At 38.0% G+C, this 72089-nt stretch overlaps 1 protein-coding gene across 3 annotated transcripts; it reads left to right on the top strand.

The window, feature by feature from the left end:
• Nucleotides 1-22527: 22527 nt before the first annotated feature.
• On the top strand, nucleotides 22528-49602 carry Manea (mannosidase endo-alpha). Of its 3 annotated transcripts, XM_055603326.1 has the most exons (6): nucleotides 22528-22655; nucleotides 24578-24672; nucleotides 28649-29231; nucleotides 32837-32946; nucleotides 44628-44704; nucleotides 45669-49602. In XM_055603326.1, exons 3-6 carry the CDS (start codon nucleotides 28688-28690, stop codon nucleotides 46324-46326), a joined length of 1389 nt encoding a protein of 462 aa, XP_055459301.1. In that variant the 5' UTR covers nucleotides 22528-22655; nucleotides 24578-24672; nucleotides 28649-28687; the 3' UTR covers nucleotides 46327-49602. The 3 variants fall into 3 exon arrangements, with proteins under 3 accessions (XP_055459301.1, XP_055459302.1, XP_055459300.1); XM_055603327.1 differs by lacking the exon at nucleotides 24578-24672 and having other exon boundaries at nucleotides 28649-29039; XM_055603325.1 differs by lacking the exon at nucleotides 24578-24672.
• Nucleotides 49603-72089: the final 22487 nt, after the last annotated feature.

Below are 72089 nucleotides of genomic sequence, written 5' to 3'. Positions count from 1 at the left end.
TCTGATGTGGCCCGTGGTAGCTCAGTAACCAAGTAGTTTTCCAAAGTAAGGGGAACACAGACTATTTCTAACAGGATCTCAAGGGCAGGCTGTTTGACCCCCCCCCCCCAGGGGAAGAGCAGTCTGTTAGGCCACAGAGGAGGACTTTGCAGCCAGCCCTGAAGATACCTGATAAAACAGGGTCAAATGAAAGGGGAGGAGGTCCTCCCCTATTAGTGGACTTGGAAAGGGGCAGGGAGGAGACCAGGGAGGGAGTGCGGGGTTGGGGAGGGAATGAGGGAGCGGGATACAGCTGGGACACAGAGTTAACAAAATGTAACTAAAAAGAAAAAGAAAATTAAAAAAAATTAAAATAAAAAAAATCAATTGTAGTCAGAAGGAAGGAAAAGAAGTCCTCCCCTATCTATGGACTGGGGGAGGAGCATGCAGGCAGAGGGTGGAGGAAGGGAGGGATTGGGACGGGAGGAGGGAGGGTACCATGGGGGGGGGATAAAAAGTGAGTAAAGTGTAATTAATAAAGAAAAAAAATAAAAAAATCAATTGTAGATCTCTTTTCATATCCATTATATATTACATTTCCTGTGTATGTATGACAGGTAGAAGTAACTTATGTAGTATTTTATTTTTAAGGCTGATATATAGCTTTGTAAAAATCCTTCAATTCATAATCAATTTTTATAGTTCATGATTATGTTTCTGCCATCATGAACAATATTCTTATTAATATCCTTATATTTACGTATTTTTTCAATAATAACGTATATCTATTCTTTAAAAGTTCTAGGTGAAAATCATTGGTTTTGAATTTTGATAACTGATGTCTGAAACTAGTTGAATAAAGGGCCTAATTTACCTTAACTACACTCTTGATGCTATAACATCAGCATTTGATTTTTAAAATCAGGATTTAATTTGTATTTCATAGTCTATATGAAAGGCTGGCACTGGTTATATCGCTTGCAGATTTAAGTGCAAGATGAAATGACAGCATACTTGGTTCAAAAAGCATTGAGATTGAACCTGTGACATTAGAACACTGATCCAACATGGAGCCTTCATTGAATCAGAGTCCTGAGTGACTCCATCAGAAAATGTTCATGAAACAGATAACCAATTCAGCATTTCAGTGCACATTAGTCACTTGAGTTTGATTTTTATGTCTTTAGGATATTTTGACTGATTTTAACATTCTAATATATTATTTATATATATTAATATATAATAATATGTTATATTAATATATTATTAAAAGTTTAAAAAGTATTTGTCTATTGAAGAGAGGATAAAATCAAAGGTCTTGTGAGTGTTTAGGAACACTCTATCACTGATCAACACTGCAAATTAAGAACAGTTTTATAAATCCTCACACTCAAATTATATAGACACTTGATGCACTTTGACTATATATTTATAAGCAGTTTTCACTTTGGCTTGCATTGAGAGTATATTATCTAATTATCAGCTTAAAGTTCTTTTTTTCTTAGCTTAAAATCAGATGTTAGCTACATTTATTTTTCCAAACTCAATATGCAATTGAACTAACATGATTTATTTTTTAATCTATGTTTACTCCAGTGAACTGAAATGCCATATTTTTCATGTGCTCACAGAAGCTTAAAAATCAATTTCTGTGTTCCCTGTTCTGTGACATTAATCTACTTGACTGGTCAGTATTCCAAAACCATTCTCTCTCTCTCTCTACATACACACACACACACACACACACACACACACACACACACACACATATATATATATATATTTATTTATTTACTTACTTACTTATTTGTTTATTCAGGCATGGTATCTCTATGTAACTCTGAATGTCCTAAAACTCAATATGTATACCAGCCTGGCCTGGAAATTATAGAAATCTGCCTGCCTCTCCCTTTCAAGATAAAGGCATATTCCACTCCATGTCCACTCCATGTCCATGTCCACTCCGAATCCTGAGCAGTTTAGTTACAATAGCTCCAAGAAAATATGCTACTTTAAAAACTTCCCATCAGTTTTCCTTTTTATATCATTTATGGTTTTATGTATGTGTATGTGTGTGTGTGTGTGTGTGTGCGCACACACACTGTGATGCATGTGTGAAATTCAGAGGACAACTTTTGGGAGTTGTGTCTCTCCTTCTTTCATTTGGTCTCTATGGGTCCAGCACAGGTTGTCAGGCTAGGTGACAAGCATGTTCTTTGTGAAGTCATACCTGCCCTCTTATTATTTTCTTATCAGTTAATGTTCCCTGTCCTTTTTTTTAATTAATTACACTTTATTCATTTTGTATCCCCCCATAAGCCCCTCCCTTCTCCCCTCCTGATCCCACCCTCCCTCCCCTTTCTGCATGCATGCCACTCCCCAAGTCCACTGATAGGGGAGGTTCTCCTCTTCTTTCTGATCTTAGTCTATCAGTTCTCATCAAAAGTGGCTGCATTGTCCTCTTCTGTGGCTGGTAAGGCTGCTCCCCCCTCAGGGGGCAGTGATCAATGAGCAGGCCAATCAGATTATGTCAGAGGCAGTCCCTCTTCCCATTACTATGTAATCCACTTGGACACTGAACTGCCATGGGCTACACCTGTGTAGGGGTTCCAGGTCATCTCCACGAATAGTCCTTGGTTGGAGTATGATTTTCTGGGAAGTTCCCTGCGTTCAAATTATCTTGTTCTGTTTCTCTGCTTGTGGAGTTCCCGTCCCCTCCAGCTCTTACTATTTCCCACTTCTTACATAAAATTCCATTCACTCTGCCCATCAGTTGGCCATCAGGCTCAGCATCTGCTTTGACAGTATATACTGCAGAAGCTTTCAGAGGCCCTCTGTGGCAGGTTCTGAGGTTGTTTCTTATTTTCTTTTTCTTCTGATGTCCATCCTCTTTGCCTTTCAGGATGGGGATTGAACATTTTAGTTAGGGTCCTTTCTTTTGCTTAGTTTGTATAGATGTACAGATTTTAGTGGGTTTATTCTATGTTGTATGTTTATATGAGTGAGTATATACCATGTGTGTCTTTTTGCTTCTGGGACAACTCACTCAGGATGATCCTTTCCAGGTCCCACTATTTACCTGCAAATTTCATGATTTCCTTATTTTTCATTGCTGAGTAATACTCCATTGTATAGATGTACCACAGTTTCTGCATCCATTCTTCAGTTGAGGGGCATCTGGGCTGTTTCCAGCTTCTGGCTATTACAAATAAAGCTGCTACAAACATGGTTGAGCAAATGTCCTTTTTGTGTACTTGCGCCTCTTTTGGGTATATGCCTAGGAGTGGTATGGCTGGATCTTGAGGAAGCGCTATTCCTAGTTGTCTGAGAAAGCGCCAGATTGATTTCCAGAGTGGTTGTACCAGTTTACATTCCCACCAGCAGTGGAGAACGGTTCCCCTTTCTCCACAACCTCTCCAGCATGTGTTGTCCCTGGAGTTTTTCATCTTGGCCATTCTGATGGGTGTAAGGTGAAATCTCAGGGTTGTTTTGATTTGCATTTCCCTAATGGCTAATGAGGTTGAGCATTTCTTTAAGTGCTTCTCTGCCATTCGATATTCCTCTACAGAGAATTTTAGCTCTGTTCCCCATTTTTTAAGTGGATTACTTGGTTTATTGCTTTTCAGCTTGTTTAGTTCTTTATATATATTGGATATGAGTCCTCTGTCAGAGAAAGGGTTGGTGATGATTCTTTCCCAATCTGTAGGCAGTCGCTTTGTTTTGATGACGGTGTCCTTTGCTTTACAGAAGCTTTTCAATTTCATGAGGTCCCACTTATTGATTGTTGCTCTTAGAGCCTGTGCTGTTGGTGTTCTGTTCAGGAAGTTTTCTCCTGTACCAATGAGTTCTAGGGTATTCCCCACTTTTTTTTCTAGCTGATTTAATGTGTCTGGTTTTATGTTGAGGTCTTTGATCCACTTGGACTTCAGTTTTGTGCAGGGTGATAAGTATGGATCTATTTGCATTTTTCTACATGTAGACATCCAGTTGGACCAGCACCATTTGTTGAAGATGCTATCTTTTTTCCATTGTATGGTTTTGGCATCTTTGTCAAAAATCAGGTGTCCGTAAGTGTGTGGGTTTATTTCTGGGTCTTCTGTTCAATTCCATTGATCCACCATTCTGTTTCTATGCCAGTACCATGCAGTTTTTATAACTGTTGCTCTATAGTACAGCTTGAGATCAGGGATGGAGATACCTCCAGAAGATCTTTTATTGTAGAGGATTGTTTTAGCAATTCTCGGTTTCTTGTTATTCCATACGAAGTTGAGAATTTTTCTTTCCAGGTCTGTAAAGAATTGTGTTGGCAATTTGATGGGAATTGCATTAAATCTGTAGATGGCTTTTGGTAAGATGGCCATTTTTACTATGTTAATCCTGCCAAGCCATGAGCATGGGAGATCTTTCCATCTTCTCATATCTTCTTCTAATTCTTTCTTCAGAGACTTGAAATTTTTTTCATACAAGTCTTTGACTTGCTTGGTTAGGGTTACACCAAGGTACTTTATGTCACTTGTGGCTATTGTGAATGGTGTTGTTTCTCTAATTTCTTTCTCAGCCCTTTTGTCTTTTGTATACAGGAGTGCTACTGATTTTTTGAGTTAATTTTGTATCCGGCGACTTTGCTGAAGGGGTTTATCAGCTGTAGGAGTTCCCTGTTAGAGTTTTTGGGGTCACTCATGTATACTATCATATCATCTGCAAATAGTGATAATTTGACTTCTTCCTTTCCCATCTGTATCCCCTTGATCTCCTTCAACTGTCTTATTGCTCTAGCAAGGACTTCCAGCACTATGTTGAAGAGATATGGAGAGAGTGGGCAGCCTTGTCTTGTCCCTGATTTCAGTGGGATTGCTTTAAGTTTCTCTCCGTTCAGTTTGATGTTGGCTATAGGCTTGCTGTATATCGCCTTTACTATGTTTAGATATGTGCCTTATATCCCTGATCTCTCCAATACTTTAAACATGAATGGATGTTGGATTTTGTCAAATGTTTTTTAGCATCTAAGGAGATTATCATGTGTTTTTTTTCTTTCAGTTTGTTAATATGGTGGATCACATTGATGGATTTCCGTATATTGAACCACCCCTGCATACCTGGGATGAAGCCTACTTGGTCATAGTGGATAATATCTTTGATGTGTTCTTGGATTCGGTTTGCAAGTATTTTGTTAAGTATTTTTGCATCAGTGTTCATAAGGGAGATTGGCCTGAAATTCTCTTTCTTTGTTGAGTCTTTGTGAGGTTTAGGTATCAAGGTGATTGTGGCTTCATAGAATGAGTTTGGTAATGTTCCTTCTGTTTCTATTTTGTGGAATAGTTTGAAGAGAATTGGAGTTAGCTCTTCTTTGAAGGTCTGGTAGAATTCTGTGCTGAAGCCATCTGGTCCTGGGCTTTTTTTGGATGGGAGACTTTTGATGACTGCTTCTATTTCTTTGGGGGATATAGGACTATTTAATTGATTTACCTGGTCCTGATTCAGCTTTGGTAAGTCAAATTGATCAAGAAAATTGTCCATTTCATTTAGATTTTCAAATTTTGTTGAGTATAGACTTTTGAAGTAAGTCCTAATGATTGTTTGGATTTCCTCAGTGTCTGTAGTTATGTCCCCCTTTTCATTTCTGATTTTGTTGAATTGGGTGGTGTCTCTCTGCCTTTTAGTTAGCTTGGCTAAGGGTTTGTCGATCTCGTTGATTTTCTCAAAGAACCAGCTCTTGGTTTCATTGATTCTTTGAATTGTTTTATTTGTTTCTAATTGATTGATTTCAGCCCTGAGTTTGATTATTTCCAGCCGTCTACTCCTTTTTGGTGTGTCTGCTTCTTCTTTTTCTCAGGTTTTTAAGTGGGCCATTAAGTTGCTTGAATGAGCTGTCTCGAATTTCTTCTTGAAGGCACTTAGTGCTATGAACTTTCCTCTTAGCACTGCTTTCATTGTGTCCCACAAGTTTGGGTATGTTGTGTCTTCATTTTCATTGAGTTCTAGAAAGGCTTTAATTTCTTTCTTTATTTCTTCCCTGACCCAGCTGTCATTTAGTAACAAGTTGTTCAGTTTCCATGTGTGTGTAGGCTTTTTGCTATTTCTGTTGTTGTTGAAGTCCAGCTTTATTCCATGGTGATCAGACAGGATACAAGGGATTATTTCAGTCTTGTATCTGTTGAGGCTTGCTTTGTGACCAACTATATGGTCTATTTTGGAGAAGGTTCCATGAGGTGCTGAGAAGAAGGTAAATTCTTTTGTGTTTGGGTGTAAAGTTCTGTAAATGTCTGTGAGGTCCATTTGATTCATGACCTCTGTTAGACATATTGTTTCTTTTTTTAATTTCTGTTTTGTTGACCTGTCCTTTGTTGAGAGTGGGGTGTTGAAGTCTCCCACTATTAATGTGTGGGGATCTATATGTGGTTTAAATTTTATCAATGTTTCTTTTACAAATGTGGGTGCTCTTGTATTTGGGGCATAGATGTTCAGGATTGTGATGTCTTCCTGGTGGAATTTTCCCTTGATGAGTATGAAGTGTCCTTCCTCATCTCTTTTTATTAATTTTGGTTGAAAGTCTATTTTATCAGATATTAGAATGGCTACTCCTGCTTGTTTCTTGGGTCCGTTTGCTTGGAAAGTCATCTTCCAACCTTTTACCCTCAGGTAATGTCTATCTTTGTGTCTTAGGTGTGTTTCTTGTATGCAACAGATTGCTGGGTTTTGTTTACGTATCCATTCTGTTAATCTGTGTCTTTTTACTGGAGAGTTGAGTCTATTGATGTTGAGAGAGATTAATGACCAGAGGCTGTTAGATCCTTTGATTTTGATGTTGGCTGCGTTCATAAGGTTGTGTCCTTGGTTGCTTTTTGTTTTGCTGTAGTAAGGTTAATTATTTCCTGTGTTTTCTTGACAGAAGCTAATTTTCTTGGGTTGTATTTTCCCTTCCAGTGTCTTCTGTAATGCTGGATTTGTGTGTAGGTATTGTTGAAATTTGTTTTTGTCATTGAATATCTTGTTTTCTCCGTCTATAAGGACTGAGAGTTTTGCAGGGTATAGTAGCCTGGGTTGACATCTGTGTTCTCTTAGGGTCTGCATGATATCTGTCCAGGCCCTTCTGGCTTTCATAGTTTCTGTTGAAAAGTCAGGTGTGATTCTAATGGGTTTGCCGTTATATGTTACTTGGCCTTTTTTCCTTGCAGCTTTTAGTATTTTTTCTTTGTTCTGTATACTTACTGTTTTTATTATTATGTGGCGGGAGGATTTTCTTTTCTTGTCAAATTTGTTGGGTGTTCTGTAGGCCTCATGTATTTTTATTGGCTTTTCCTTTAACTTGGGGAAATTTTCTTCAATGATTTTGTTGAAAATATTTTCTGGGCCTTGGAGAAGGGAGTCTTCTTTTTCCTCTATTCCTATTATTCTTAGGTTTTGTCTTTTCATATTGTCTTGGATTTCTTGGACGGTCTGTGTCAGGAATTTTTTGGATTTAACATTTTCTTTGACAGATACACTGATTTCTTCCATTGTATCTTCTACACCTGAGATTCTTTCTTCCATTTCTTGTATTCTGTTGGTTATGCTTACCTCTGTAGTTCCTGTTTTCTTCCCTAAATTCTTCCTCTCCATTATTTCCTCCATTTGTGTTTTCTTTAATTTTTCTAGTTCTATCTTCAGGTCTTGAGTTGTTTTGTTTACTTCCTTCACCTGTCTGCTTGTATTTTCTTCTTTTTCTTTTAGTTCCTTCAACTCTGTCTCTTTTATTTCTTTCAGTGATTTAATTATTTCTTCTCTGAAGGCCACAAGCTGTTTGGCTGCATCTTCCTGTATTTCTTCACAGATGGCCCTTATCTGCTTGTCTTTATCTTCCTCCATTTCTTTACGGATAGCCATGATCTGTTTGGTTTTATCTTCCTCTAATTCTTTATGTATTTTATTTGTTTCCTCTATTATCCTCTTCATCAACATAGATGTAAGGTCATCTTCTTGATTTTCTATTATGCTGCATTGTTCAGGGCTGTTCGTCCCTGGACAGCTGGGTTCTGGGGATGCCATATTGCTCTGTCTTTTGTTGGTTGAGCTTTTACGCTGACCTCTACCCATTGGGCTGATTTAGGTATTGGCTGTTAGTTTCTGTGCTTCCTGGAGTCCTGAGGTAGGGAGTATCCCCTTGGCCGGAAGATGATTTTTCCTGAAGGAGTCCTTCTCTGCTTTTTGGTTATGGTCACTGTATGGCCAGTGTTTCTCAGGAGTTGCCACTGCTCACCTCAGGTTTATAGCCCTGAGTAGTAGCTGTGGTCTATGTTAGGCAGGGGGGGATCTCCTCTTACCCATAGAATTTCCCAAGACAGCTGCCCCACTGCTGGGTTTCTTGTTATAAATTTAATGTGCTGCTGCTCACTAAATTTCCATGTACAGTCCTCTTGAAGAACCTGCTGACTCCCTAGCTGTGGGGTTTTCTCCCAACAGGGAAACTCAGTCTGTTATCCTGGGGCGCACAGTTCTGTCCGGGAAAGTGGGAGGTGCACTCAGCAAGTCTCTGGGCCAGAGGCTGATTGTTCTGCTCTGGACCTGGAGAATGTGCACCTAGGTTGAGTTGGCACCTGGGGGCACTGCTCTGGTCTGGAGGCTGGGTGCCTCACTCTGGACCAGAAGCTGTGTGTCTCTGTCTGGGATGGCGGCTGCAGGCACTGCTCTGGTCCAGACGCTGTGGGTGCAGCCCTCTTGAAGGACCAGGGATTCCCACAGTTTTGACAGTCTAGCTAGGGATAACTGGTTGATCCTTGGCACAGTATCTGAGGGCTGCTGTAATGGCTCTCTGGCTTTTGTAGGTCTGAGGATGCAGCTGTGTGTCCCAGTGCCCTAGGGGAACTCAGTAATGGCAGCAGAGCACAGCGCTCCTGCCTGCACTAGAGTCTGCGTGAGTCCAGGAAGTGTTTTGGTGCTGGATGTCCTAAGCGTTAGAGCTGCTGACCCCCTCTGCTGGGGGTTTCCTCCTGCCAGAGACACGCAGTCTGGTGCCCTGGTGCCCTGGTGGCCACAGTTCTATCTGAGGCGGCGAATCAGGTGCGCAGGCAGGGCTCCATGCAGGAGCCTGGGTCCCGGCTCTGGGTCCGGGCTGGCTCTTGGGGCACCCTCGGAACCCGAGTCTTTTCCAGGGGATGTCTGGGTAACCAGAGGTCGGTCCCAATTGTTTCCTGCTCCGTGGGGTTATCTCTTGACTGGGAAATCCAGTCTATGATGTTGTGGGCCCACAGTTCAGTCTGGGACCATGACCAGATCGCGCTGGCGTGTAGCTTTGGGCTGGCGACCAAGTGCCTGGCGGAACCGGGATCTCTTCCGCGGTTTAGCTGGGTGAGTTAAAGCTGATTGAATCCCCCACCGTGGGGTATCCTCTCACCTGTGAAACACAATCCCTTGTGTTTTATGGCCGCAAGTTCTGATTGCTGGTCACTGTGCCAATCCTGCTGTGCTGCTCCTTAGAATGAGTGTCTTCCCGGCGCCGCCATCTTGCCCCGCCCTGTTCCCTGTCCTTTTTAACTGTTTTAGCAAAATGTAAAATCGAATTATAGAGATTTTGATTATAAACTTAATGAGTATGTTGATCAAGCTGAAGGAATTGATATCTTTAAATAATGTGGTTATTTTCAGATTAACCTGAAAATAATTCTTAAGTTATATGCTCTTAATAGTTTTCATAAATGATAGAAATGCTTCTTCTTTGTATACTAAGGTAATTAATTATTAGAATATAAGACATAAGTTTAAAGCAACTCTGGCTGTAGGAAACAACAAAAATCTCTAAAGCTTCCACTTAAACAATTCAAAGGGATGTGCCTTTTCTTTTTATAGAGATCCTGCACACTGTTTATTCTGCTTAACGTGTTTGCTATTTTTAAAGAAAAAATGGTTAATATTTTCAAGTTAACTTTGTTATCAGTCATTGTAATGACCCTTACCTGAGCTCTGATTTTCATTTTTCACAGCCATCTTTTTGCCATAGAAGAGTAGTTGTCTACACTAAGTATTATCCAGGTTTCATAGAATTCTGCTACTGACTTAGTTCAGTAAACGGATAAGACCAATGCAACTGTGGAAAGCTGAAAAGTGAGGTCCATGAATATCTGGAATAGTGCAGAGAAGGGCATTACTGTCAATCTGTAGGAAAAAAATGGCTGTGATAATAGAGCAAAGAACACTGAATAAACAAGAGGCAAGGCGTGGAAAGAGGAAAATAGTTCTCAAGATGTGAATTAGCTTTTTTAAGTTTAGATTTTATTTTTTAATTTAAATTTATTTTTTTATAATTTATTCACTTTGCATCCAAATTGTAGACCTATCTCTAGCCTCCTTCTGGTCCCACCTTATTGCCTTCTTCTCTCCTATTCCCTTCCCCTATTTCTCAGAAAGGAGGAGCCCTCCTCCCCTACCTTAGATCTGATCCTAGCCTGTCAAATCTTATTAAGACTGCCTGCATCTTCTTCCTCTGTGGCCTGGCAAACTCTCCCACTAGAGGGAAAGGTGATCAAAGAGCAGGCAACACAGTTCATGTCAGAGACAGCCTCTGTTCCTCTTATTAGAGAACCCACATGGAGAATGAGCTGCCTATTGGCTACATGGCTACATCTGAGCATGTAGGTCCTCTCCATGCACGGTCCTTGGTTGGCTCATCAGTCCCTTCAATGGCCCATGGGCCCAGATTTTATTGGCTCTGTTGGTGTTCTTATAGAGTTCCTTTCTGCTTTGGCTCCTTCTATTCCCCCACTCTTTCCACAGGTACCTCCTGAGTTTGCAAGTTGTACAAATATTGTACTGCTTGCAAAATTTGGGCAAGATTTAATGCAACCTGTTCTCCCCTTCCTGAATTAACTCTGTTCATGGAAGCATAGAATACTTCATTCAATGATGCTTTCATTGAATAAGTTCAAAGCAACTACTACCTTCTGATCTTTTGATCAAATTTTCATATGGTTGCTAATATAGTGGACACTATAATACCTTGTGGAAGAAGCAATAAAGCCCAACTTATTTATATAACATATAATATGTTTGTTTCTCTATTCTCTTTGGCAAAGGCAACTCCAATGGCTTCCATTTGGCTATTCCAAGAATAATAGCCCTTGCTATTATTACCTGTGGAGATTTGCCAACTTTCAAGCATATTTATTCCAACCATACATTTTAGAGCTGGAGAAATAGCCATAAGATGAGTTCAGGGACCCATTGGCACTATTATAAGTCAGATTTTATCTAAAACATCATTAATCACCTAAAATGCATAAGCCCTTACTTTAATTAGAGTGTCATATCCCTATTCTGGTTCCTGAGAGTCAGTATCAATTTAGAACCAGTGTCCAGTATTCTTATTAATCACAGCTTATTCTTTAGCCTTAGCTGATAAGCACAGATTATTAATCCAAAATAACACAAAATGGGCACTATTTTAAATGTCAATAGTCTTTGCTTACCTCTAAGATTCCACAGTTCAAGCTTCTATTGTGTCCATTTCCCTCAGAATTCTTATTTTCTAATTTCTACAGAATGGCCGTTTAGTACTGAGCACTTAATGGCTTTCCCAGATCAAAGTTTCAAAACACCCCACAATCATTAAATAAATAAATAAATAAATAAATAAATAAATAAATAAATAAATAAATAAAATAAAAAAGAAATAAAAGGCATGAAAGACACATGGTCAGGTAATCATAACAGCACCCCACTTCTCGAACCAATTTCTGGTCACATTTTATATCTACTGATAACAGACTCTGGCCTGTTAAACAGTTTAGTGGAGAAAAAGATTGATTTGGCTTACATTCCCATGTTCCAGGTCATCATTGAAGGCTGAGGCAGGAACTCAAACAAGAACTTGAAGCAGAACAGATGGAGGAACATTACTGACTCATGCTTAGCTAGCTGTTTTATGTTGCCAAAACCACCTGCCCAGCGAATTGTGCAATCCGCAGTGGTCTGAGCCCTCCCACAACAATTAACAGTCAAGCCAGTTTCTCACAGGTATTCCTACAGAACATTTTGATCTGGGCGGTCTCTCAATTGAGACTCTCTTCTCTGCTAAATTTAGGTTGTGTCAACTTGACAGCTAAAACTGACTATGGGATATTTACATACACACATTCACACATAATAATTTCTTCCTTACTTAGACAATAAAGAATAAATTTATAGCTACTAGATTCACTCAGTTAATCAAAAATTTCTACTAAAGACTATGTGTAAGAAATTACTCTACATGTCATAATATATGTACATAAGCAAAAAAACCCCACTTGTCTTACAGGATAATGAGCCTTTTTGTATATAGTCATGTACAAATATAATTAAATGAACAAAACATTTATATATATACATAAAATTAATAACATAGTTTATAGTTTTGTGACAATGGTAAACTTCTAGAATTTTTCAGAAATTTATTCTAATCTAATAAAGTCTAACAGTAGGATGCCCTCAAATTAAAAGAAAAACATACATAATTAAAAGAAGCCAATTATTATGAAGTTAACATATTAATTTATCTTGAGGTAGGATACAAAGATAGGGAAAATGTTGGTGGTATGGACTGAAAATCATGCTGGGAGGAAAATGGCTCTACTCTTAAGATCTGTCCTGCTTTTTCTACTGAGATAGGCAAAAACATTTCATAGCACTAATAAATCCTAAATTGCCCATGGAGACAGAATATATTTTTTTCCAAAAGAAATCTTATGCACACTCAGGACTAAAACAATACATACAGTTGAGTTTATAGCACTTCTTTCTCATTTCCGTATCTAAAGAATACTTCTCATGAATCTACCATACAACCTTCTACACAGAAAGGAGTTCTTCAGTATAGCCATTATTATTATTATTATTATTCACTTTACATCCTGATAGTTGCCCCCTCTATCCTCTTCTCTCGGTCCCATCCTTACACACAAATTTGCCTAACCTCCCTTCCCTTCTCCTCAGAAAAGAGAAGCTCCATCACTAACCCACTGTAGCACATCAAGTCCCATTAGGACTGAATGCATCTTCTTCTCCTGTTGCTGGGGAAAGTAGCCCCACCAAGGGGAAGTGATTGAAAAGTAGGTAACAGGGTTCATATCACAGACAGTGTCCACTCCCTTTACAAGGAAACCCAAATGAAGATCAGCTGCATTTGTGTAGGGGAACTAGGTCCAGTCCATGCATAGTCCTTGGTTGATGCTTCCGTTTCCTCCATAGGGCCCCCCATAGGCCCTTGTTAGTTGCCTTTGTTGGTCTTCTTGTGGAGCTCCTGTCCTCTTCCTTCTATCCTTTCCCAGACTTTTCTACAGGTCTCCCTCTGCTTTACCCAATGTGTGGCTGTGAGTCTCAGCATCTGTTTTGATCTGCCCCTGGATGGAGCTAGGTTCCTGTGTTCAAGCACAGCAGAGTATCATTAATAGTGTCAGTGGTTAGCTCTCTCCCAAGCACTTAAAGAAATGCTCAATGTCCTTAGTCATCAGAAATTCAAATCAAAACAAATCTGAGATACCATCTTACACCAATCAGATGGCTAAGATCAAAAACACTAGTGACAGTGCATGCTAGTGAGGATGTGGAGAAAGGGGAACACTCCTTGTTGGTGGGAGTGCAAACTAGTATAACCTTTTTGTAACATACATTCTTTGTGTTATGGTTAAAAGGAGAGGGGTTCTTCACATCTATCAGAGATGTAACCTGAAAGACACAAACTCCCTATATATACTATTTGTAAAGACACTTGAGATTCTGCCTTCAGAATCTCAGATCTTTATATGGATGTTTATTATTCTTTCCTTGGGTTGTGTTCTCTCTATTCGACTCTTTGCTAAAAGTCTGTTAAAAATGTCTTTAAGCCAGGCACAGTGGTGCACATCTGTAATCCCAGCACTGGAGGAGGCAGAGGCAGGCAATTCTCTGTAAATTCAAGCCAGCCTGGTCTACAAAGCATGTCCAGGATGGCCAAGGTTACACAGAGAAACCCTGTCTTGAAAACACCAAAAAAAAAAAAAAAAAAAAATCTTTAAAAGTCAAACTCTGGTTCATACTGTTTCCTCCTGTAATTATTTTCTGCAGTAAGGCCTTGAATCTTATTTTTGGCCTGAATGGAGCTCCTAAGAGCAAAGAACTCTTGAGGATCTTTTAGGGAATGAAACTGAGCTATGCCTTTGTTGCTCAGGGCAATAATGTGTACCAACCAAAGGCAAATGAAAGAACCAGAATAAATATAAATTAAATCCCTGGGTATATAAATGTAATCACTATTAACATATTGAAATATATTGTTCTCACCAAAGCAGCTTTTAAGGAGCTGGGATGATGGTTCAGTGATAACTAGCATTTGCTGCTCTAACAGAAGACCCAGGTTCAGTTCCCAGGATGTACGTGGTTACTAGAGTCAGGATTCTCTGAGGACATGAGGCACACAGATGAAGTGCATAAATATATGCAGGGAAACACTCATGCACATAAAATTAAATGAATGAATACATTTTCAAAGGACCTTTTAAGTGTTTTAATGGAAAGAACATATCATGCATTAGTTTACATTCTCACATTCTTTAAGGTGTGTAAGAACCTCAGCATCTTACAGAGAATGAAATGTTTAATGAGTCATTACCACCTGTCATTTCATTATTTCAAGATGTATTTATTAATCTTTGTTTTCTTGTATGTGATACTATGATGTTAATAACAATTTCATACTACAAAAGTTATTTATTCTGTTGTACTTCTGGAGACCAGACACCTGGCTTATTTTACTGGGCTGAAATTGTGGTGCTTCCTCCATCACTCTCTTCACAAGCTCAGATTCCAATCTTTTCCTTCTTCTCCAGCTTCTATGGTTCAGAATGAATTTTTACATAACTTTTTAAAACAAAAGACTATTATAGATTTTATTAATTCCTTGAGAATCTCATATATTACATTTCCACAATATTCACCTCCCATTAACTCCTCCTATATATGTGCCTCATTACATTTCCAACGTTATGTGCTCACTTAAAGTATTTTTAATATTTGTTTGAGATGTTCATATAAATTTTGATCATTTTCACCTCCCTGACCTAACTCCTCCCAGATTCACTCTCTTCCCTACCTTTCCAACTTAGAACTTATTTAAGGACCCATCTGGTCAAATTTGTGCTGACCAAATATTTTTTGTGTGTACCCATTCATTAGAACCCATTCTAATTCTATCTACCAGGGGCCAGACCCTTAATTGAAAAACCATCTCCGTAGCTTTGCAACTATTAATTACCAATAGCTCCTCAGCTAGGGTTGAGACTTCATAAACACTTCTGTCTCCTGTGCTGTAATTTTATCTGGTTTGAGCTTACATGGGTCTCATGCATGTTGTTATAAACACTGAGTTCATTTGGGCAGCTTCAGAGGAGAGCTTAGAAGCCATCAGAAAGTGATTGTTTATTCCCACAACAGTCATGCCACTATTGTACCAGTGGAGTTGTCAGGTTGGTCATTATTGTAATTCATAAGGTTCACTAAGTATACTTAAAGAGGTAAACGTAATGGGTATTTTTTTAATGGGTACTCTTATCCTCAGTGGTGTGCATAGTTCTATCACTATGAAAGGAAGTCAGTGAGAATAAAGCCTCCAGGTTAGTACCAGCTTAATTTTTTTTTTTTTTTTTTTTTTTTTAGTATTTATGAGGAACGTGTGTGGTATCTCTAGAAACAAGGTCTTACTTGTCAAGTTTTGAGTAGTAATCAAAATCAAGGTAAAAAATCTACAACAATTATGGCTTTGTGGGACCTCACTGACCAACGACTGAAAAAGATGTATCTATTCCATAGTTCTAGTTGTATCTAGTGGTGTCATTGCTGTTCTACTATAGGGCAACTCCATTAAAATATTTTATATGTTTATATGTATATGTTTAAGAAGTCTCTTCAATAGTAACATTTAGCATTCCCTCTAAATTCCCACTACATTGCATTTTCCTGTTCCATTATGCTATCCCCCCTTTTTATGACTATGTTATTCCTGCCTTGCTTGTAAACTTGCAATGCCCACATTGGTCCTTACTAATTTCCTGACCTACATGGGTATTTTAAATGAACACATATACCTAAAGAGCTCTACCACCTTGCATCAGCTATCTGTGTACTGCTTGGTTTTTGCCAAATCTAACATGAAAACAGCTAAATTGAAAGCAAACACAGCATCCTTTTCCTCCTATTTGTTTTTCAAGTAGCCAAATTCACATCACCTTTCCTGAAAATCATGGGCACACCTTCTGAACACAGCCCAGGAACCGATGAAGCTGTAATGCCTTCAACCTCCTTCTGAGGATCCCCCCAAGTCTCACCCACAGCACCTACATATTACTACCTGTCTCTAGTTTCTACTTACCCATGTTTTACACCACAGGCTTTAAACTGTATTTCCTCTATCCCTTAATTATTAGTTCCTTCTTTTTTTTCTGCCTTTGTTTCTTCCTTTTCCCATATTTCTTCCTTTTTCCTTTATTTCTTCTTTTACCTGTATAAGCATGCTACTCTTCAAGAGCATGACCTAGTCCAACCAAGGACAGTTCCTCATAGCTAGTGTCCAAGGTCCCTGCTCTGGTTTGGCATCATGTGCCAACTACTCGTATCACTTCCTGGGACTTGGCCTCACTAGTAATGTGAGGAAATTAATAAATGACAAACAGATGGACACATGGACATAAATCTTTGAGTGGACTGGACTATCTGATGGGGAAGCCTCAGCATTTAAAAAGCTTGCTATGGCCTTTTGTGCTCACACCCCTGCTACAGGCAAAAGACACTGCATTTTTCACATTCTTTGTCCTGTTCTCAGTCCTGACAGCAGGGGTCATACTATTTCATTGTAGTAGTTACTGTTATTACTCTTTATTGGGGACGGAAAAAGATGGTCAAGTAATTGATTGCTAACAACCATCTGTAACTCCATTTCTAGAGGCTCCACTGCTTTCTTCTAGCCTCAGCAGGCACCAGCCACATATCCATACATATGCAGGCAAAACATGCAAAACATAAAAGATGTTTCCCTGTTAAGAACTCCCTCAGAGCATCTGAAGGTTAACAATCATGTGGGCAATGTTCCTTTTGAAAAACAAACATTTATAGATTTAAGAGATTATGAGCTGGTTATATTTGGGAGACATTGTTCACCTTACTATAAGCACTTATTAGGATCTAGTTTTTGAAGAACCAGTCATGAATCAATTTCTATTCATGTACTCATGGAGATTGTCATTACAGATTTTTTTCAAAGGCACACAATGCCTTATGTGCATTTTGACAACATTCTTTAATGAAGACACACCATTAAATAGATCTACATTCTTTTCCTTTTTCTATTTTAATAAAAGGAATATAAACTACCTCTTAGAACGAGCAGACCCAGAAAATCATCTTGAAGGAGCTTTGTGTTGAGAACTGCCTGTGGCCTCTGTTATAGAAACAGAGCACAAGGGAACTCATCTATTTTGAGAAATAATGAGGCTTGTTTTGCTTTCCTGTCTTTACAAACTTATTCTCTTTCATAACATAAAATAGGGTAGGGCCGTTTAGCTCCATAATCCATGATCCCTCAGAAAGCCCATATGGCCTTAAGAGAACAAACTCTACATTTAAAGTGGTCTAACATTTGCAACTTGGTTTAATCTGACAGGACTCTTATGCAGGATTATAGTACACAAACCTTCATTCCTTCAAATGCTGAGAGGCTCTTCGTGGATGTATGCATTAACTTCCCCTCTCAAGACATGGATCTCCCTGCTGGCTCAGCTTTCTATAGTCATGCACCTGCACAGCAGTCATTATCCCTTTCTTCATTGGAAGAAATTGCCTCTGCCTAGTCATTAGCACATTCATTTCTGACAGCACCTATTATCTAGCCAGGAGCTTTCTGTTTATCATTCATCAATGTGAACAAAAAAGTGGCACTGGAACCTCCGTTCCTCAGAAATACCCTGACCCTGGAAAAGGCATGAGTCACAGAATGTTTACTAGAAAGACTTGGCCTTTATATTTCTGGGTTACCTATAATAAATTTAATCCTCAGCTGGGAGTCTATTCTTAGAAAAGCCTAACTCTTTGGTCAAAAAGTTATCTTATTGTGGGCACAGTGAATTTATCTCACATATAGCTTTCAGTAATGATGTTCAAAGGCTAGCATCTTCTTTGATCCCATTGCCAATTGTGAGTACATGTGTTTGAGTTGAACTGGATTCCTGTGGCCATAATATTGGTCATCCTCCAGATTTCCTAGTATATTTATAACAAAAGACTAGAATAGTGAAAAGGTCCCACTGACATCTAGTAGAAAGTATGGAACTCTTAGAGATTTATTAAAGTTGTATATGCCAAATTCTATCATAGGATACTCTAATTAAACATTTATGAATCAAAATAGAACATAAAGAACAGACCAAAATTATAACTGGTGTCAAATTGTAAATGAAATTGGAGCTGAAGGTATCAAATCAAAGTAGACATGGACAAATCAAAGTAGACATGGACACCAAGAAGGATTCTATGATTGTAAAAAAAAGTCTTTTCCTTGGGGATTTACCTTTTTGTTTTGTTTTGTTTGGGATTTTGTTGCTACTTATTAGAGAAAATGCCCTAAGTGGCCTTTACCTTGGGAAAACTAAAGGTACTGGCTAATAGACAGAGGGAACCATCAAGATTTTCTCAACAACAACAAAAAAATAGAGTTCTGAAGAAGGCAGAACACGCAGATGGAGTTATTAAGAGTTATTAAGATGTATTGAAAGTTTGGCCATAAAAGAGAAAGATCCAAACTATACTCTTGTGTGAAGTCCTTTTGATTCCTAGCCATTGTCACTATCTAAAGCTAGCCTTCACCTCACACTGTTCTCCAGGCTACATGATTTCCTGTGATCTCTGAGTTTTCTTTCCAGATGAGAGGAATAATTCTAGATGAGAGGAGTTATTAACATGACACTTTGTGGCCAAAACTGAGAAAAAGCAGTGGTTGAAGGGCATGTGATACCCAGGAGACAGAGTAAGACTCATTGAAATAGGTATGAGAAAAGGACGGCTGAAAATGTAAGCATTTGGCTAACTGTAGGAAAAAGGGAAGTTTTTCATTACTAACGCTCAAAGGAAAATAATGATTGCTGGTGTTTCAGAAATAGGATAAGTGAAACCATAAGTACCTTATGGTGTTTGGAATTAATGTAGTAATGAAATGATAGCAGAAATCAAAGGCTGCTCGTGGGTTACTGTGTTGGAGTAGTTCATGAAGAGAATTTACAGGGAAAATGAATTGATTGTTTCCCTTCATCCTTCCCTCTTTATAACATTTTCCTTGGAGATCTCAATGACTGATCACTCTTGATACATTACACTTAAATCAATGCACGTACAGCTCTGTTTTCTTCAAATAATTTGTCTGCTGAATGTATGGCACATTAGTTTAGTAGTGTCGTTTTAATTAACAAAATAAGTGATCACAGAAGGAAATCAGAAGGAAGGGAAAAAAAGAAGGACAAATGAGTAAGAGTCATAATAGGTCACAATGAACACATCCTCTCAGATGTTCTGTGTATGTTTATATGTACACACATACATAATCTTTCTATAAAAATTTTCACTATTTTACTAGTTACTAGTTCATTTTAGGGATTTATATAATTAACATTTAGAACTGTACCAACAAAATTCTGTATTGTTTAAAATTACATAAAACAGAAACAGACTTTGTAGTAACTATGACCACTTTATATTTAAAATTTGGCATATTAGGAAATTTCATATATGATAATAAAAACAAACTATGCATAAAGAAAAAAAAAACACTATGTTGAAAACTGACATGGAAGAAAAAGAATGCTGGCATTGTTGTCTTTATCCATCCATTGCAAACTTCCTAGCACAATGGGAGAAAAGGAGGGATCAGGGTTGCAGGATAGGACATTACTTACCATTCCAACTCAGTTTTAAAACACTACTGCACAAATCTGATAAACACAGGATGATTCAATGTGAATCTACTTTAATTGATTTGCTCTGGCAGTAACAAAATACTTTTTAAGCAAGTGGGCATACATATAAATATTTATAAAATAAAGTCCTTCCCTTGCATTCAACATTTGAACATATTTATTAATAACCACAAATGTATTAGACTAGGAAGCTATGACTATCTCAATAAATGGTAAGATTAATTTGATCAACTAAGCAAGTATTCATGTTAAAAATTTAGAAATAGAATACCCAGTAAACTGATTGCCTAGTAGCAATTAACTATATAATGAAAAACCCATACCACACCTCAAAACTCATAATAAAATTTTAATGGTATTGAATTAAACTAGAAACAGTGTAGCAATGCTGTCAGCAGGGCCAAAAGGCATCATACTGAAAATTGTGTTAAAAGATGATTTAAATAGTGAAAAATTCACATTTATAAATGAAACAACTGTTTACATAGATTGATATGTAACAGAAAGCAAAGCAAACAAACAAAATGTGAGCACATCTTGTGGATATAAAGTACATACAGAATCAATGCCCCTTTGTGCTAATAATGATATAATCTGCTGGAATTTATTTTCAGTGCTTAAAATTAATCCCAGGGACTTATCCATTTTACCATCATCAGACTATACAGTATGTAATTTAAAGAAAGTTATGACCAGCATTAGCAATAAACATGAAAAAATCTATGTAATAAAAACCTACAAAAACTTTCATAACATGAATTAAAAAGCATTAGAGAATATACCAGATTCAAATATAAGTCTATAAGTATAACATGTTCACAGAAGATATATCTCTCAACTATAAAAATCTATAAATTTAATTCTCAAGTTTCATTAAAGCAAATCAATATTCAAACAGAATCTTTTAATTGACCTTGGCTGGTTTATTCCAAAACAATGAATAAAGACCCAATCTTAGCTAACATAACATCAATAAGGAAAATGAAGTTACAAATGTTATATGTACCTATAGGTTAGTGCATAGGTGTTCTTACTTATTGTTTATATTGTTCATTATCTCATAACTAAACTTAGACAATTTGTAGACGCAAAAGAGAAATATAGTTTATAGTCAATTGGAGCATGATAGAATAAGATGGCCTTCAGAATTATGTTGAATGGACCTATGAACAACATTCTTATCTTCTTGATGTTAATATAGCACTACTAAAGTTTTACCATAAATTTTGGTGGCTGATGCAAATGCAAGATTTCACAATTGCAAAATAAGAGTATGCAGCAAGCAATATTCTAAGCTTTAAGGATTTTATCAAAGTACCACAAAAGTGAAGACAATACACAAAGGAAGTAAAGGTATTTTCAACCCATAAGGTAAATTTATTTATCCACATAGAAATTAACTAAACAAACAAACAAACAAACAAAAAACCCCAAACAATTCTAAGTAAAATGAACTTAAATTGAAAACAGGAATTTTTCCAGAAAGCCTACTAGCCACAGGGATCTAACTAAACAGGTATATGTTTCCATGATGGAAGAGAAACACACAGATTAAAGGAAAGTCCATTCAAAAATATTTTCAGGCAAAAAGTTAAAAAAAAAAAGGTTTTAGAATAACGAAGCAAACTATTTGCTGTAAAATGAATTTGTATGTTTAGGAATTTTAAAACATAAACATGTAGCAAACATGTTAGCACAAAAAATCCCAGATCATATTTCACATATTTAACATGCAAAGCTAGGAAGACAGGATTTTCAGGAAGCTCCATAGTTTCGAAAATCTATTTTCAAAAGAATAAAACGATGAAAAACACAAAATACTACATATTGGTGATAGGAAAACAATTTTTTTGATCTTAAGTTTTGTAGCCAGTACTATGGTATATTTTTCATTATTACATATATATGTATATATATTTCAAATCTCTTTAAAAGCCCAGCAATTTTTTAAACGGGAGCCTTTACAATACTGTTCATACCCTCACATGTGCAAATTCCACCTTCTGAGTCAAGGTTTCTTTGTTACCATGTAACCAAAACAAAACATGGAATCCTCTTGGTGTCTGAGGCTGATGTAAGATTGAAAACCCCAGCTGTATTCTCTGCTGAAAAACTTGTTTTTTGATCTAACTTAGTCTCCATTTTTATTGTAATTGCACACACATGATCCCTAGTATACCTGGAAGCTTAATATATCTTTGTCTACTTCTGGCTTGCAAATAAAGATCCATTTATAAACTAAAATGCATTTCAACTTTGGAAATAAGCAATGCATCATAAATACAATTGAATGAATTCTTAAAATGTGAACAACAAAACACACCTGACCTCTATTGATTTATGGCTTAATTTAGAGTCAAAAATAACTTAGAGGCAAAAAATAAGAGCGTTTTCATTTCTCCTAGGAGAAATGAAGAGAATCAAGCCTAGCTGCCTCCACCAAGACCCGGCTGACGACTCACGTACCGGCTTGGAGACTCTGAGCCCCGCCCCCGAAGCCCTGCCTCTGCCAGAGGCCCCGCCCCAGCGCCACACCTCACAAGAAGCCCCGCCCCCGGAGCCTCGCCACGCCCAGAAGCCGGGGTCCCGCAGAGCCCCACCCCCGGAACCCTGCCCTGCGGTGTCCTCTGGGAGGCGGGACTGAACGTCCGCCGCAAGAGCTGTCAGCCCTGGCCGAGCTCGGGATTCCTTCCCTCGGTCGGTGAGTCCCCGCCAGTGGCCTGCTCTCAGATCCCGGTGAGTAGTGCGGGATCCCGGAGCTGAGGCCCACAGCGACTCCGCGGCTAACGCCTACGCGCTTACCGCCAGCCAATCGGGGGCTGCCTGCTTGCGGCGCCCTTTGACCCAGGAACCCTGTCCTGCTCAGCCTAGTTACCCGCATCGCAGCCGGGCCTGGCCCGGCCGCTCAAGTTTGCCCCAAGGCGGTTTGCCACTCCTCCACCCGGAGTCCCGAACCTGGGAGTGAGTCCGAGGCCCCAGGCGTTCGCGGCGGTTGTCTTCCTGGCTAGCTTTGCACCGGAAAGGCCGCCAGGACAGGTCCCATCTCCGAGGTCTTTGTCCAGTTCCCCTTTAACATGCTTGGCTCTGTGTGCACTATAGAAAGCCCCTCCGCAGTGGCCGGTCTCTTTTCCGTTTGCGGTGGAACAAGTTGGGCAGTACGAGCGGTTAAAACTTTCGTTTCGTTATGTCAAGCACCTACGGATGATAGAATGGGAGATGAAGAAGTACTAAAAACTAATTACAAGGAGGCTTACAAGAGCTAATGTAAGTCTGGATGAGCTTAGAGATAAATATAAATGAGACTAGATGATGGTCTATTCATCTTTCAGTGTATAGGCAGCTGGTTGAAAGAAAAATGCAAACTTAATCCAGGTTTTGGTGAAAGTAATTCACGTTAGTTACACTTACAAAGCTGTAAGTGCTTCATACTCCTATAGAGGTAATGGGTATATGATCAGAAAGTAAACATGATGCGCTGCCTTCTCATTAGTTGTGGGCCACAGTTCAAGGAGGAGGGAACCATTGATCATATCTTCTAAGCCATCTTCCATGGTGAAAAAAGTCATTGTAGCATGCCTTCTATACTTGAAGCCACATAGGCCGCAGCCAGGAGCCTAAGTTCCTGTACTGTATTCTGCGCTTGCTAGATGCTCAATGGCAGGTTACTTGGCTATTTGCTAGCCCAAAAGCTTGGAAAAAGTTATCTGCTGGGTTTCATCACTTGTAACACGAAGTACATAGAAGTACCTGCAACATCTACTTCACAGATGGTTGCGAACATAAAAATGGAATAATGAGATTATGTCTGACTGAACTTCTGTACAAAAGATTTCTTCTGCTTGCAATAGAACTGACCTGAGCAAGAATCTGGAAGTTTCAGATGTGTATTTTTAGCGTTAGTTTTATCTATGTCTAGGTACTCACTAATTTTAAAAGATGTTAAAGGAAGAAAAATGTTGCCACAGTCTTAAGCTCACATGTGTCTATATAAATTTACACTAACTTTGGCCTAGGCAATAAGTCATTCAAATGACCTTTCCATTTTTAAGATATATGCAGATTCGCCCTCAATTCAGTATTTAATCACTCATCTGCTTTATACCCATTGGAGAAGGGAGCAGAAGTCCTAAACTCAAGCCCATCTGGTAGAGGTGTCAGGAGCTTTCCTAAGAGCAGGCCAGTGCTGCACCTGCCTAACTCAATCGTATCTAGCATAAAATTAGAAGAGATCAGTATCAAAACAAAAGAATAAGTGGAAGAAATTTTTGTAATTTAACTGATAATTTTAAAAATGGAAACTGACTTTTTCTAAGTTATATTATATGGGCAAATATTTTAAAAATCAGTATCACTCTGTTTCTGGGTCATTTAGATCCCTTGGCTACACGAGTATGTAATACTTTTTTAAAATTAGAAATCACATTAGCTATCATTTTAAAATATTAAAAGCGCGAAACATAAAAATAGCCTGGTTTCAGAAGAACCAGTCTGTAACTTCTGGAAAGTGCAAACTTCCCTTTGATGAACACAGATTGTTAGTAGCCAGTACCTTGAGTTTCCTGCTTTGAGAACCTATACGCCAGCAGTTGACTTGTAGAGAGATTTTTGTTTGTTTGTTTGTTTTTCTCACAAGTAACTTCTGAAACCTCTTTCTTTAGTTAAAGGTGAGTAAGTTGATCCTTTGCCTGTCTCCTGCAAGAGCACTGCTTGTATGATGCTTCAGAGGCATTGTATTGTCACAAATTTTAAGATGGTAAGATGGACTTTAAAATTATTAAGTCTTCATAAATGCTCATTTACATTGTTGTTTATTATGCACTTGACACAGATCTGGCCTGCATATGAAGAGTAGAAACTTTTATAGATTTACTTCCCAAACACATGCTAGTGTCAGAAGCAGGAGGGCCAAAACTTAAGCTGATAGTGATCAGGGATCATAATATCTGTTGGGATCTACTGTAGTATAAGTCTACTTTAGTAAATTTATACTAGAAAACTGGTACATAGAAAGGTTGGTTGCAGTCACAGTGTGAGAAATACAACCATTAAAGGAGAACAGGTTTTCTACTCAGGAGACTTTGGGAGAGGCATTAGGAAGAGAAGGCAGATTTCTGCTTTGACTTGAACCTTGAATGCTTTTCTAGAGATAATATATTCAGTATATTTATTTATTTGTTTGTTTTTCCAGGCAGGGCTAAGGATCAAGACCCCAAGGAGTTAGTCATGCTAGGCATATGTCCTAACCACTGAACTACATGCTCAGTCCTATATATTTTGGGTTTTTGTTTTTTTTTTTTTTTTTAAATAATTTTATACATTTCCTTGTATCCCAGCTGTAGCCCTCTCCCTCTTTCCCTCCCAATCCTCCTCTCCCTCCCTCATCTCCTCCCTGCCCCTTCTGAGTCTACTGAGAGGGGATGTCCTCCTCTCCTTCTGTCTGGCCCTAGCTTATCAGGTATCTTCAGGATGGTTGCAATGTCCTTATCTGTGGCCTAGCAAGGCTGCTCCTCCCTTGGGGGGGAGGGGAAGCTCAATGAGCCAGACATTGACTTCATGTCAGAAACAATTCCTGTCTCCCTTACTAGGGAACCCACTTGGATACTGAGCTACCATGGGCTATGTCTCAGCAGGGGTTATAGGTTATATCCATGCATGGTCCTTGTTTGGAAAAACAGTCTCAGAGAAGACCCCTGTGTCCAGATATATTTGGACCTTGTGGGGCTCCTGTCCCTTCTAGGTCATACTAATTCCTCCTTCCTTCATGTGATTCCCTATACTCTGCTGAAGGCTTGGTTATGGGTCTCAGCATCTGCTTTCAAACACTGCTAGGTGGAGTCTTTCAGGTGCCCTCTGTGGTAGGCTACTGTCCTGTTACTTGTTTTCTCCTACTTCCAGTGGGTTCGTTTTATTATATTAATTAATTAATTCATTCATTTTGAGAAAGAGCCTTAATATGTAGCCCTGGCTGGCCTGGAAGTTCCAGGATGGCCTGGAAACTCATAGAGTTCTGCTAGCCTCTGTTTCACAAGTTCTGGGATTAAAGATGTGTGTCACATCCATCTCCCAGGTCTGGATTGGTTTCATGTCACCCAACTTTACATCATGATCATCATGAAGAATTGCTCATGGTTCATAATTACTTAGTGATATGTTGTCAGATGTGACATGAGTCTTCATCCTGACGGTCCTATGAATAAGGTAACTGCAATGGAGAAAATAAATATAGAAACATCAGGTTAGACAAAGAAAATACAGGAATTTGGACTTGTAACCACAGAGCTCAAAAAATTTAAATAATAATTTTTACTTATTATTTGAAAATTTCATATATATATATATAGTGTATCTTGAACTTATCTACACTCTAGTCCCCCCTCCAACTTGTCCCAGAATTTGGCCAACTTCATGTCCTCCATAATTAATTTTGTTTTGTTTTTCGAGACAGGGTTTCTCGGTGTAGCCTTGGCTGTCCTGGACCCACTTTGTAGACCAGGCTGGCTTCAAACACAGAGAGCTGCCTGCCTCCACCACCCTCAGCACTAGGATTACAGATATGTGCCATCACACCTGGCCTCCATAATTAATTGAGTTTTGTTGTTGTTGTTGCTTTTACTTAGTGCTGCACAAGAACACATAGGTGTGGGGTCATTCTCTGTGCTATAAGCAACATAGGGGTGGCCACACCCTGAGGATAATGTGACTGTGTCTCTCTCCAAGCAGTCATCAACTACCAGTAGTGCTCAGCTAGATTTTGGCCCTGAGAACACTGCTTCCTGCTGGAATTTTTAATTCTCTTGTTCTTGTGCAGTAACTACAGCTGCTGAGTCCATTTCATGTCCAGAGGATAGCATTTCACAGCATCCTCTCTCCATCCTCCAGCTCCTACATTCTCTCTACTCTTTTTCAGCAGTTTTCCATATTCCAGTGCTGTAGGGGCACAGATGTAAAATGTCTGGTCAGTACCATCTGTGGTTACTTGAACCATAGACACAGAACTCCAATGTAGAGAGCAGAGTGTATACACTATGTATAATGGATGAGTATGTATGGGAATATTTACGAGTACAAATATATATGCATGTGTCTGTTTGTGTGGCCTTAGTTTCTTCATGACATTAATTTTTGAACAAAATTCCATAGCAGTGATTGTTTCATTCACAGTATATTCTCTCTAGAAAACCATTGTCAACTGTGCCCCAAATTAATTTTGACCGCTTGTTGAAAATGCTGTTTGGTAGTCTGTCAACTGTCATGTTCTCCATTTTATGAGTTAAGAATGTTTTGGTGAAATACTCACGAATATATGGCAATACTGTGTCCCATCAAACATTAACATGATTCTTGCCTGTTACTTTGTATATTAGTCCATTATATGTTACAATAAAAAGGTTCAGAAAACTAGATCATTCATATGGAAGAGAAATTTATTTCTCACAGCTCTGACATTAGGAAATCTAAAATTAAGATTTGGCAGAATTAGTTGTTGGAGGAGGGATGCTGTCTGATGGTGTCTAGATATTGTATCCTTTGAACAGGAAGAGCTCAAGAGAGCAAACCAGCCTGACAACACTATTAAGTCATTCCTGATGTGGTATACATATACAGTTCAATTTTGTTAAGCTTTTAAGAAAAATGAGATAAAGGAATTTGCGTGGAAATTGAGGCATCTGGAAAATGTTAAATGAGATAACTCAAGTTAGAAATCACATGTTCTCTCTCATTTGCTGATCTTTAGGGCATATTTCTATGTATGTGTGTATGTAAGGAGGAGGGAAAGCATGGTTATAGGTTATGGAACTTGAAAGGAAAATTCAAGAGTAGAAAGGGTGTTGAAGAAGGAGGTGAGGATATTAGGACACAAGTAGCGTGGCAGTGGAAAGTAAGCTAGGGTAACAGGAAATGCAAGGGCTTTCAACAAGGGCTGGGGGACAAGAAAGAAGAGATCCATTGAAAACAAATATGCTTGAAAGTGCCACCAGGAAACTTAAAACAGTAATCTAGAATTTAAAACTTTTAATAAAAGGTAAAAAAATATTCATGGTGGGTGGAGCCATCATCTCCCACTAAGTCTGACTCAACAGTGTTGAGATAGGAATTATGTTTTTGATTCATGGATTTTGGGAATACAGTCATTCAGTGGTAAATGATTGTTGCCAGAATATCTAACCTCCATTTTTTTCCAGAACTATCATTACAAAGTTTTAAGTGATTTTATTCAATTCTCAAATAAAATTTAAAATGTATAATTATTCCCTTCTTCTAATATTATTTTTTCAACTTAAGGACCCTTTTGAAAACATTATCACTAGACTTTAATGCTTTTATTTAAAAGACTGACTCATAAGTATCTCCCTTCATTAACTGCCATTTTAAACTTTAGTCCATATAAATGAATTATTTACTTTGTGTATTCTGTATACATAAAGTTTAGTCACATGATGAAAAATATATTTCAATTTGTAAACAGGTTTCTAGGTTTCATCTGACTAGATATTATTGACATATACAATGAGATTTTCAAATCAGTACTTCTTGTATATGTGTATTTGCCTGTGTGTGTTTGGGTGTTTGTATGTGTGTGTGTACATGTTCTTTTATTTAACAGTTTTTGGTGATTTATTATAATACTGTTACTTTTTTAATGTCTAGGTTTTAGTTTCCATTTTAAAATCTGTGAAAAATATTGATGGTATCAGTTACTAACGATCTTTTTTTTTAATGAATTGTAGCAAAACACTTAACTATTTTGGAGTTTAAAATATGTCATCATGGCAAAATTTCGAAGAAGGACTTGTATCATTTTGTTACTATTTATTTCATTTGTCTTCTCCCTGATGATGGGCTTAAAGATGCTGAGGCCAAACACAGCGTCCTTTGGAACTCCTTTTGGACTTGACCTTCTTCCAGAACTTCATCCACCAAAGCCCTATTTGGGAAACAAAGCTGACTTCCAAAAGAGTGATAGAATCAACATGGAAACCAATACCAAGAATTTACAAGCTGCTGCCATGACTGTGTGGCCATCCAAGGCCTCTGAAGTGAACCTGGAAGAACTGCCTCCTCTGAACTATTTTGTTCATGTATTTTATTACAGTTGGTATGGAAACCCACAATTTGATGGTAAATATCTACACTGGAATCATCCGGTCTTGGAGCATTGGGACCCTAGAATAGCCAAGAATTATCCACAAGGGAGACATACTCCTCCAGATGACATCGGCTCCAGTTTTTATCCTGAGTTAGGAAGTTACAGCTCTAGAGACCCCTCTGTTGTAGAAACTCACATGAGGCAAATACGCTCAGCCTCAATTGGTTGGTAATTCGTTTATTTTATTTCCATATGTAAATAATTTGTGTGGACAGTTAAATTACTAATCAGTCTTTACTATTAGTTACAGTCTTAACTCTTATCCCTGATTAATCTGCCTGTGTATCCTGTTCTGGTTTGTTATTGTTGTTGTTGCTTTGTAGGACTGGGATTTGAACTGATGACTTCACATGTGCTAGGCCACCCCTCTACACCTGAGCTACAGCCCTTTTTGTCCTATATTGTGAGGCAGGGTCTTTAAGGACTGAAGGCTGGTCCTCCTGTTTTAATCTTTTAAGTAGCTGAGGTTATGGCCGTACGACTCCAGACCTAGGTAATATGTGTTTTTAAACATCTAGGTAACCACTTTTTAATTGGTTTTAATGTACTTTGTTTAATTGATAAAAGTGTTTTTAGATACACTGTTATTGTTTTCTAACTCAATTCACAATTTTATTATTAAAGAATTATACTTAATATAAAAAATTTTCTCATCTTTTAAAGTACCAATATACCCATGAAATAAAGTATCTCTGTAACCCAAAAGGCTTCATCCTTGATGGTGTATGGTAGAGCATGCCTGCCCTTTTAACACTTGGAAAGCTGAGGAAAAAAGGCCAGGAGTTCCTCCTTTGCCTAAATTGTCATCATTGCCCTATTTACTGCTGACCCCGACCACCATGCCAACAACTGTATCTGACCTCTGTCACTGTGAAGTGCTTGTGATTTTTCCCTTATGACAACAGAATTAATTAGCTATCTTCTTTGCTTGTCTTATTTTGCATAGCACAGGATTTTGTGATTCATCTGTGTTGTTAAGAATATCAGTTTTAGTCATTTTTACTGGTGATTATATTTTATTTTATGATTGAGGGTGTTTGCTTCTGTAGCCATGTGTTGGACATTTCCCCTGTTTTTGCTTTTTTGTAGTATACAGTTTGACTTTATTTCTTTTCAGTTTGTCAATTTCATTTTTTATTTAATGTAATAAGGCTTTAAATGTTCCATTTTGCCTTTCACTTGTCCTTTTTATGATCCTTTCTTCATCTTTATCCCTTATCTGACATTGAATTTGTGAATGATTTCATTCTGTAATCTCTTTTGGCCTAGTACATACAATCAATCTTATTTATTTTTAAAATTGCTGTAGTATTACATTGTATACCTTTAACTTTACTGGTGAAAGTAATCACTAGTTATTCTCATGTCACCAATGCCCCTCATCTTTCTCTGCCCTTTGTGTAATTTCCAAGTATATGTCTTTAGATAATACCCAGTGCCTGAGAAATGTTTTAGTCACTAGGGCCAAGCATCCAAAAGTTTCACCTAGCCAGGGCTGTTGTCTTTTGGAATTCCACCAATAAAGCCTGATGCTTTATTTCCATGTGTTCTTTTTATTGTCTTTCTATTATTCATTATTCTTTGAAACATGGTATTTGGGCTCAGGAAGAAGATCCTTCCTGAGTGACTTTGCTTTGTTTTCGCTGTTAAGAATGCTGATGCGGGCTCACCTAGAAACCTGCATGAAGCACAGCAGACATGTGAGCATTCATAGTCAGGGCTGTAGACTGCTGTTTCCTAGAGCTGCTCCACTCCTTCCAGGCACACGTGAGGGAGCTGACTTCCTGATCACTTTGATTATGAGCTTAGTAATCCTGCTAGGACCTTCTTCATGACATTTGTTATTACCTATCTTTGATGCTGGTCTGCTGTTAGATCAATAGCTGCTAGAAGCTATTGCATGATTATTATGAGTAGAATCCTGGTTTGAATTCTGTGAAACTATTGCTTACAATAGTCACATGCTTTGTGACTTTCAAGATGTGCTGTTTCCCTTATATATGTTTATTTCCATTGCTTTTCTAGGCTGTCAGGTAAGAAAATGTTTCTTGTTACCCTTGATGTTACAAGTGCAGCTAGTGGACTACTCAAATATTGATCAGTTTTTTTTTTCCCCCAAGTTTTATTTTCCCCAACATCCTTATCTAGGTGCAGCTCCATTCTTCAATAGCCAAAACTTCCCTGGACCCCCATCCGCTATCAGTTCTTTATTCTGTTACAGGTTTTTGCTATTTCTTGGATAGAATACGAAGATAGCTTTTCCTCATTAGCTTCAATGAAAGTGTCACTTTGTTCCTCTATTTAGAATTCTTCTGTGCGTATTATGACTATGACAAAATTTGATTGTTAAAGTCTATCTGCAGCAGTTTCTTTTTCTGTTTAAGAATTTCATCTGTGCATTTAATGCGGATTAACTGAATCTATTTTCCATTCCCTCCTCTCTAATTCTTCCCCTTACTGCCCCCCAACCACCATCACTTTTCATTTTCAACTTTATGTACTCTGTTTATAAACTCACTGAGTCCAATTAGTAGAGCCTATATGTGCATGATAGAGCCATCTACTGGAACATGGGTAATCTCTTAGGGACCACATCTCTGGAGAAAACTGTTACTTTTCCAACATCCTTAGAATTGCTAATTGTTCCTCAGCCAATCGTGGCATTAGGTGAATCCTGTACCCATCCATGATGGAATTTTGGCTGACTTCATTTTGAGCCATTTCTAATCTTTATTCCTTAATTTTCACAAGATTTCCTTTATATAATATTATTATTTCTTCCCCTGTATTAAAAAATCATTGGTCCAATGAGATATCCGTGCTGTCTCTTCTGCCCTACCGTTCCTTTATATGTGAAGCTTTGAAGTATTTGTCTTAAGTATTCTGTCTTTGGTTAATGATTTCTCTTTATGCTGGTGTTCCTAATACCTATATTGTAATTTCTTAGTAAAGAAATAAGTAGGTACCATAGGGGATAACTCCCATCATTTTGCCTATATTAATTCTTTTCTTAAATGGTTGTATAAAAAACAGAATATGGATGGTTAGAAGTTTTATTCATAATTTCCAGAAGTGAAAAGCTACCAGTATGTCTTTTAATAGGAAAGTGGATAAACATCCACAAAATGAATATGCAGCAGTAAAAAAAGTATGAGTTACTAAGTCATAAAAAGATAATGATAGAGCTAAAGTACAAGTAGTTAAGCAAAAGAGTACAGTTGTAGATGGCTATGTGCTTTAGGTTCAAGTTATATGACATTCTGACAGAGACAGAATTATAGAGAGTGAAAAATCAATTATTCCTGGGGCTATTCAGTGGAAGGAAGGAGGGTTAGATAGGCAGGAGACTAATGTTTATGTTAAACCAGTCTGTCCGATACTATAATGGTTAGTTTATCTACAGAACCAGACAACACTAATAAAAGCCATATTCATTAACTAATATATGATGGTATCTGCCTGTCAAATATAGTAAATATTGCATTTGAATGAAAGATGTGCAGGTGGAGAACTGGGCAATATGGTTGGGGATAGATATAAGGACTACATGCTTTCTTACTAAGAGCCTTAATTATTGTAAAATATGTGGTATATTAATTTCAAAAGATATCAATTGTTTAAAATAGTTACATAAATATTGGATCAAATAACCAAATAACTGCACCACCGTTTTGAATATACTTGGAACTCATGTTGCCAGTTTTTGACACCTGCAGTCACTCTTGGTAATGCCTTACTGTTTTTCATTTTTGTTATGATTTTCTATTAGGAGTACTGGCCCTGTCTTGGTATCCACCTGATTCAAGTGATAAGAATGGAGAAGCTACTGATTACTTGGTACCAACAATTTTGGATAAAGCTCACAAATATAATCTGAAGGTATTTTAATTTATTTTCAAACTATATGTATCATTGATATTCCTCTTACCTTTTATAGTAATAATATTTTATATACTCATTTTAATTAAAACTTGATATATGCAGAAATGTTTTAAAATATTACTGCTTCTTAAAGATTTGTTTTAATAATTTAAATTTCAGAACGAATCCAGTTTTAAAAAGATACCCCTTACTGTTTTTTCTTTTTTTTTTTTCATTTTTTATTTTAATTTTTATTAATTACACTTTATTCACTTTGTATCCCCCCCCTGGCCCCATCCCCCTTCCCAATCCCACCCTCCTTCCTCCTTCTGTACACATGCCCCTCCCCAAGTCCACTGATAGGGGAGGTCTTCCTCTCCTTCCTTCTGATCCTAGTCTGTCAGGTTTCATCAGGAGTTGCTGCACTTCCTCTGTGGCCTGGTAAGGTTGCTGTGATCAAAGAGTTGACCAATCAGTTCATGTCAGAGACAGTCCCTGTTCCCATTACTATGGAACCCACTTGGACACTGAACTGCCATGGGTTACATCTGTGCAGGGGTTCTAGTTTATCTCCATCAATGGTCCTTGGTTGGAGTATCAGTCTCATAAAACACCCCTGTACCCAGATTTTTTGGTTCTGTTGCTCTCCTGTGGAGCTCCTGTTCTCTCCAGGTCTTATTATTTCCTACTTCTTTCATGACATTCCCTGCACTCTGCCCAAAGGTTGGATAAGTCTCAGCATCTGCTTTGATACCCTGCAGGCTAGAGCCTTTCAGAGGCCCTCTATGGCAGGCTCCTGTACTGTTCCCTGTTTTCTCCTTCTTCTGATGTTCATCCTCTTTGCCTTGCTGTATAGGGTTTGAACATTTAGCCAGAGTTGTCCTCCTTGATTAGTTTCTTTAGGTGTACAGATTTTAGTAGGTGTATCCTATATTATATGTTTTTTTTTCTAAGCATGTTTTATATTCATTTATTACATTTTGGTTTTTTTGAATATAGACTTTTTTCTTTATTTTTAAATTTTTTATTACATTTTTATTTTTTACATTAATTACAGCTTATTCACTTTGTATCCCAGCTGTGGATGCCTCCCTAGTTCCTACCCTCTCTCTTTCATCTCCTCCCATGCCCCTCTCCAAGTCCACTGATAGGGGAGGTCCTCCTTCCCTTCCATCTGACCCTAATTTATCAGGTCTCATCAGGACTGCTGTATTGTCCTCCTCTGTGGCCTGGCAAGGCTGCTCCCTTGTCAGGGGGAGATGATCAAAGAGCCAGCCACTGAGTTCATGTCAGAGACAGTCCCTATTCCCCTTACGAGGGAACACACTTGGATCCTGAACTACCATGGGCTATATTTGAGCAGAGGTTCTAGGTTATATTCACAAATGGTCCTTGGTTGGAGTATTAGTCTCACAAATGACCCCTGGGCCCAGATTTTTTGGTTCTGTTGCTGACCTTGTAGAGTCCCTATCCTCTCCAGGTCTTACTATCTCCCCCTTTTTTCGTAAGTTTCCCTGCACTCTGTCCATAGTTTGGCTATGAGTCTCAGCATCTGCTTTGATACATTGCTGGGTGGAGTTTTCAGAAGTCTTCTGTAGTAGGCTCCTCTCCTGTTTCCTGTTTTCTCCTTCTTCCAATGTCCATCCCATTTGTCTTTCTGAGTGAAGACTGATCATCTTACTTACTTGCTTAGCTTCTTTAGGTATACATATTTTAGTATGTTTATCCTCTATTATATGTCTAATATCCACTTAAAACTGAGTATATACTATATGTATCTTTCTGCTTCTGGGATACCTCACTCAGGATAATTCTTTTTCTAGATCCCTTCATTTGCCTACAAATTTCATGATTTCCTTGTTTTTAATTGCTGAGTAGTATTCCATTTTGTAAATGTACCACAATTTCTGCATCCATTCCTCCATTGAGGGACATCTGGGTTGTTTCCAGATTCTGCCTATTACGAATAAAGCTGCTATGAACATGGTTGAGCAAATGTCCTTGTTGTGTGCTTGAGCATATTTTGGATATATGCCTAGGAGTGGTACAGCTGGATCTTGAGGTAACACTATTTCTAATTGTCTGAGAAAGTGCCAGATTGATTTCCAAAGTGGTTGCACAAGTTTATATTACCACCAGCAGTGGAGGAGGGTTCCCCTTTCTCCACATCCTCTCTAGCATGTATTGTCACTTGAATTTTTGATCTTAGCCATTCTGATGGGTGTAAAGTGAAATCTCAGGGTCATTTTGATTTGCGTTTCCCTGATGACTAAGGACGTTGAGCATTTCTTTAAGTGTTTCTCTGCCACTCTGTAGTCCTCTATAGAGAATTCTCTGTTTAGCTCTGTATTCCATTTTTTAAGTGTATTACTTGATTTGTTGCTTTTTAACTTCTTGAGTTCTTTATGTATTCTGGATATTAGCCCTGTGCCAGATACAGGGTTGGTGAAGATCCTTTCCCAGTCTGTAGGCTGTTGTTTTGTTCTGATGACAGAGTCCTTTGCTTTACAGGAGCTTTTCATTTTTATGAGGTCCCATTTATTGATTTTTGATCGTAGAGCCTGTGCTGATGGTGTTCTGTTCAGGAAGTTGTCACCTATGCCAGTGAGTTCTAGCCTCTTCCCCACTTTTTCTTCTAACTGATTTAGTGTGTCTGGTTTTATGTTGAGGTCTTTGATCTACTTGGACTTTAGTTTTGTGCAGGGTGATAAATATGGATATATTTGCATTTTTCTGCATGTAGATATCCAGTTGGACTAGCACCGTTTGTTGAAGAGGGCTTCTTTGTCAAAAATCAAGTATCCATAATTCTGTCGGCTTATTACTGGGTCTTCCATTTGATTCCATTGATCCACCATTCTGTTTCTATGCCTGTACCATGCAGTTTTTATTGCTATTGCTGTATAGTACAGCTTGAGATCAGGGATGTAGATACCTCCAGATGATCTCTTGTTGTACAGTATTGTTTTGGCAATTCTTGGTTTTTTGATTTTCCATATGAAGTTAAAAGTTGTTCTTTCAAAGTCTGTAAAGAATTGTGTTGGTATTTTGATGGGAATTGCATTGAATCTGTAGATTGCTTTTGGCAGAATGGCCATTATCACTGTTAATCCTACTGATCCATGAGCACAGGAGATCTTTCCATCTTCTGATATCTTCTTCAACATCTTTCTTCAGAGACTTGAAGTTTTTTTTTCGAACAGGTCTTTCACTTGTTTGATGAGAGTCACACCAAGGTACTTTATATTATTAGTGGCTATTGTGAAGGGTGTTGTTTCCCTAATTTCTTTTTTGGCCCCTTTGTCTTTGACCACAAAATAGAAACAGAAGGAACATTACCAAACTCATTCTATGAAGCTACAGTCACCTTGATACCCAAACCACAGAAAGACCCAACAAAAAAAGAGAGCTTCAGACCTATCTTTCTTATGAACATTGAAGCAAAAATACTCATTAAAATACTTGCAAACCAAATCCAAGAACACATAAAAGATATCCACCATGACCAAGTAGGCTTCATCCCAGCCATGCAGGGGTGGTTGAGTATACAATAATCCATCAATGTAATCCACTATATAAACAAACTGAAGGAGATGCCGAAAATGCATCTGACAAAATCCAACACCCATTCATGTTTAAAGTCTTGGAGAGATCAAGGATACAAGGCACATCCCTAAACATAGTAAAGGCAACATACAGCAAGCCTATAGCCAACATCAAACTAAAGGAGAGATACTCAAATTAATCCCACTGAAATCAGGGACAAGGCAAGGCTGCCCACTCTCTCCTTATCTCTTCAACACAGCACTCGAAGTCCTAGCTAGAGCAGTAAGACAACTAAAGGAGATCAAGGGGATACAAATCGGAAAAGAAGAAGTCAAAGTATCACTATTTGCAGATGATGTAATAGTATACATGAGTGACCCCCAAAATTCTACCAGAGAACTCCTTCAGCTGATAAACACCTTCAGCAAAGTAGCTGGATATAAAATTAACTTAAAAAAATTAGACTTTGTTTATAACAGACTACATACTTTAAGAACAGTTACAAAACAATCAGGAAAACCATATGTAAAAGTTATATTCAAAATGTTTAGCTCATTTGTATTTGGCAATATTGAAGAAAATACTATCTATCCTATAAGGACTCACTAAGTAGCTCTGCCTGGCTTGAAACTAATTATGTATATCAGGTTTATCTGAAGCTCAGAGTAATTTTCCTGTCTCTGCCTGTCAACTGCTGTTATAAAAGACACGTACTACATTGTCTGGCCTGCACTATGTGTCTTAATAGGAAGAGAAAGGGTTTAAAAAGTCCCTTCATGAACAAAATAAAAGAAATTATGAAAAATTAATGTATGAATATCCCCTATCAAAACTGCTATGTTTAAACAATATAACATCTTTATAAAGTAGTTAGAAAATAAATTTCTTCCCAAATATTTTTGAAATTTTAAATTAACTATTTGAAAATTTTGTACAGTGCATTTTGTTAATATTCACCCTATCTTCTGTCAGATCCACCCTTTTTTCCTTAGCCACTCAACTTTTTGTCCCCTTGCAACGTCTCTCTTTAATTTTCCCTTTAAGTCCAGTTTTTTATATTTTTGGATGTTTGGCTTTCAGCTGGAGTTTGGTTGACCTACTAGGGCCCTTAGTATTAATGAAAACTGTCTCTACCTCTCCCAGAAGCTAGAAACTGCCGATAGTTCTTCAGCTAGGGGAGGACTTGATGTTCAGCTCCTCTCTCCATGCTGTGATTTTATTCAGTTTGAGCTTGCACAGATCTCACGAGTGCTGTCATAACTGCAGTGAGTTCATATGTGCAGCTACCCTCTTGTATTCAGAAAATAACTTCCTTGTAGTTACTCTGATTCTTAGACTCTTTCTACCTCCTTTTCTGCAATGATCTCTGTCTGAGTATGTGATATAGACATCCCATGTAGGACTCAGCATTTTGTACGGTCTTATTCTCTGGATCTTGTCCAGTTAACCATATACTGTACAAACAGATATCTCTGAGGATTAGAGATGAGCTAATCTGTGGGTTTAATACTCCTGCTATGATGGGAAGGTATCCTGAGGTTTGGGAGACCAGGAACCACACAGCTCTGAGATGAGAAGTTTCAATGGAAGGGCATCCTGAGACATGGGAGCACAGGAACTACACAGCTCTGAGAGGAAGCCTCCTTAGAAGAGGCATTGGAGCTCCCAGGGGAGGGCTTCCCAACTGAGCTGAGATGCTCAAGAGCTTCAGCCCTGTTCCACTTCTTCATTCTTATTTTTATTGCTTTTTGGCTTCTTCTGATGAGAGAGTCACACCAGGCAGATAACGAGATTTATTGGAAGGGTCCAGGCTGTGGAGGGATGAATCCAGGGTTGGCTGCCTCTGGTCCTGGAAGAAGATAGCAGGGAACTGAGCAGACACAGTCTTTATATAGGATTTCTTAGGGGATAGAGCTTTCTGGGGCAGAGATTTTCAGAGTGAGGATTGGTGGGATCTCAAGTCCTGAGCTTGGGGGAGCTTAGGGATTAGTGGGTTTTCCTGCTGAGGGATTGGTAGCTAAAAAGGTTCTCATAATATAGTTCATCTTAAAGAGTGGTCCTTAAATCAGAAGGTGCTTGGTTCTTTCATGGTGTTTATGCTACTGTTGTACCAGTAGTTATATCTGGTTATTAGTAATTCGTTATTAGTAGTTAGGCTGGTTATTATTGTTGATCACAGGGTTCATAGCTAAGTAAGACTGATGGTTTCTTGTCTCAACCAGCACTGTGTATAGCAACTTCCAGCACTATTAAAGATATCTAGAAGCTATCTGCACAAAATTTCCAGATCAGTACCAGCTTGATTTCTTCATGTCCTACATCTCAAGTTTGTGTTGTCTTTAGTAGTAGAGTATTATAGTCAAGTAGAATGTTATAGTCAAGGAAGAGCATTGTAAATAGTTCAGCGTTTTTTAAAAAAAGTGTTTCTTAGTTATTTCTCCCTATGTCTCTCTTGTCTGTCTCCCTTTTCTTCTCTATCTCCCTCCCCTACTCCCTCTCTCTCTGGTCTTTCAAGATAAGGTTTCTTTGTGTAGCATTGGCTGTCCTAGAACTCACTCTGTAGACCAGACTGGCCTTGAACTCTTCCAAAGATCTACCTGCCCTTTTCTCCCAAGTGCTGGAATTAAAGGCTTGCACTGCTGCTACTACCACACGGCTCTGATTTCTCTTCGTGTATCTCTTATATCTTTATATTATATCTTATATCTTTGTATCTCTTGTAATTGTCTTTTGTCTGTAGCTAAGAGTTAAAGTTCTATTGTGACTTCAGCATGGAAGTGGTGGGTTGGGGACCCTATTGTCATTCATGATGTTCATGGTGATGCTTTAAATTTTTTCCATTTAGTGTAAAGTTTTATAAAAGTTTCCCATACTGTATTGAAGTTTGCCATTCTTACATCCCTAGGGTTTGTGGGATTGTATTTGTTGTCTGCCTTTTCCTTTGTTTTTATCATGAAAGAACATTGGGCTTTTTCTGTATCTGTTTATATGGTCATGTGATTTCTATTTGAACCTAGTTATATGATTTTTGTTTTTTACATTTGTTGATTTGCATGCTTTGAAACATCCTTGTATCCTTGAAATGAAGTCAACTTTATCATGAGAGTGATCTTTTGGATATGTTGTAGAATTAGGTCTGTCAGTATTTTATTGAAAAAAATTACATATAAATTTATGAGGAAAAATTCTTTATGAATTTCTGTTGTTTATTTGTTTTGATTATCAATGTAGTACTGGCTTTATAAAATGGTCTAGTATTATTTTTTCCTTTATTTTATGGAATAATTTGAGGGACTGCTATGGGTATAGCAGAACATTGCTAGAAGTCATTTTGTTTTTATACTCCTTTAGCAGAACAGTAGTGCTTGGTTTTCCTCTAGGCCCACGTACTGTCCAGGATCAGGTTCTGGGCCATACAAGTAATGCCAGGATTGGGTTCAAACTCATGGAATGGACCTTAAATCCAATCAGAGTAGTTGGTTATTCCCACAATGTTTGTGTCACTATTGTACTACTGTATTTTGCAGATGGTCACCAGTGTAGGTTGCAGGATTTGTGTCTGTACTGGTTTTTAGCTTTCTCCTCTGTTAATGTACTGGGTGCCTTCTAGTACAGGAACAGGAGGGGTGAAGGCTAAAACCTCTAGTTAGGTACCAGCTCAACTCCTCTACGTTCAGTGAATTATGCAAGTGATTTCTTCAGCAACAATTTTCCTTTAAATTTGTTTGAGTGAACTTTTCCAAGATTTTCATTTGATTTTTTTTTTTTTATCTTTTTCTTCTTTTGTATTTGTATGTGTTAAATTTGTGCTCATAACATGTATGGACTTCCTTATTTCACCCACATGTTCATTTGCATTCTTTTAATTCTTTCAGGAGCTTATTTATGTCCATTTAGAATTTGTTCAGTCTTATCTTGTGTCATTCTTTTAAATTATTTGTCTGCTATTTCATTCTGGTCACTCTTTGGAAAATCTAATATTGTGGAATTGATAATTTTGGGAAGAGTCCTGTTGTTTTGACTTTTCATGGTCCTTGTTTCTTTGTTAATATTTGTATATCTGGGGTTAGGTAATTGTGGGTGTTTTTTAATATTGCCTTTTTTTTTTTGTATTGAAGTTTGTAATTCTTTTGTCAATTTTCTCCCAAAAAGCTTGTGGCAGGTTAAGATGCCTTCCCCTCATAGCTTCTGTATTAGGCATGTAATATAGCTCACGTGCTCAGGGGGAATTAGTTGTAATATCCAACACGACTCCAATTGTAGAGCATTAAAGGAGGAACTCCATTGATGGATAGACTTACTATGCAAACTCAGGTAATATTAAATACAGCTATCTCCTTTAAGTCTTAATGATCTTTAGAGAATAAAGGCAGAAGAATAGTATTTATTTGGGTATTACCTACTAAGTCTGGTTATGGAAAGACAGTGAGTTGAGTATGACCAAGAATTAATATAAAATTGTAAATTTAAGAGAGAAGTTGGGAAATTGTTAGGGAAAACAGACCCTGAAGTTTATTGGCATTAAAAAATTGCAATTAAGAGTCTATAGATGAGAATTGATAAACTAAGATCAGAAAGGAGAGGAGAACCTCCCCTATTAGTGGACTTGGGGAGTGGCATGCATGCAGAAAGGGGAGGGAGGGTGGGATCAGGAGGGGAGGAGGGAGGGGCCTATGGGGGGGATACAAAATGAATAAAGTGTAATTAATAAAAATTAAAAAAAAGAGTCTATAGAGGAGGGAGTGGACAAAAAGAAGAAAAAAATGAAGTAGAAATGAGATAGAAAGATTTGGGTTGTAGGCTAAAGAAGTGCTTAAGAGGACACAATGGAAATAGGTGTTAAATTTAATGGAGTAATATAAAAAATAAAAACAAATATTTATGCAAGAATGAATATTTAAAAATAGTAAAATAAAAAAAAATACCAGTTAAAACTTCTTCCTTGCTTAGAGCATCAGGGAAAGTCCTCTTTTGCCTGAAAAGGCTTTTGCATTTAATTTTGCTGGTAAGAGAGCTGCTTCCCTTCATGTGTAATTCAGACCTGGCTATGCAAGGTCTCAGTGGGTATCCAGAAAGTTGCCTATAGGGTTGATTTCTGCCTTGGTTTCAAAAGCAGAGTTCAACCTTCTTTAGAAGTTTTCCAACCTCTGACATGGGATGTTGGTATCCAGGCCAGGACTCCTTTTCCAAGTGTGAGTGGTCTCACTCATCCTGTATGGATTTCAGTGTATCTTTGCAGCTAATAATTTTAATCCTACTGAGGCTCAGCCTAGCTCACATTCTCACATGCTGACTTTGCTTATTCCATAGAGTTTTAGTTCAGGTGAATTCCCACTAGGGGTTCTGGGATTCTCTGGGTTTCTCTCCTGGGATTGGAGTTTGGAGACATGGTTATGTACTTTTTTCTATCTTTCCCAGCAAAATATTTGATTGTAGTTTTCCCTTGTACCTGCTCCCTTCTTGACCCAACATATGTGATATCTCAGGTTAGAGGCAGTGGCCATATATATATGGGATCTGTGTCAAGGTCACAACACAGTTTTTATGCGTTGACTCTGCATTTCCATCATGTGGATGTCAGGAATTGAATTCAGATGTTTAGGTTTGGCAGCAAGCAAATTTGTCTTGCATACATATGTATGTGTATGTATGTGCATGTATGTATGAATGTATGTGTGTATATATGTATATGTGTAATTGAATATTTCTGTAGCCCTAAAGAAAATCTTGGGATAGTGTCTCTTAGATGAACTGACAGGAGCTGTCACATGACATGCTCTGCAGTGCCATTCAGCCAGTTCTATCGGCAGCTAGAGTTTGCAGACAGTCAAGTCTTCCAGTCACTGATTTATTTTGTGCAAAGTAAATCCAAGGCCCCAGATCTGGGGTGGGAGGTAACAAAATTGGACATTTTGGCTTTAATGAAGTTTTTAAATGTAAAGTAGTTAAACTCTCATGATACATGAGAATAGACTGCTTTTAATTCTACTAAAACCACTTGTGTGGAAGAGAAAAGTAACAAAGACCTCAGTAATTGTCTCTGTAAACACCTCCAACATACTTGATCTCTGCATGCTTCAGACCGGATACTTAATAATCAGGAAGAAATTATTATATATTTTATATATTATAAAATACTGTTCTCCAATTTTTTCTTGTCCATGTTCAGAATTCTCTGATGTTTAATACCAATTGCTTACTCTCAGTAGCTTTTCAACTTACCAAACTTATTTAAAAATAATTTAATTATTATCCTATAATTTGACTTTAACTTTTACAAATATGTTTCTGATTTTGGTTGGGTTGATTTTTACAGTTATCTTTCTACTTGGAAGGTTAAAAAAGGTTTTCCTTCACTTTTTTTATTACTTGTTTAAAAATAGTTTTGATTACATAATATGCTAATAACATTAGATACTAAATGCTTTGTAACTATAATTTTGATTAAACTAAATGTCATTTTAGGTATGTGTTTTTTAATTACAAACAAACAAGCAAAGTTAATAAAAAATGTTTAAAGAATTAATGACTCATTTTTTGCTGCTTGCCAAGTTTTTGCCAAGTATAAATCAGTAAAATCTAAATCTAAGTGATGACTTGTTTTGTCCAAAGATAATTTTTTAGTATTTGTTTGTATTATTCTGTGGAACATACACTTGTAGCACTTTTATCTGTCATTTTATAGAGTAGTTATGCCTCAGCTATAAAAGTCAAAGCTCATCCTTTCTGCTCACTGTGTATTCTCAAGGTCGTTTTGATTTGCATTTGCCTGATGGTTAAGGATGTTGAGCATTTCCTTAAGTGTATCTCTGCCATTCCATATTCCTCTATTGTTGGTGTTCTGTTCAGGAAGTTGTCACCTATGCCAGTGAGTTCAGGGTCTTCTCCACTTTTTCTTCTAACTGATTTAGTGTGTCTGGTTTTATGTTGAGGTCTTTGATCCACTTGGACTTTAGTTTTGTGCAGGGTGATAAATATGGATATATTTGCATTTTTCTGCATGTAGACATCCAGTTGGACCAGCACCATTTGTTGAAGATGCTGTATTTTTTCCTTTTTATGGTTTTGGCTTCTTTGTCAAAAATCAAGTATCCATAGGTATGTGGGTTTATTTCTGGGACTCTATTCAGTTCCATTGATCCACAATTCTGTTTCTATGCCAATATCATGCAGTTTTTATTGCTATTGCTCTGTAGTACAGCTTGAGACCAGGATGGAGATACCTCCAGATGATCTGTTGTTGTACAGGATCGTTTTGGCAATTCTGGGTTTTTTGTTTTTCCATATGAAGTTGAGAATTTTTTTTTCAAGGTCTGTAAAGAATTGTGTTGGCATTTTGGTGGGAATTGCATTGAATCTGTAGATTGCTTTTGGCAGGATGGCCATTTTCACAATGTTAATTCTACCAGTCCATGAGCATGGGAGATCTTTCCATCTTCTGATATCTTCTTCAATGTTTTTCTTCAGAGACTTGAAGGTTTTTTTTCGAACAGGTCTTTCACTTGCTTGGTTAGAGTCACACCAAGGTACTTTATGTTATTAGTGGCTATTGTGAAGGGTGTTGTTTCCCTAATTTCTTTCTCGGCCCTTTTGTCTTTGGTATACAGGAGGGCTTCTGATTTTTTTTTTTTTTGAGTTAATTTTGTATCTAGCCACTTTGCTGAAGGTTTTTGTTTCATTTTGTTTTGTTTTGTTTTCTGCTTTTTTTTTTTTTTAAGAAAGCTTTGTCTGAATACACAGTATATTCTTGTGTCTTATAATGAGTATAGACTTTTGAAATCTATTTCATGAAAACTACCCTCCTAGAAAAGCTTTCAGTCAGGCACTCCACATTGTTTCAAACAAACAAACTGGGAGCAAACAAACAAACTTAGCAACTTAATAGACTTCTGGAAGCTTCTTTTTTGTTGAGCAAATAGAGTCAGTGGCTACCCAATACAGTAATGGAGGTTAAATGAATTCATTCAGATGAATTGCTTTATCTTTATTTAGTAGTGGAAACTCTCAGTAAGTGTAATCTACTAAGAAATATTTGATAACCACTGGGTACAATAAATATTTGCTTTAATGTTGTGAATTGGCAGCTTATTAACTATGTAAAATATGCGGTCATAGATAATGCTTTCTTTAATTGTTTTTTTTTTCCTTTTTAGGTCACTTTTCACATAGAGCCATATAGCAATCGAGATGATCAAAACATGCTTAAAAATGTCAAGTATATTATAGACAAGTGAGTTTCTTCAGTGTTCATAGTTACACTATAAGGTCTTCTGATAATTACTGTTAGAGTACATTTAAATGCTACCTGGGAGTTGGTTTATGATCTATCATGTTCGATAATTTTACCACAAGTAAACTGAAGAACATTTTCAGGTTTCTTATAGATCACTTTTTGTGTGAATAAAGGTTGCTACCTTCACTATTTTTATATGCTTTTAAGACTACTTATGATTTCCATTTATACTCATTTTGTATTTTTGTATTTAAAATCTCATGAATATACATTTTATCTTTTAAAAGAAGGTTCAGCAAATCCTACCAGTGTGCGCCACCACAACCGGCATTGCTAAGCTAACCTCCATTGCTTCAGACTAGGCATTCTACAGAGTTTGGGACTGGGCAATTACTTATTAGGGTGACTACTTTAAACTAACTGTGTGTTTTTATTTGTACTACCATGATAAACCGTGATTTTGTTTAATTAGAAAACACTGTCCAGGAAAATTGAAAAATAAAGAAACAAGAAAATTAAAAAAAAAATAAAAGAAGGTTCAGATGAAATGTGAACACAGCAATGTTTGCATATCTATCATCATTTGTATCTAGAATGATTAAAGAATTTTGTAATTAGTTTCATTCTGGCAAAGTATTTTACTGATAGGATTCTCGGAGGTTTCAGCAACAAATGGATACCTGTCACTGATAAGATAAACCAGTTTTCTCTGTTATGAAGATCATAATAGACTTTTTATGGCTTTAGTCACCATTTGTTAGCTTTGGCCTGAGATAATTAACCTCCTGTTTGGTAGTATACTCAGTGTCTCATAATGTATGAAATTAAAACTATGTTTACAGTACTGAGGATTGGGAACAGTGTGCTCAAGCTTCAAGACTCATTTTCATTTTTGATGCATAGTTTTATTGTGATACATTCTATGAGTTTCATCTCACTTTTCAGTGTGTCTTTATTATAGATATGGAAGCCATCCAGCCTTTTATAGATACAAGACAAGGACCGGACAATCTCTGCCTCTGTTTTATGTATATGATTCATATATCACAAAGCCTAAAACGTGGGCCAATCTGTTAACACCCTCAGGATCTCAGAGTATTCGCAGTTCTCCTTATGATGGATTGTTTATTGCACTTCTAGTAGAAGAAAAGCATAAACATGATATTCTTCAAAGTGGTTTTGATGGAATTTACACATATTTTGCTACAAATGGCTTTACATATGGCTCATCACATCAGAATTGGGCTAAACTGAAGTCATTCTGTGATCAGAACAACTTGATATTTATCCCAAGTGTAGGCCCCGGATACATAGACACAAGCATCCGTCCATGGAACACTCAGAATACTAGGAACCGCATCAATGGGAAGTACTATGAAGTTGCTCTAAGTGCTGCCCTCCAGACCCACCCCAATTTAATTTCCATCACCTCTTTCAATGAGTGGCATGAAGGAACTCAAATTGAAAAGGCTGTCCCCAAAAGAACCGCTAACACAGTATACCTGGATTACCGGCCTCATAAGCCAAGTCTTTATCTAGAACTAACTCAAAAGTGGTCTGAGAAATACAGTAAGGAAAGAATGACGTATGCATTGGATCAACAGCTGCCTGCTTCATAATGTATCCATTATAGTTTATTTATCAAATAACCTACTGTCAGTACACACTCTGTGCTTCAAGTTATGGAAAGAAAAATGTCAAAATCAATGTGCACTTGCTACTGTAACCTTCATCAATTATTTCAGATTTTTACTTTTAAGATGGTATTACTTGTCCGACAATGGATAATAACCTTACAGAGAAAATATTTGACAAGAAAGACTGTGTCAGTGACATTTCTAATGTTCCCAATAGATTTCTGAATTTCTGACTGTAATTGAAATTTTAATGGGATGGCCTTTTAGGTTTTTGTTGTTTTGTTTTGTTTTTTAGTTTACAGTAAGAAAATGCTTGTGTTACATAAATCAGCCAACATACATGTAAGCTGTACTTGTATTCAAGGTCCAAAGTCATAGAAGTGTGTGTATGTGTTGGGCACACCTGGCAACAAAAGTATAGAGCCAAAGGAAAGTAGGTGGATGAGCTTCATTTCTGAACTCTTCAGTGACCCTGAAGTTAGTATTCAGGTTCTGGCTGTCCTCCCCTAGTGATCAAATTCACTTTGCAAGTTTCTTGTGAGCACAACCTTGTAAGTGACAGGGTATTTTGTTATATTGTTATATTTTTCTGTTTTAACTCTTAGCCATGTTCTATTGAGCATCCATTAGTGCCATCATTTGAAGCCTCAGGTGCCTGTGTCACTGAATGCTTTTTCATGCCTAATGCCCCTGGTTTGCTCTGCTTAATTAAAGACTAGAAACAATAGGATGGAGTTTAGAAAATGCTAATGACTGTTTCTCACCTGTGAGGAAAACCATTGTTTCTCAGTGGTCAAAAAGTTTGTTGTGATAGACTAGGATCAGATGGAAGGGGAGGAGGACCTCCCCTATCAGTGGACTGGGGGAGGGGCATAGGTGGAGAAGAGGGAGGGTAAGGTTGAGAGGAGATGAGGGAGGGGGCTAAAGTTGGGATACAAAGTGAATAAACTGTAATTAATAAAAAAGTAAATAAATTAAAAAAAAAAACAAGAAAAAAAAGGTTTGTTGTGTTCAGTACTCTGTCTTTAGGGCACCTTGTCAGTCTTTCTAGGTCTTTCTTTTATTTATTTATTTTTTAATATCTTAAAATTAAATGTTCACCAGAGGCTACTAAACTAAAAAAGGATAATGTTAGTACTCAAATTTTTTATAATATTTTAATTTAATTTTACCATAATATAGAAAATTTACTTATCATTTCAAAACTAGAGATAGACAATTATTGTTAAAGTAACACCATGTTTTTGAGTTATGTCCTTATATGAGTCTTATACTTTTATAGTAGCTGTTGGATTTAAAAAGAAAATGTTAGTGATCCATAGCTGTCATGTGGTTACAAATTGGTAACATACATGCTAAAAATAAATTATTTTAAAAGTGAGAATAAAAAAATCGAGAGAATTCAATATAATTATAATAGAAAAAACAGCTAGTCTGCGTAATTCTACACAACTGTTATTTCTTCATTCTACTGAGAGAATCAGTTGAGTAATGCTAATAAATAGTGCATGCTAATCTCGAGCATAAAGGCATTCAGAAACAAATTAGTTTTGGAATTCATCTTAAAATACACAGCAGAGAGGGAAGGTTTTTAGGGCAAGGGAGGCTGATAAATGAGTAAAGTGCTTGCTGTGTATGCATGAGGATCTGAGTCTCACAACCAGAGGCCACATAAGCCTGAGCTTGGTGGTGTACACATTCTATCTCACTGTTCTTCCAGTGAGCGACACGGTAGACAGGAAAGAACCCACAATTTTTTGAGCTAGCTGGTCTGCTGTACACAGCAGCAAATGAGATCCTGTCTCAAAAACAGTGAGCGGCAAAGATCAAATAACAAGGTTGCCCTCTGACAACCTTGTGGTTTACATGGAGACACCCACCCCATGTCAGTCAGTCTCCCTCTTACTCCTGAATTTTTGCAAACATGTACACACAGAAATTTGTTAAAACTTATTTTTAAAATAATACTTTTGGAATAAAAACTTTTTGAAGAGTTATACTAACCTTACTCATAAAATTAAAAATTTCTATTTATTAGAGAATTATTAGGCGATAGAAAATTATGAGAATATTCTTATTTTTCCAGGATAAATTATAAGAATAAATTAATATAATAATATTTTAATATTACCAAGTATCACCATTGGAATAAGCAGAAGTATAACCTGTATATTTTTTCTTTGCTACAACATTAAAGATGAATTATTAGTACCTAGTATTATATAGCATATGTTGTTTTCTTTATTCCTTATGTTGCATTTTTATATTTAAGCCCCCCATGACCAAAAGTTAAACAGTTCTGAGATTAAGAAAAAGTCTACAGAAATAAGGCCAAGCAAATCTCAGTAAGAGTTGCAAACAGCTCACTCCAGCTCCTGATGTTTCCAGTCCATCTCCATCCCATCAATAGCACACAGTCAGAATTTAAAATTAGACAGTCTCTTTTTATTGTTAAAGAATTGCTGTCTAACCAGTGACTGAAATATCTCTCTTAAAACTAACTAGTTGATAATTATATAAATAACCATAGTTAACCCTTCTGGTTTCTACAACCAAACAGTCAACAAACTAATGATCAAAATAGTGGGGAAAAAAAATCCATTTGTATATAACAAGCATTTTCAGGGTGTTTCCATCCCATATGCTGTACAGTACAACCACCATTTACATTTTTCTACTTATTATGAGTAAGCTAAGGGGATTTATATTGTACCTGAGGGTCATTCTAGGGCACTCCACTATTTTTAAAGAACCTGAGCATTTTCAGCCACTTATATCTTTAGGTCCAGGAGCCAATGCCACACAGGTACTACCACATGGCTGTGTTCATAATTATTGCTAATGATTGTTAGAGGAATGCCTTCAGAGCCAACCCCCTCCCAACCCCAGCTGTTTTTATGGCTACCTTTGTTGTCTGACTGACACAGCTGGAATTGCAATGATCACAAGTAAATTTGATTAAATGATCCAGTTCTTACTTTTAAACATATGATCATTTGAATTCAGTAAACTTAAAAAGGTATAATATATGATGTACATGAATTATTATCAGTTTTTATATAAGCTGTTTGTTTTGTGTATTAACCTATCTAATTGTTTAGACTGTAGAGAAGAACCAGATCCTTATATTTCCTTTTAAATAATAGTTGGGAAAGACTGCCCTTATTAATATTTAACTAAGTTGTATATTAACTTGCTTATTTTATTTATGTCTGTAATTTGGAAAATGATTTATTTTGCTATCTGGTGTTAATTTTGTCTACAAAAAATAAATAATTTTCATAATTATAAATCTATTCAATTTTACTCTGATCAGTTTTATTTAATTTCTTATTAATATAGAAAAGATAGTATTGAGTCAACATGAGATGGAGCACTACAAGTTAGGCATCTTTAACTTTGCTTCATATTCACATAAATGCCAATTTTTGTTTAATTCTGGAGATGGTTTCTCCTGTAATTTTTGCTTCAGTATGATTATATATTACCTCTGATGAGAATTAATCTAAAATAGTGAAGTAACAAGACTCAAGAGAGTGACACCCATAGGCATGGGTTTTATAAACCGGTGACAGTTACTCAATTTAAGAATGAATCAATCTGGCACTTTCTCAGATAATTAGGAATAGTGCTTCCTCAAGATCCAGCTATGCCACTCCTAGGCATATATCCAAAATATGCTCAAGTATACAACAAGGACATTTGCTCAACCATGTTTGTAGCAGCTTCATTATAGCCACCACCTGGAAATAACCCAGATGCCCCTCAGTTGAGGAATGGATACAGAAATTGTGGTACATTTTCACAATGGAATACTACTCAACAATTAAAAACAAGAAAATCATGAAATTTGCAGGCAAATGCTGGGATCTAGAAAAGATCAGCCTTGAGTGGGGTTCCCAGCAGAAAGACACACATGGTGTATACTCACTTATAAGTGAATATTAGACATATAATATAGGATAAACATAGTAAAATCTGTACACCTAAAGAGGGCAAGCAAGAAGGACGACTGGCTAAAATGCTCAATCTTCATTCAGAAGCAAACAAGATGGACATCAGAAGAGGAAGAAAACAGGGAACAGGACAGGAGCCTACCACAGAGGGCCTCTGAAAAACTACCCAATAGGGCATCAAAGCAGATGCTGAGACTTATAGCCAAACTTTGGCAAGAGTGCAGGGAATCTTATGAAAAAGGGGAGATAGAAAGACCTAGAGAGAATAGGAGCGCCACAAGGAGCAACAGAATCAAGAAATCTGGGGCCCAGTGGTCTTTTCTGATACTGATACTCCAACCAAGGACCATGCTTAGAGATAAGCTAGAACTCCTCACAGATGTAGCCCATGGCAGTTCAGTGTCCAATTGGGTACTCTAGTAAGGGGAACAGGGACTACCTCTGACATGAACTCAGTGGCTGGCTCTTTGATCACTTTCCCCTGAGAGGGGAGCAGCCTTACCAGGCCACAGAGGAAGACAATGCAGCCAGTCCTGATGAGACCTGATAGGCTAGGGTCAGATGGAGGGGGAGGTGGGCCTCCCCTATTAGTGGACTTGGAAAGGGGCATGGGAGGAGATGAGAGAGAGAGGGTGGGATTGGGAGGGAATGAGGGAAGGGACTACAGCTGGGATACAATGTGAATAAACTAATATAAAAAATTAAAATAAAAAAGAATAATGACTTCTGGGTATATGCCCAGGAGTGGTATAGCTGGGTCATGAGGTAGTGCTGTTCCTAATTTTCTGAGAAAGCACTTGATTGATTTCCAAAGTTGTTGTACAAGTTTACATCCCCACCAACAATGGAGGAGGGTTCCCCTTTCTCCACATCCTCACCAGGATGTGTTGTCCCTTGAGATTTTGATCTTAGTCATTCTGATGGGTGTGAGGTGAAATCTCAGGGTGGTTTTGATTTGCATTTCCGGAATGACTAAGGATGTTGAGGATTTCTTTAAGTGCTTCAATATGTGATTCAATATGGAACTCCACAAGGAGACCAACAGAGCCAAAAAACCTGAGCCTGGGGGACCTGCAGAGACTAATACTCCAACCAAGGACCATGCAGGGTGAGGACCTAGACCCACTGCCCAGAGGAAGCCCATAGCAGCTCAGATTCCAAGTGGGTTCCCTAGTAATGGGCAGGGGCTATCTCCGACATGAACTCTGTGGCCAGCTCTTTGATCACCACTCCCTGATGGGGAGGGGCATAGGGAGAGTAGAGAGAGGGTGGGCAGGCCTAGGAGGAGTCAAGGGAGGGGGCTACAGTGGGGATACAAAGTGAATAAATTATAATTAATTAATTAATATATATAATTAATTAAAATATATAATAATTACTTAATTAATTAATTAAAAAGGAATGATAACTTCCCAAGCTCTGTAATAGTTGCAGAAAAATTCCTTTAAAATTGTCAAAATATAACTGTAATAAACTAACTTGCTTTCTTACTTTCTTCTTCAGATAATATATTATTGCCATGTAGAAACGATGCTGAGTTTATATGTTAATATCATATCCTGCAGTTTTGCTGAATTTATGCATTCCAGTAATTCTCATTAGAATACAAGGCCATTTCATGTACCAACTATGGCAGTTTGACTTTCCATTTTTATGTTTTTTCTCTTGATTCATGGCACTGGATAGGCACTAAATAATATGTTTAATAAATGTGGAGATGTTCGGGTATTTTTAACAGTGGAGTACTTGAGTATCATTATATAGAAAAGCAACATTATACTTAAGTCTAGCAAAAATTTATTTATATAAATCTTTACCATTTCAGAATAAAAAAATGATTTGGTATAGGCAAAGGGTCTTCATGTTTTGGAGCATTCCTTTGAAAGAAAAATGTACACAAAATTAAATTTAAAACCACTTTGCTGTATAGGTACTTAAAGACTAAATATTCTTGGGCTTAATCTATTTTTATCCTTAAGAAAGCAGGCACTGCTTTTACTTACTACTTTATAGGGACTTAGCTTTAGATAAATTAGGAAGCTAAGCACTATTGCTATTCTAGTCCAACAAGGAAGGAAGAGGCATTTTTCAATACAGTTGAGAATTTTGTTGTTATGTATTTACTACTTAACTTGTGACATAAAAATAATCAAAAGCAAGTCATGAGTCTAAAATTTACTGAAATCAAAATATAATTGCATTTTAAGGTTGTTATCTTAGATTTTATTTTTTTAAATATATAATAAACTTCCAGTTACACAGGTTACATAATATTAGCTATAAATTCACCTATGAAGTTAAATATCCTTTAGAAAATACTTAGAAACAAATAATTCATAATTCAAAGCAAGGAAAAGATAATAGCACATATAATTCAAAAATTTATGTTACACTGTAATACATCATATGTGTGTGTGTTGTTCTTGAAGTGAATAAGTGAAAATTATTTTATTTTATTTATTTTATTTTTATTTTTTATTAAGTACAGTTTATTCACTTTGTATCCCTCCTGTAGCTACTTCCCTTCTCCCCCTCCCAATTCCACCCTCCCTCCTCCTTCTCCACCCATGCCCCTCTCCCAGTCCACTGATAGGGAAAGTCTTCCTCCCTTTCTTCTGATCCTATTCTATCAGGTCTCCTCGGGAGTGCCTGCATTGGCTTCCTCGGTAGCCTGGTAAGGCTGCTCCTCCCTCTGGGGGAGGTGATCAAAGAGCATGCCAATCAGTTCCTGTTAGAGACAGTCCCTTTTCCCATTATTATGGAGCTCACTTGGACACTGAACTGCCAAGGGCTACATCTGTTCAGGGTTCTAGGTTATCTCCATGAATGGTCCTTGGTTGGAGTATCAGTGTCAGAACAGACCCCTGGGCCCGGATTTTTTGGTTCTGTTGCTCCTTGTGGAGCTCCTATTCCCTCCAGGTCTTACTATTTCCCACTTCTTTCATAAGATTCCCTGTATTCTGCCCAAAGTTTGGCTATAAGTCTTAGCATCTTCTTTGATACCCTCAGGGTAGAGCCTTTCAGAGGCCATCTGTGGTAGGCTTCTGTCCTGTTTCATGTTTTCCCCCTCTTCTGATGTCCATCCTCTTTGCCTTTCTGAATGGGAATTGAGCATCTTAGCCAGAGTCCTCCTTCTTGATTAGTTTTTTCAGGTGTACAGATTTTAGTAGGTTTATTCTTTATTATATGTCTAATATCCACTTATGAGTGAGTATATACCCTGTGTGTCTTTCTGCCTCTGAGATACCTCACTCAAGATGATCTTTTCCAGTTCCCTCCATTTGCTGCAAATTTCATGATTTCCTTGCTTTTTTTTTTATGAGTAGTATTCCATTGTGTAGATGTACCACAATTTCCGCATCTATTCCTCAACTGAGGGGCGTCTGGGTTGTTTCCAGGTTCTGGATATTACGAATATAGCTGCTACAAACATGGTTGAGCAAATGTCCTTGTAGTATACTTGAGCATCTTTTGGATATATGATATATGCCTAGTAGTGATATAGCACTATTCCTAATTATCTGAGAAAGCACCAGATTGATTTCCAAAGTGGTTGTACAAATTTACATTCCAACCAGCAATGGAGGAGGGTTCCCCTTTCTCTACATCCTCTCCAGCATGTATTGTCACTTGAGTTTTGATTTTAGCCATTCTGATGTGTGTAAGGTGAAATCTCAGAGTCGTTTTAATTTGCATTTCCCTGATGACTAAGGATGTTAAACATTTCTTTAGGTGTTTCTCTGCCATTTGATATTTCTCTATTAAGAAATCTCTGTTTAGCTCTGTACCCCATTTTTTAATTGGATTACTTGGTTTGTTGCTGTTTAACCTCTTGAGTTCTGGATATTAGACCTCTCTCAGATATAAGGTTGGTGAAGATCCTTTCCCAATCTGTAGGCAGTCGTTTTATTCTGACGACAGTGTCCTTTGCTTTATAGAAGATTTTCAGTTTCATGAGGTCCCATTTACTGATTGTTGATCTTAGAGCCTGTGCTGTTGGTATTCTGTTCAGGAAGTTGTCTCCTGTGCCAATGAGTTCAAGGCTCTTCCCCACTTTTTCTTCTAACCGATTTAATATGTCTGGTTTTATGTTGAGGTCTTTGATCCACTTGGACTTTAGTTTTGTGCAGGGTTGTAAGTATGGATCTATTTGCATTTTCTACCTGTAGACATCCAGTTAGACCAGCACCATTTGTTGAAGATGCTATGTTTTTTCCATTGTATGATTTTGGCTTCTTTGTCAAAAATCAGGTGTCTATAAGTGTGTAGGTTTATTTCAGGGTCTTCTATTTGATTCCATTGGTCCACCAGTCAGTTTTTATGCCAGTACCATGCAGTTTTTAGTATTGTTGCTCTATAGTATAGCTTGAGATCAGGGATGGAGATACCTCCAGAAGATCTCTTATTGTAGAGGGTTATTTTAGCATTTCTGGGTTTTTTGTTATTCCATATGAAGTTGAGAATTTTTCTTTCAAGGTCTGTAAAGAATTGTGTTGGTAATTTGATGGGAATTGCATTGAATCTATAGATTGCTTTTGGTAACGTGGCCATTTTAATCCTGCCAAGCCATGTGCATGGGAGATCTTTCCATCTTCTGATATCTTCTTCTAATTCGTTCTTCAGAGCCTGGAAATATTTTTCATACAAGTCTTTGACTTGCTTGGTTAGGGTCACACCAAGGTACATTATGTCCTTTGAGGCTATTGTGAAGGGTACTGTTTCCCTAATTTCTTTCTCAGCCCTTTTGTTTTTTGTATACAGGAGTGCTACTGATTTTTTTGAGTTAATTTTGTATCCAGCCACTTTGGTGAAGGTGTTTATCAGCTGTAGGAGTTCCCTGGTAGAATTTTTGGGGTGATGCAGGTATACTATCATATCATCTGCAAAAAGTGATACTTTGACTTTTTCCTTTTCAATTTATATCCCCTTGATCTCCTTTAATTGTCTTATTGCTCTAGCAAGGACTTCAAGTACTATATTGAAGAGATAGGGAAAGAATGGACAGGCTTGCCTTGCCCCTGATTTCAGTGGAATTGATTTAAGTTTCCATTTATTTTTGATGTTGGCTATAGGCTTGCTGTATGTTGCCTTTACTATGGTTAGGTATGTGCCTTGTATCTCTGTTCTCTCTAAGATTTTTAAAAATGAATGGGTATTGGATTTTATGTTCAAATGTTTTTTAGCATCTAAGGAGATTATCATGTGGGTTTTTTTTCTTTCAGTTTGTTTATATGGTGGATCACATTGTTGGATTTCCATATATTGAACCACCCCTGCATACCTGGGATGAAGTCTACTTGGTCATAATGGATGATATCTTTGATGTATTCTTGCATTTGGTTTGCAAGTATTTTGTTGAATATTTTTGCATCAATGTTCATAAGGGAGATTGGCTTGAAATTTTTTCTTTGTTGGGTCTTTGTGAAGTTTAGGTAGCAAGGTGACTGTGGCTTCATACAATGAGTTTGGTAGTGTTTATTCTGTTTCTATTTTGTGGAATAGTTTGAAAAGTATCGGTGTTAGCTCTTCTTTGAAGGTCTGGTACAACTCTGCACTGAAACCATCTGGCCCTGGGCTTTTTTTGGATGGGAGATTTTTGATGACCACTTCTATTTCCTTAGGGGATATAAAATTATTTAATTAATTAACCTGGTCTTGATTCAGGTTTGGTAAGTGGGATCAATCAAGAAAATTGTCCATTTCATTTAGATTTTCAAATTTTGTGGCATATAGACTTTTGAAGTAAGACCTAATGTTTGTTTGGATTTCCTCACTGTCTGTCGTCATGTTCCCCATTTCATTTCCGATTTTGTTGATTTGGGTGGTGTCTCTCTGCCTTTTAGTTAGTTTGGCTAAGGATTTGTCTATCTTGTTGATTTTCTCAAAGGAGCAGCTCTTGGTTTCATTGATTCTTTGAATTGTTTTATTTATTTCTAATTTATTGATTGCAGCCCTCAGTGTCATTATTTCCAGCTGTCTACTCCTCTTTGGTGTGTCTGATTCTTTTTTACCTAGGGCTTTTAGGTGAGCCATTAAGTTGCTTGAATGAGATGTTTCAAATTTCTTCTTGAAGGCACTTAGTGCTATGAACTTTCCTCTTAGCACTGCTTTCATCGTGTCTCATAAGTTTGGGTATGTTGTGTCTTCATTTTCATTGAATTCTAGGAAGGCTTTAATTTCTTTATTTCTTCCCTGACCCAGCTGTCATTGAGTAGTGAGTTGTTCAGTTTCCATGTGTGTATAGGCTTTTTGCTATTTCTGTTGTTATTGAGGTCCAGCTTTAGTCTATAGTGATCAGATAGGATTCAAGGGATTATTTTAATCTTCTTGTATCTGTTGAGGCTTGCTTTATGACCAACAATGTGGTCTATTTTGGAGAAGGTTCCATGAGGTGCCGAGAAGAAGGTAAATTTTTTTTGTGTTTGCGTGAAAGGTTCTATAGATGTCTGTTAGGTCTATTAGATTTATGACCTCTGTTAGAGACATTGTTTCTTTGTTTAATTTCTGTTTTGTTGACCAGTCCTTTGTAGAGAGTGGGGTGTTGAAGTCTCCCACTATTAATGTGTCGGGATCTATGTGTGGTTTCAGTTTTATTAATGTTTCTTTTACAAATGTGGGTGCCTTTGTATTTGGGGCATAGATGTTCAGGATTGTGATATCTTCCTGGTAGAATTTTCCCTTGATGGGTATGAAGTGTCCGTCCCCATCTCTTTTTATTAATTTGGTTGAAAGTCTATTTTATTAGATAGAATGGCTACTCCTGCTTGCTTCCTGGGTCCATTTGCTTGGAAAATTGTCTTCCAGCCCTTTACTTTCAGGTAATGTCTATCTTTGTGACTTAGGTGTGTTTCTTGCATGCAACAGATTGTTGGGTCTTTTTACACATTCCTTCTGTTAGTCTGTGTCTTTTTATTGGAGAATTGAGTTCATTGATGTTAAGACAGATTAATGACCAGTGACTGTTAGATCCTTTGATTTTGATGTTGGCTGAGGTAGTGTGTTTGTGTGCTTGGCTACTTTTTGTTTGCAGTAGTGAGGTTATTTATGTCCTGTATTTTCTTGAAAGTAGCTAGTTTTCTTGGCTTGTATTTTTTTTCTATCATCTTCTGTAATGCTGGATTTGTGTGTAGGTATTGTTGAAATTTGTTCTTGTCATTGAATATCTTGTTTTCTCCGTCTATGAGGACTGAGAGTTTTGCAGGGTATAGTAGCCTGGGCTGACATCTGTGTTCTCTTAGGGTCTGCATGATATCTGTCCAGGCCCTTCTGGCTTTCATAGTCTCTGTTGAAAAGTCAGGTGTGATTCTAATGGGTTTGCCATTATATGTTACTTGGCCTTTTTTCCTTGCAGCTTTTAGTATTTTTTCTTTGTTCTGTATACTTACTGTTTTGATTATTATGTGGCGGGAGGATTTTCTTTCCTAGTCTAATTTATTAGGTGTTCTGTACTTATAGGCCTCTCTTTTAAGTTGGGGAAATTTTCTTCTATGATTTTGTTGAAAATATTTTCTGGGCCTTGGAGAGGGGAATCTTCTTTTTCCTTTATTCCTATTATTCTTTGGTTTTGTCTTTTTATGTTGTCTTGGATTTTTTGGAAGGTTTGTGTCAGGAATATTTTAGAGTTTTTTTTTTTTTTTTGATGGATACATTGATATCTTCTATTGTATCTTCCACACCTGATATTCTTTCTTCCATCTCTTGTAGTCTGTTGGTTATGCTTACCTCTCTAGTTCCTGTTTTCTTTCCTAAGTTCTTCCTCTCCATGATTTTTCTCCTTTTGTGTTTTCTTTAATTTTTTCTATTCTATCTTCAGATCTTGAACCATTTTATTGTTTTCCTTCACCTGTCTGACTGTATTTTCCTGTCTTTTCTTCAATTCCTTCACCTGTTTGAACAATCCTGTTTCTTTTATTTCTTTCAGTGATTTAATCATTTCCTTCTCTGAAATTTGGCTGCATCTTCCTGTATTTCTTTACAGATGGCCACAATTTGTTTGACTTTATCTTACTCTAATTCTTTATACATTTTATTTGTTTCCTCCAGTACCCTCTTCATAAGCATAGATATAAGGTCATCTTTTGAATTTCACTTATGTTAGGATATCCAGGGCTACTTGCCCCTGGATAACTGGGTTCTGGAGATGCCATATTGCTTTGCCTTTTGTTGGTTGTGCTTATACGCTGGCCTCTACCCATCTTGCTATCTCAGGTGTTGGCTGTTAATTTCTGGTGCCTGCTGGAATCTTGGGGTGGGAGAATCCCCTTGGCAGGGTTCTGAAGATCTCCTTAGCTTTTTAGGTATGGTCAACTGAATGGTGGTGTTTCTCAGGAATTGTCACAATTTACCTGTGTGGTAACTGTGGTATTCAGGAAGGCTCTCCTCTCATTGGTAGAAGTCCTGGAGATGGGTGCCCTACTGCTGGGCTTCTTGCTCTGAATTTAGTGAGCTGCTGTTAAGCTGTATTTGCTGGGCACAGCCCTCTTTAGGAACCATGGAGTCCAGTGGTTTCATCAGTTTAGCTAGGGATAACTAGTCATACCTTGGAGCAGTATCTGAGGGCTGCTCCAATGGCTCTTAGGCTTCTGTAGGTCTGAAGTTGGAGCTGTGTACTCCAGTACCCTAGTCGTGTTCAATGGCAGGTAAGCCTTGTACTCATGGGCACACGTGTGCAGTAGGAGGCCAGAGCCTAGAGCCTGTGGGAACTCAGAAACTTTTCTGGGTCTGGGTGTTCTGAGGGTTGGACCTGATGTTTTCCCTACTGTAGGGTTTCTTTCCAACAGGGATACCCAGTCTATGGTGTTTTGGGGTCTGCACTTCCATCTGGGATGGTGAGTAGAACATGCAGACACAGGCCTGTGGCTCCACCTTGCTGGTAACTGGGCTCCTGCATAAACCCAGGAACTTTTCCCAAGAACTTTTCAGGGATGGGAGGTGTTGGCTGAGTGCTCTGAGATCAGACCTGCTATTCCCCTCACTGTGGGGTTTCTACCCAACAGAGAAACTCAGTCTCTGATGCTCTGGGACCTTCGGTTCTGTCTGGGATGGCAAGTCAGGCATACAGACAGGACTCTGTGCTGGTGGCTGTGTACCCCACTCTGGGCTGGCTACTGGGTGCCTGCTGGACCCCTGATGCTTTTCCAGGGATTGTCTGGGTGACCTAAGGTCAGTCCTGATCACTTCCTGCACCGTGGGGTTTTCTCCCGACTGGAAATTCCAGTCTCTGGTGTTGTGGAGCCCACTTTTCAGTCTGGGATAGTGATCAGAGCTGGTGTGTGGCTCTGGGCTCACAACTGAGCACCTGGCGGGACTGGGAACTCTTCTGAGGTTTAGCTATATGACCTGATGGAGTTTCCTCTCACCTGGGTAACACAATCACTGGTGTTTTAGGGCCCAGAGTTCTGTCTGCTGGTCACTGTGCAGACCCTGCTATGCTGCTAGTAAGAAAGAGCGTCCTCCTGCCACCGCCATCTTGGATCCCAACCAAATAGGTGAAAATTTTCAGCAAAGATCGTAAATTGATTGTTGGAGAGTCCTCAGTAACCATGACTTCACTAGCACCAAGCATTTGGCTAGGGTTTCAATATCAGGCATGGTATGGTCCCCTCTTATGGAGAGAATATTAAACTTAATTAGTGAGCTGTTGTTTACCACAAAGGTATGCCACTAATGTATACTTAAGGTTATTGTGCAGTGGTTATCATTTTAAAAAATATCCTTGTCTATATATAATACAAGTTCTAAAAGAGTGATCACTTAAACTGATAGTTGAGTCTTAACAATAGAAGGTAACTCTAGAATGCAAGAAGGGTTCTGCATTTTTTTTATAGCTTGCCCCAGGGCTTATCTGATGCACTTAAAAAAATCTCAGAACAATTAGCAAGGTATCTCATTAGTTTTCTCTAATATTCCTCAGAATCTCCCCTTTGGAGAGCCTGTTTAAGGTCTTATTCAACCAAGGAGCCTCTGGCATGCTTTTATTATATGTTGTGTATGTACAATATAATATATTGAATATAAACATTTTGGAAGTCTTGCAAAGAGATACAAAATTCACCACCAGTTACTTCCCTACACACAACTTTACCTTGCTATCTACCTTAGCTTACCATGTATGTTTATTTTTTAATGCCCTTTGTTTTAGAAACTTCAGTGCTTTATTAGAATATGTAACATATGACTCTTCTGGACTCTGAAACAGAAAATATAGGAAGATGTTTGAATCCAATATAAAAAGTCAACTATATTGTGGTAATACACTTAGTTGATGTTCACAAAAATTCTTCTAAGCTTGACTAGCCAGTATAAAAAATATGCATTGTATAATGTGTACAGCTATAACAAATTATCAAGAATGATGTGGATTCCTTGATAAGAGAAAATTTCTTCTAACTCCTGCCTGTGTGTGTGTGTGTGTGTGTAATTGCATGTGCAGGTGGAGGCACATGTAATTGTACGTGTGAACATAGTAAGCAGAAGTCAATATTAAGTGTCTTCCCCCATACGTACTTTACTCGTCAGAGAGATGATTGCTCACTGGCTGATGCAGCCAGTGAGCTGGATAGTGCACGCCATGGATCACTCTAGACTCACTTCCCTAGTACGTAGAGTTGAAGGTGTCCACCCTTATGCATGTTTTTTTTCATGGTACTAGGAATCTGAAGAAGCACTTTACTAATTCTTCTCCCCAGGCTCCTGAGAATTTTTATGATGATACTGTAACATAATAGTTTTTTTTTCAACTAACAGTCTAAAGAATATATTATTCACAATAATGCATATTTCATCAACGAGACTAGATGATAGACTACAGATAGATAAGTAGATGAAATAGATAATAGGTGATGATTGTAACTGATGGAATACTTACTAGTAACGTGGTAGCTCAAACACTTATCCTGGGGTTTTGAATGTTTATTAATGGAGGATGTCATCAATTTATGCCAGAGTGTTCAGTAGCGAATGGGACTTAGTTTATGGCACTAGCTCTCTGCTTTCAAGATGGTTATAGCTTTGATCACAAAAATATTATATTCTAGTTAATGCAGTCTTCTTTTGATTACTTATGCCTAATTAGATCTGATTGTATCCAAATATTCATGATAAATAGTCAAGATGAAAGACAAACAGGAAAAGTATTTATTGTTCCACAAAGGAAAATGAAGTTAGGTGTTCTGCTTAAAACTTTTTGCTACAAACAATTTACAATTGGTGAATATTAATGTTAGCTGGAGCTCAACATTTGTCAGGATTTGTCAGGAAGCCACAATGTGGATTCAGGACTTGATGCTTTTCTAAATTTTAGTATGAGGAGAATAAATTGGATGCCTTCTGAGGCTGTTATTTAATGCTAAAATATGCTTGTTACTAAATGATATAAAAGGTGGAATGGGGTGACAACAGCATGAGGGCAGAAAATAGGATGGGGAGGGCACATTCATTTCTATAAACTGTCTTAAAATCTATCAGGACAGAAAGTGGAATGGGGGTAACATTCATTTCTGTCCTAAAATCTAGTGATAGATAAAGGAACATTTTATATATTGAGTGATAAAACAAAAATAGAAGCTCTAAAAGCTCCCAGCACATGGTATTGTTCAATAAATGTTGCTGTTACCATTTTAAAGGGAGAACAAAGCACATATCCTTTGATGGATTGACAGATGAATAACTTCTGATACACTGGAAAACTGCATAGTGACAAAAATAAGCCAAGATAAGCATGGTGGCACATGCTTGCTAATTGGGAGGTAGGTAAGATGATCAGGAATTCAGGTTATTCTCAACTATGTGAAAAGTTCAGGCTCAAACTCTGGTATGTAAGACCTGAACAAACCAGTGTCAAGCCAGTAAGGCACAATGCGAATGAATCATAGGTGTTCACAAAATGAAAAAGGTTATACACCAAATGTTTTTATTTTACATGACCTTTAAAATGTCAAGGTATGGCCTGGGCAGGCTGGTAGTGCCAGTGCCACTATGATGAACAAATATGTAATGGAGATATTGGAAAAAATGGGTGCACTATGGAGAGAGGCAGAACTGGACATGATGGTGGTGACAGGTGAGAGAGAGGGCTGAGGTGGACATGCTGTTATTGCCCAGTAGGGTTTGTGAGATTGTATGCAACAGCCTGGAGCTTATACAGACACAGCAGACCCAACTCCCACCTGCCTCTGCCTCCCACCTGCTTGAGTTAAAGATGAGCTACCACCATACAGTGGTATTGGATTTTTCAGATGCCCTTTCTGCATCTGATGCGCTTATCCTATAGTTTCTGTCTATTGGTCTATTTATAGAGTGAATATTATTTATTGATTTATGCATGTTTGTTTCTCTTTGTGTTTTTGGTGGAGGTTGTTTGTTTTTTCGGGTTTTACCAGTCATGTTTGGTTCTCCAACTCTCTGGGCTATGCAGGCTCTGGCTTCAGGTCATCCAGATAATGTTGGGCTCCCTCACCAGACATGGACTTCAAGTTAAACCAAACATTGGTTGGCCACTCCCACAAGTTCTGTATTACCATTGCCCTAGCACATTTTGGAAAGGCAGGACAGATGTTAGGTTGAGGGTTTTGTGGCTGGTTGGTGTCTAGGTTTCTTTTAAATAGCCTGCAGATTACCTTCTCAGGCCAAGAAGACTAAAATGTAGGGGTGAAGGCTCCATGCCAAGATTTTTTTCCTTTTCTTTGTTTGCATACTATTTTGAGAATTACTGGTGTTCTTCTTTGAAAGCTTGATAGATTTTAGGATAAAAGTAGTATAAATTCTGGAACTGGCCCTTTTAAGTTATTTTTACATAGTTTCTATGCCCTCTCTATGCACACTTTTGCTAACTTTAGCAAGGCTATTAAAATAATATGTGCCAGAGACCTTTTTTTAAAAGACTATTATGTTTATTTGATTTGCATAGGTGTTTTTCCTGCATATAGGTCTGTCTGTCATGTGTGCTTGAGGAGTCCAGAAAAGGGAGTCAGAGCCTCTAGAATTGAAGTTATAGATAGTTGTTAGTTGTCATATCGGTGCTAGGAATGGTACCTGGGTTCTTTGAAAGAGTTGCCAGTGCTCTTAAATACTGAGTCATCTCTCCATCCAACCAGAAACTTTTAAAAGTAAAAATACACTGCATCTCAGGCAACCTTTTGTGGAATATTAGCTTCACTTCTCCATTAACCACAATATTTTAAATAGTAGAGAAAAAAAGTTCTTGTTGCTGATGACAGAGTCCATAAATACCATTCAGAATACCGCAATAATTTTAAAAGCTTATTTATTTAATTTCAAAGTCTGTATTCTTTCTTAAATATCTTGACCCCTTCACCATTGGCTGAACCCTGAACTACTTGTCCACCACCATCTCATACAACTGCTTATTTAGTTGAGAATGGTGAAGGAACTGGAGATGACACACTCTAAGCCAGGACTTTGTACAATCCTAGCACAAGATGAATAATTTCTTTTTAACAGAAAGTAAAGCTGAAAAAAAAATTTTTTTTTAGTATGTCTTTTAAAATCTTTAAGCAAAGGGCGCATAATCCTGGGAGGTGAACCATGTAGAAACATTGTAGGGGTCGCAGGGCCAGTGCCAAGGCAATCAGATCTTTATGAAAGCAGTATTTTCTGTGTTTCCTTTTTAATTTGCAGCCTTTTCTTATTTTGGTATTTTTTTAACGTTGTGGATGAATGCCAACTTTCAGACGGAGCCCACTTAGCTTGTCCACATGTATCTCCATGCCAGCCCTCCATTCTTCCTCTCCAGATATTTTTGGGAGTAACAAACATTCTCTCATCATACTTAGCCTACCTAGATTTCTCATGACGAGTTAATGCATGTCCGTGGTTGGGTGCACCTGTAGTTCTGTTTATTGGTCAGTGGAAATGGAAAAAAAAAAAGTCTGCCTTCATTGCAGTTCCAGTTTTCTTCCATCTGTGTCACAGACACCAACACACCACCCATTGGAAAATGGAAAATAAAAATAAAAAATAAAAATAAAAAATGTACAATGGATGCATTGAAATTATATGTAATTGTATAAATGGTGCAACAGTAATAAAGTTAAACAATTAAAAAGTAAAAAAAAAGATTTAAAATCTCTCTGTCTGTCTGTCTATCTGCCTCTCTCTCTAACTTGCTTTGAAGGAGTGAGCTACCATACTACTGCAGTTTGGGGGAAAAGGTTCTATCAGTGACAGTGCAGGCTTGGAAGAGGACTGCATCAGTCACAATGAGCTGAAAATACCTGAGAAAAACAATTCAGAAACTGGAAAACATTTTAATTCAGTTCACTGTTTGACAGTCATGTGCTCCACTACTTGTAAGATAGGACATCATGACTGAAAGATGTGGTACTACAGAACTGATCATATTACCACCAGGAAGCAGAAAGGGGCTAGAAACAAAACAGACCTTTATAGTAAGTATATTCATTCAGAGACCTACTTCCTTCATCCAGGCTTAACCTACTAATCTCTACCACATTTTAACAATTTCATTGTTGTAAATACACTTATGGATGAATTTGTTGATGAATTCAGACCCCTTCCCACATGATACAATTCCTTTCCATTTCCATTGAACATTGCTGCATTGGGAATTAATGCTTTCAACATATCATGTTGCAGGTAGAATTCATATGGAAACTATGCACTTTTCAGAAATCTTTAGTACTTGCTGACACCAGAAGTACTGGCATATAAGATCCTCAGCAGAAGATTCAGGTGAGCCATCCCTGAATACATGGAAACTCTAAAAAGTCGAACATACATTGCTTAAAGCTGCTTAAGCTGTAATAATTTGTCATACATAACAACAGACAAAGAAAAAGCACTCAAACACATTTCATGCTTTCTTCTATTCTCTGTATTCATGTGCTCTGCCAGCCCTCCTCCTCTCTGAAAGAACAATCTATTCTCATCCAAATGCAAGATCTCCCCCTGGGTTCTAAATCCTATTTCTTAATGTCTTCTGAAAAGCATTTTGTCCTCTCTCATTCCATCATTAATTTTTCTGGTGACTAGTTCTTATCGGCAAACAAGATTTGTTTTCTCCCAACTTCAGACAGCCTAACCAAGTTATTTTTTTAAGAGTTTCTGCTGTAACATTCTTTCCCCAAAACACAAATAAAACAAAAGCAAATGAAAACTTCAGTCTGGTTATACTAAAAATAAAACAAAATTCAAAGTGGTAAATGTTACAGAAGCTATCTAATAAGAAATGCAAAGAAAAAAAAAAGTCCGGCTCACATGAGAAAGACTGAGAAATGGTCATTGACTAGCTTTAAGCTATCATCGGTCTCATGACTTAGGGCATGGGGTAAGCAAATGTAATATGGTTCCTCAGCATTGATTAAAAACAAGAAAAAGACAATAAAGAAAACATCCTGGCATCTGAGTAAAATCTTAGTGATTAATATTGGTTTATTAATCTTAATTTATTTATCATGGTAAATCTTCACTTTCCCCAGGTCCTTTCTCAATATCCTAGGGCCTTTTTTTGGCCACTGGATTTGCCTTCATTAATATTTCTATTGCTGTGATAAAACATCATTTACCAAGGCAACGTGAGGAAGATAGGATTTATTTTAATTTACTATAAATTTCTGTCATACAAGGAAGTCAGGGCAGGAACTCAAGATAGGAATCTCAGGCCATGAAGGGGAAGAGTGCTGCTAACAAGTTCACACTCTATGGCTTGCTAACCCTGCTTCGTTATACTATCTTGTACTACCTTCCCAAGGGTATCACCACTCCTAGAGGACTGGGCCCATCCACATTAATCATTAATTAAGAAAATGGCCTGAGGACTTGTCTACTAGACTTTCTGGTAAGAGTGTTTTCTCAATAGAGGTTCTCTCTTCTCAAATGGCTGTAGCTTGTAACAAGATAAAATGACACAATTGATGCCTTGTGAACTTGACACAAACACATCACTATTCAATTATAAACTTTTCTTTCTCAGTTGTTTCCAATGTGAGATGTTTATATCACAATATAAATTATATATCACTTTTATATCTCTTTTATAAGTCCTATATTTTTGTATGTTTTCTTTTAAAAAATAATTTATTTATTCACTTTACATGCCAATCATAGACTGCTCCCTCCTCTCCTCTCCGTGCCACTTTCCTTCTTCTCCCCTCCTCTCTCCCCTATTCCTCAGAAAAGAAAAACCCTTCCCTTCCCACCCACCCCAGCTCATCAAGTCCTATTGAGGCTGAGCATGCCCTCTTCCCTATGCCCTGGAGAGGTCAGGGGGGTGTCATAAAACAAAAACAAAAACAAAAACAAAAACAGGCAACAGAGTCTATGTCGGAGACAGCTCTGGCTCCCCTTACTAGGGAACCCACATGAAGTCTGAGCTGCCCATTGGCTACATCTGTGTAAGGTGCCTTGGTCCAGTCTAAGCATGGTCCTTGGTTGGTGCTTCAGTCTTAGCAAGCCCCTTTGGGATCTGGTTAGTTGGCTTTGTTGGTCTTCTTGTGGAGCTCCTGTCACCTCCAGGTCTTTCTATCCTTCCCCATACTTTCCACAAGACTCCCTACACTTGGCTCAATGTTTGGCTATGAGTCTCAGCATCTATTTTTAGGTTGGAGCTGTTGCTGGATGAAGCCTCACAGAGGACAGCTGTGCTGGGCTCCCATCTGCAAGCAAAGCAGAGTATCATTAATAGTGTCAGGGGTTGGCTCTTTCCTAAGAGGTGGGTCTCATGTTGAGCCAGGCATTGGTTGGACATTCCCTTAATCTCTGCACTATCTATATCCTTGCACATCTGTAGGCTGACTAAATTTGGGTAAAAGTTTTTTTTGGGGTGGGTTGATGTTACCCTTCCTCGACTAGTAGTCCTGTCTATGTAGAAGGTAACCTCTTCAGTCTCCATGACCCCTGCTACTAAGAGTCTCAGCTAGAGCCACCCCCATATCTTCCCAGAAGCCTACCCTGTCTTAGGTCTCCAGCTTGTCAAAGAGATGCTCCTACCTACAGTTTCTCTTCTCTCTCGAGGCCCTCTGTCCTCCTGACCCTGTTCTCCACAGGTCTGGTCACCACCCTAATTTCTGTCTGCTCTTCCTCTCCTACCTTGTTTCCTCTCTTCAACTACATTCACTGTCTATTTATTTCCACTTCTCCATGAGATTTCAGTACCCTCCCTTGAGTCTTCCCAGGATGTACTCACTTATAAGCAAATATTAACTATATAGTACAGGATAAGCTAAGCATACTACAGTTCAGAGACCAACAGAAAATAAATCCTAAAGATAAAAAAAGTCAAATACATTTAAAGTTCAGTCTTTTTTTAAGATTTACTTATTGGCTACAACTGAGCATGAGGTCTAGGTTCTCTTCATGCATGGTCCTTGGCTGGAGCATCATTCTCTGCTCCAACAGAGTTTTTGGCTCTGTTGTTCTCGTTGTGGAGCTCCTCTCTCCCCCAGGTCTATCTCCCCTTTCTTCCATAAGATTCCCTGTACTCTGCCCAAAGTTTGGCTATGAATCTCAGCATTTGCTTTGACACCTTGCTGGGTAGATTCTTTTAGGAGCGCTCTATAGTAGGTTCCTGCCCTGTTCCCTGTCTTCTCCCACTTTTGATGTCTATATTGTTTGCCCTTCTGAATGAGGCTATTTATTAGGTATACAATGTTCTGTCTGCATGTATAACTGTGTGCCAGAAGAGGGCACCAGATCTCATTAAAGATGGTTGTGAGCCACCATATGGTTGCTTTGGGAACTGAACTCAGGACCTCTAGAAGAGCAGCCAGTGCTTTTAACCTCCAACAAAATTCAGACTTTTGAAAATACTGAAAATCTCTTTAAAAGTTAAAAGTCTAAAATATCTGATGTCTCTAAAATATACAAATTATCTCTAAAATTGCAAAATTACTGTAAAATTTCAGTCTTTTTTTGAAATTTAAAGTCTTTCAACTTTAAAGGGCTCCTGTAAAATCAAATAAATTAAATACTTTATTTCAAGAATAACTAGGACACAGTAACAATCAAATCAAAGAAAAACCCAAGTCCAACAGTATAAATAACTTAGGGTCCAGTTTCTGGGATTCACTCATGAAAGGACTTGGGCATCTCACTTCTCTGGCTCTGCCATTCACAGCACACATAGCTTATTCCCTAGGCTCAGGCTAGTCCATCTCCAGAGCAGATTCTGTACTTGTTGATCATCCTTTGGTGCTGGCATTTCCAAAATGCTGAAGTCACTATAGCAACTGGTTGGCAGCTTCACCAATTCCTCTCCTAGGATTTCTTCATGGACTCCAATCCTGACACATGGTGTCAGTCCTTAATTTCTCTCCATTATCTCTTCATTCTGGAATTCCTGTTACAACTGAGGCTTTCCCTTTACCAGTGGGCTCTCATGGACTTTCACGCCTCAGCTGGTTTTCATGATCCCTTCATTTCTTCAAAACAAGTACCATCTGGGACACTCTTACACATTACCAACTTGGGCTTCCAGCTTTAGACACCTGTGGAACAAAATGTGTCCTGATCTTGAGAAAACGCTTGCCAGAAAAATTGCCTTAAACAACCCTGTTCTCCTCTTACACACACACACACACACACACACACACACACACACACACACACACAAACCTCTTTTAACTTTTGAGCATCCACAGCTCTCAATTCAGTGAGATGGTTAGTTTTGTTAAATCCTTGGGTTTCGTGTATAACTATAACTGTCTGGTAAATTTCTCCCCTCCCTTTACTGTAGGATGGAATAATGGTTCAGCCTGAAAATAAAGCGTCACTTGAAGCATTTCACAAACACTTTTGGCTGACATGGAAACCAAGATACACACACACACACACACAGAGAGAGAGAGAGAGAGAGAGAGAGAGAGAGAGAGAGAGAGGAGAGAAAGAGAAAAGCATGAGGGTAAGAAAGAGTTGAAGATTTGCTAGCATGTTCTGAACCCTCAAATTCTGCTCTGAATATGTATATCTTTGGGAATTTTTATTTAACCATAAAACTTTTCTTTTAATGAAATTAATAAGAGTTGTTTTGTCATATGCTGAGATTCATAGCCAAACTTTTTGCAGAGTGCAGGGAATCTTATGAAAGAAGGAGGAGATAGAAAGACCTGGAGGGAACAGGAGCTTCACAAGGAGAGCAACAGAACCAAAAAATCTGGGTACAGAGGTATTTTCTGAGACTGATACTCCAAACAAGGACCATGCATGGAGATAACTTAGAACCCCTGCACAGAAGTAGCCCATGGCAGCTCAATATCCAAGAGGGTTCCCCAATAATAGGAACAGGGACCATCTCTGACATGAACTCATGGGCTGGCTCTTTGATCACCTCCACCTGAGGGGGGGAGCAGCCTTACCAGGCCACAGAGGAAGACAAAGAAGCCAGTACTGATGAGACCTGATAGACTAAAGTTAGATGGAAGGGGAGGAGGACCTCCCCTATCATTGGACTGGAGGAGGGGCATAGGAGAAGAGGAGGGAAAGAAGGTGGGATTAGGAGGGAATGAGAGAGGGCTACAGCTGGGATACAAAGTGAATAAACTGTAATTAATAAAAATAAAATAAAATAAATGGAAAAAGAGTTGTTTTGTGTCCTGGAATGCAAAAGTTACAATTAATGAAACTGACTATAGTGTTATAATTATCAAATAAGACAAAGAAGGTTATGAGATGTGTCAATACTGTCTACAGTAGCAAGAACCATAGAGGAATCCATGCTTTGAAGTCTCTGTGAGGACACATGAACATGCAAAGGAACCTGACAGGCATAAGGAAATCTTCTCAGTGCCAGGCAATGTCTCAATAGGTTATAATATTGCTTCCAGTGTCCTACTGGAGAGAAGGCAGTCAAGATCCAGGCCAAGTCAACCCTTGAGAATTCTAACCTTGTCAACTTTACCCATTATGCTTTTTTTCCAGAGAAACTCATTCTCTGATTTCTAAATTGTGAACTGCTTTCCATTGTATTCTAAGATCTCATTACACTAGAATGCAAATTTTTATTGTAGACTGAGATTTCTTACAAATGGATGTAATTTAGGCCTGAAGCCTTCTCTCTCCGGTCTAATTAAAATGAAAAATATTCTGAAAATTAAAGAATAAGACAGAAGTATGACATAGTTTAGAATAGAAGGAAATATCTAATTTACCAGCACTCTAGGCTGAAGGCTTCTAACTGCTGAATGGGCAGTCACTGCTACATGTGTATAAGCATGTACAAGTGCCTATGGGAATTAAGTATTTCTTCTGGTGTTTCTGAAATACAAAAGTCAGAACTGAGAAACTGTTTGAAGGGACTCCAGACAGCTTGAGCATGGTGAGCATGGCTCTGGCCGACTTGTCCTTCTCTCCAATTCCCTCTGCCTTGCTAAAGACGTATTGGATTTCTAAAGTTTTTCATTGTTGCTGGTATCGGGCGGCTATTTTTTTTTTTCTTCTCTTAATAAAACTGTGAGCCTTGATTTTGGATCTTTTTTCAAAAACACGAGAGATCTGATTGTTAAAACAGACGTGGGAGCGGCAAAGAACTAACTTCTTTATTTGCTTATATTCTCCCCACCCACTTCCGCCTTGCTGCTGCCAAGGCAGGGCTTCTTCTGGGTGCAGGAGGGAGCTCCCCCAGCCCTGGCTTCCCCTCGGCCAGCTGGGCACTGGAAGGGCGCATAGTCTCCGGGGATGTGGACCCTCTGAGACGCCAGGAACTCTGCATTTCTAAAGTTAACCACCAAGGTTTATTCCCTCATGTGGCCACTTCTTCCTCTAAGGCCTAGCTATCAAAATATTCAAGTCCAGCAATCAAAAGCCCCTTTGGCTCATCTAATTAAAATGTCCAATTCATAGCCAAACTTTGGGCAGAGTGCAGGGAATCTTATGAAAGAAGGGGAGATAGAAAGACCTGGAGGTAACAGGAGCTCCACAAGGAGAGCAACAGAACCAAAACAATCTGGGTACAAGGGTCTTTTCTGAGACTGATACTCCAAACAAGGACCATGCATGGAGATAACCTAGAACCCCTCACAGATGTAGCCCATGGCAGCTCAGCCTCCAAGTGGGTACCTAGTAAGAGGAACAGGGGCTGTCTGGACATTAACTCAGTGACTGGCTCTTTGATGACCAACTCCTGAAGGGTGGGGCAGCCTTACCAGGCCACAGAAGAAGACAATGCAGCCAGTCCTGATGAGACCTGATAGGCTAGGATCAGATGACCTCCCCTATCAGTGGACTGGGAGAGGGGCAGGGGAGAAGAAGAGGGAGGGAGGATAAGATTGCGAGAGGATGAGAAAGGGGATACAGCTCGTATACAAAGTGAATAAACTGTAATAAATTAAAAATAAAATTTAAAAAGAACATTAAAAAGTAAACATCTTTTTTATGATCAAAATATTTTTATTACAATTTATTCACTCTGTATCTCAGCTGTAACCTCCTCCATCATCCCCTCCCAATCCTACCCTCCCTCCCTCTTTTTCTCCCATCCCCTCCCCCAGTCCAATGATAGGGGAGATTCTCATCCTTTCGGTCTGACCCTAGCCTATCAGGTCTAATTAGGACTGACTGCATTGTCTTCCTCTGTGGCCTGGTAAGGCTGACTGCAGCTCCCTCAGGGGGAGGTGACAAAAAATTAAACATCTTATCCTAACACTGGGTTTCCCCCTCTATCTGTATAAACTACTATTTTCCTATGTGTAATGTCTGTCTCTTCTCTATCCAGAGGCAGTCCTTTGTCCCCTGGAACAAATAGCCCTCTTCCCTTTCCCTTGTTCCTTTACCCTTCTCACTCATCCTGAATCTTCTGTCTTTGTCTCTTATTCCCTG

Source organism: Psammomys obesus, unplaced genomic scaffold, assembly GCF_907164565.1.
Source record: "Psammomys obesus unplaced genomic scaffold, mPsaObe1.curated_primary_1811, whole genome shotgun sequence".
Classification (NCBI taxonomy): domain Eukaryota; kingdom Metazoa; phylum Chordata; class Mammalia; order Rodentia; family Muridae; genus Psammomys; species Psammomys obesus.
This window is presented reverse-complemented; position numbering and strand designations above follow the sequence as displayed.

What these genes read in the sequence shown, in the direction of transcription:
- Manea (XM_055603325.1), top strand. Translation starts at nt 28,688, where the DNA reads ATGGCAAAATTTCGAAGAAGGACTTGTATCATTTTGTTACTATTTATT. An exon ending in AATACGCTCAGCCTCAATTG is followed by an intron (nt 29,232 to 32,836) that starts GTTGGTAATTCG and finishes ATTTTCTATTAG; the next exon opens with GAGTACTGGCCCTGTCTTGG. An exon ending in GTCAAGTATATTATAGACAA is followed by an intron (nt 44,705 to 45,668) that starts GTGAGTTTCTTC and finishes TCTTTATTATAG; the next exon opens with ATATGGAAGCCATCCAGCCT.